The sequence below is a fragment of the Henckelia pumila genome, chromosome 2 (genome assembly GCF_033568475.1).
Source record: "Henckelia pumila isolate YLH828 chromosome 2, ASM3356847v2, whole genome shotgun sequence".
Taxonomy (NCBI): domain Eukaryota; kingdom Viridiplantae; phylum Streptophyta; class Magnoliopsida; order Lamiales; family Gesneriaceae; genus Henckelia; species Henckelia pumila.
In genome coordinates, this window is record NC_133121.1 from 189,194,964 (window position 1) to 189,267,052 (window position 72,089).

At 36.1% G+C, this 72,089-nt stretch overlaps 3 protein-coding genes and 1 long non-coding RNA gene across 4 annotated transcripts; 3 read left to right on the forward strand and 1 right to left on the reverse strand.

Moving 5' to 3' along the window:
- The first annotated feature begins 11,677 nt into the window (after positions 1-11,677).
- LOC140882936 (uncharacterized) lies at positions 11,678-13,701 on the forward strand. Its single transcript, XR_012150299.1, has 2 exons — positions 11,678-13,207; positions 13,314-13,701. It is a non-coding gene; the product is annotated as an uncharacterized lncRNA (long non-coding RNA).
- A 99-nt stretch (positions 13,702-13,800) lies between these two features.
- LOC140885120 (protein FAR1-RELATED SEQUENCE 5-like) lies at positions 13,801-16,494 on the reverse strand. Its single transcript, XM_073292051.1, has 3 exons — positions 14,766-16,494; positions 14,289-14,353; positions 13,801-14,027 (listed from the first exon to the last, which is right to left on the reverse strand). Exon 1 carries the CDS (start codon positions 16,345-16,347, stop codon positions 14,902-14,904), a length of 1,446 nt encoding a protein of 481 aa, XP_073148152.1. The 5' UTR covers positions 16,348-16,494; the 3' UTR covers positions 13,801-14,027; positions 14,289-14,353; positions 14,766-14,901.
- Positions 16,495-28,193: 11,699 nt separating this feature from the next.
- Positions 28,194-32,849, forward strand: LOC140878152 (alpha,alpha-trehalose-phosphate synthase [UDP-forming] 6-like). Its single transcript, XM_073281762.1, has 4 exons — positions 28,194-28,321; positions 28,799-30,865; positions 31,230-31,503; positions 32,341-32,849. The coding sequence occupies exons 2-4, from the start codon at positions 28,860-28,862 to the stop codon at positions 32,626-32,628; spliced, it is 2,568 nt and encodes an 855-aa protein (XP_073137863.1). The 5' UTR covers positions 28,194-28,321; positions 28,799-28,859; the 3' UTR covers positions 32,629-32,849.
- Positions 32,850-35,270: 2,421 nt separating this feature from the next.
- On the forward strand, positions 35,271-35,753 carry LOC140879222 (uncharacterized). Its single transcript, XM_073282897.1, has one exon. The coding sequence runs from the start codon at positions 35,271-35,273 to the stop codon at positions 35,751-35,753; it is 483 nt and encodes a 160-aa protein (XP_073138998.1).
- The last annotated feature ends 36,336 nt before the right edge of the window (positions 35,754-72,089 follow it).

Here is a 72,089-nt window from a genome sequence, read left to right on the forward strand (position 1 = left end):
TTACAGCCCTTACACATGAAAAATTTTTAAATTTAGGGCACACAACTTCTGGAAAATTCGAAAATACACCAAACATTCAAAATACCTCATGCCTCCAATCACAAATCACCATACAACAACTTAGAACCCAAGCTAAAGCATAAATTCGAAATTTACTAACCACATACTGAAAATTCCAGCAAAAACCGAACCCTAGCATTATGAAATTCATGTGCATTTCGAAATTAAAGAAAACATTAGGTGCAAGAACATAGTAGTTAGCTTGAATGCCCAACATAATGCTCATACTTGCCTTAGCTAGTTTTACCCACAAAATCGAAATGAAAGAGGGGAAAGGGGCTGGAAATCTTGGACTAACACCTAGAAGAACCTCTCTAGGTGACCTTCCGGTGACGGCGGCGGCGGCGGAAGGAGGCGGAAGCGGCTGCTGGAGCTTGGAGGAGGGGACGACCGATTGGTGGGAGAGGGAATGAGGAGAGTGGGGCGGCTAGTGAGGGGTTTTGGGTGGCTAGGGTTTAAAATAAAATGATTTATGTGTTTTAAAAGTTGAGTGTGTAGTGTATACATGTGTGTGTAAGCATAGGTATAAGTATTTAAAAGTAGGTGTGAGTATTGCTTTAATAGTACAACTTTAAAGTACAACTTTTACCTACTAACTTACACTAATAAAATTTCTAAGTTTAAAAACCCCATATTAAAAATATTAAATTGGGTTTTACTAATCCGGGTTTATGAAAATTCTAACTTTTAAAAAAGTTAAAGAATAAGCTCAATATTGCAATAATAAGAAAATGATTTCTGATACCCGGAAACTTTTAACTTTCAAACTCTCATCTAATATCCTCCTTCATCCCTACTAAACTTTTAAAATAACAAATCTTGGAATTTACCGCCGAAATCCACCATCGCCAAGCGCCGGAACTGGAAGCTACTGTCTCAAAAATTTCAATAATAAATAACTTAAAATATTTGAGTACTAGAACTTTAAAGGAAATTTAAGCAATTAATTCCAAGCAATTAAAATCAAAAATATTAAAAAAAAAAAAGAATTTTAGGCATTATCTTAGGAATTAAAATTAACACTTTAAATATTTTGATGTCACTTCAATAAATGAAATATTTAAATAATAGCAGAGCGATTAAAATAATTTAAACAACTAGACGAACGTTTAAATTAATTTAAATAAATACACAAGCAGTATAAAAACCTTTAAAATTATTTGGACAGATAAAAGAATTTAACTAAATAAGCTAGACATTTAAAATTATTTAAATGAATAAACTAAACAATTAATTAAAATCATTTAAATAAGCAAGCTTATACCTTTAAAATATTTTAAATAAATAAGTTGCACAATAAAATCATTTGAATAAATAAATGATATTCTATTAACACATAATTCAAATAAAGAATTTAAATCAATTAAACTTAAAAAATAATAATCATAATATTTATTTAATTTAATATATGCGAATTAGTAGATTGGATTTTAGGTACTACAATTCATTCCCCCCTTAAATGGAATTTCGTCCTCAAAATTCAGGATTTACTAACTAGGTCCAGATACATTAGACCTGGTTGGCACTAACTTTTCTTACCGAGCACCCACATGAGTTGACGCTAAATAGCTTACGATGTACACTCTGATACTTATTAGTGTCTATATCATCAAGAATCAGACTAATTTTTACTGCAATATATATTCACAATTCTTATTTGTTCCCAAATGATTGCTTCCTAAGAGATATTTCAAATCACTGCTCCCATGTGAATTTAAAAGTTTTAATTCGTCACCTAAAGTCCTAAAATATCTTATACCTGCCTTGGTTCGATAACCTTAAATCCTGGATCGCAAATTCTAATCATTAAAGTTCTGTATACCCAATAAAGAATTTATGTCGATCTTTACCATAAATTAGAAGCTTTATAACCACGAAACTATGTTTAATGTATATTCACCAGTTAAACTTAACTCATATAATCCAGAACTTGAACTCTTGAGAAATCCACAAGTTCCCAGAATACTTAGCAACTAAACACTAAACTTTTCTAAATAGCATAACTAAGGGACTATACAATTCTACCTCGTTAGACCTCGAAATAAGATATGAATCTGACCCATATTTCCCCAACATCGATACAGGAAACCCATCATGTATCACCTACAACTCTGTGCCAGCTCGAATGATAAAACAAATTACCTATCTCCTCAACAATTGCATAAGGACTGACAAATCGAGTTAATTTTCTTATATACCCAAGTCAATAGTACAACCGAATAATGATACCTTCAAAAACAACCTAACAACCATTTTGAAATTCTAAAGGTCTACGCCACTTATTAGCAATGATTTGTTTAATGCTCTTGGACTATGCTCAATCCCTTATTAGTTACTACATCTCACAATGCCTCTATGGATGATTAAAATTCTCTTAAGAAACAACTCTAGTTCAGCTAACCTTTAAGTGAAACAAATGACTCTCCTCAACTTAGGATTGATTGACCCATTTCTCTAAATAAATCTAAGTTAATCCTTGATAAGAAAATATAACTATATAATCCATTGTTGCTCAGCTCCAAGATGTTATCCAATAATATAAAGAATCCAAATAGGCAACTACACAGATCCCAATTATCCATTCACCAATTTATACTTTCGTCTCTTAGGCATTCTTGATTCTACCGAAAGTTTAATTCTTAGTTAAAATCTTCCAACGGATTAATCCACCTTTTCTATCCCAGACGCAACGACTAGGAGATCCATATTTACACCTCAAGTCAAATTATACCACGAGTTATTATCCACTTATTGGATTAGATAGCCTCTAAGTATCAAACAATTCTTACATATCGCCTGGAGACATTTCTCAAATCCATAGTTCAATTCGACAGCAAGTTCGAAAATCCAAAATTTCCAAATTATTATATCTACAACCTGAATTTATATTTCAAGAACTTAGTACCCAATTAGGCACCTTGAAGAGTTTGTAACCTGGTCGAAAAGGCTTTCTAATTGATCCTCCAGTACCTCAGTATTTTACCAATAAATAAATCCATAACTTATCCAGAAAACTACCTGAATGTTCTATTCAGCATTCTATTCACATAGTTGGTGCATTAGTCTTATCGGTCGACAATCACAAAGTCTTAGAATGCAAATATAAAGTACTCTAAAGTATTCTAGGGACAGCTCTATTTCCTATCTCGCAAGTACTGTTCACCCATTCAGCTCACAAAAATCATCTATTTACTCTTAACGATCACGTTTAAAATTTGAAACAACTCATTCAATTAACCCATCAACTAGTAGTCTTCCCGTTAGAACTTGATATAATTGTTAGTCGTCATCCCTCGGATCACCACAATAACTTAGGATTTTATCTTAGTATTAATACTAAATTCAAACGGCCTAAACACTTATTAGGCGGCTACGAGCCAATTCTCTACACAAGAATTTGAAATAATAATTGAAATTATGATCCACCCAAATCCTCATCATGATGGATCATGAAAAAAAACATACATACAAGTAATGCTGCTTAATGTGAGATGAAATAATGCAAGCATTACAAACAAACGAGCTGAAAATAAAAATCTAGATAAGTGAAAACAACTCACTCATAGTTCAATTCTAGGGGTTAATGAATAATAATGGAGGCTCCATAAATAATGAACATGGGCCAACAAGATCCAGATCTCGTAATCATTCATCTGTGGGTAATGAAATGATGTTCAAACAATCAAAGCACAATTAAGAGCAATCAGTATGACTTCAGTTGAAAGAAGTCCACACAAGTCAATAATCAGGAAGAACAACGGTCTCAAATTAAAATCAGATGTCAGTCACACAATGTGAGTAGATTACCAAAAAGAAAGACATTGAATCTTACTCACATCAACATGTAGCTCTAGTACCGAATAAAATTTCAAAAAGTGTGAAACCTTAACAAGATTTTACTAAGAAGTTCAACCAATGCCAAAGTGGCAGAATCCAACGCTGATTAATGTCATACGAATCCATAAATTCTCAAAGGAAGTGCAAAGAAATTTCGGACATTCGAAAGTAGATGTTACAATGGATACAAGCACAAATGAAGAATAAGGAAATAATGATCGAAATATTAGTTCTCATAATTGAAAAACTCATAGTAACCGACTCACTATTTCCCAAAATCATAGTTGCCCAAATAACAAAAGAAAAACTCAAACTATCCATAATAATATAAACAAAGTATATACCTCAAGTCTTCACACCAGTTCGATTCACAACTTAACTGAAAAAACATACATCTATAAATTTCTAAGAAAACTATACACTTAGTTTATCCGACTAAATTCCATCCATAAGAGAATAAATTACTACAAGGACACATCAATTAATATTTTCTAATGCGCAAGTTTAATGTTTTCAACCAACTCCTACAATCTCATCAAGAATTGTTAACACTGCCTAATAACTCAAACAATTCTCCTGTACTGTCCAAAACTGTAAGGAATATTGGTACACCACCTCCGTTTAAATTGAAGTCGCATGCTAAAAAAAATAAACATTTGAATGGTACACTTTAAAACTACTAACAGAAATTTTTAAACAAAATTAAACACTGAAATTACACATTTAAAGTATTTAAACATCTATTTTGAAAATATTCTTAAAAAGATGACATCAAAACATTTAAAGCAATAAATCAATTAAGACTACCATATAAAATTCATTAAAACTTACAGACCTTGAGGCGAGATCCCTTGAGTTTCGGCAACCGGCAGTAGGCTCAGCCCAAACTAAGATCGTGATCTGATACCAACTGAAACGACCCTATCCTCTATACTTAATTAAATAATAAAAGAAAATAGGGATTTTTAAAAATATTTTGCCATGACTTGTTTGTAAGTAGACAAGCCACCCTGTCTCAAGCAACCATACGAGCATAAAAGAAAAGAAGAAGACGCAGGAGAAAAGAAGGTTGCATACTACGACAGTCATCCATAAAGAAAAATAAAGGCAACCCCACACGGTTGCAATACTAACAATAACAAACTTTAAACCATAAACTCCAAGCACAGGGAAAACATATCCTGGCTATCACCATAAGTACTTAGTTTTTTAAAAAAAAATGCATTATTACATCATCACTAATGCGGAAAACATGAAATAGCATCGGTCATAGGGCCTCGCTCCGCCGGAGACCTTCCCTCAAGGACCCTGCCTCTCGGTCCCTACGTAGTCCTCCTCACCTGGCAAACAAACAAGCATAGTGAGTCTAATGACCCGGCAGGTATAAGCAGTGTAATAAAAAAGGTTTAAAATAACTGCAGTAATACTCAAAATACAATACATAATATACTTAAAACATAAGCTGTAAGAATGTGCATGCTACAAGAAAATGAGACAACATGTGAATGATGAACACACGCCAACTCACGCTTTGAAACTCCTGAACTTTTTTAACTTAACTGAAACTCATGCTTGACTGAAAACTGAATGCAATAAGACGAGACAAACTGATACTGAAACTGAAACTGTAAACTGTAAACTGTAAACTTAGATCCTTGAATTGTGACCCTCTGTTTTGATCGATCAATGGCTGCAGTGCACTATGCCGGCAAGACACCGAGATTCCTCCCGACGCGACTTACCCCTTTATCTGTCATTTGGTAGGGATCCCGAGATTTCTTCCGATCTCACAATACCCGTCTATTTTTGGTAGGGATCCCGGGATGTCCCCGATCTCGATCTACCCGTCTATGGTAAGTGGGTGAGGCATCCCCCACCCATCAATACCTTGTCTTGTCACAATCAAATCACTTAGTTTTAAAAAATATATATATGTTTTCCTTTTCCTTCTTTGACTCGGTTCAGAATACTTAGCATGCATGGTTAAATGCGACTTCCTTTATAAACATTTTATCGGCTCAAAGGTGAGACCCAAAAATATAAGTATGCAACTTTAGGAAATGAGAATCAACACAAAATTGTGGACATATGGTGGGAGAGTGGCTGCCGCTAGGTGCTAAGACCCATACTCTATTGCTCACAACCAAGTCATAACCCGAGCAATCGCACCCAAAAGCCCATATCTCATTCTTACCTTAACCGAATTCAACCTCGCTCAAACTGACACTCTCCATACACTACCAAAAAGACATAGGACCAGTTTGTAACTTCATTTGACCACTCAAAAAATCCTATCAAAACTCAATTCCGGACAGCCCACTTTTACTCCTAAAATTCTGCACCGACACCTTAACTTCAAAGACCCATAACTCATTGAAATCTTAACCGAAACGAGCCCATTTTATACCAACGCGACCACAACATCATAACCTAGACCTAGGACCAGCCCTAATTACTCCCAGACCACGTTCAGATCCTCCCCTGCCCCGAAATCAGACTGCCCTGCCCAAGGAGATCAACACCTTACACCCATTCTACTTGGAGGAAACCATCCCAAGCCCTTTTCCCTTGCCTCTAACTCCTTCCAAACCACCAAACACACCTATAGACATGTCTTAGAACTTTCCACAAACACATAAGCAGCCCTCAACCACACTCCAACTCCACATTTTAAAAACTCACATGATCATGCACCAAAATGCCTCAAATTCATGAATAATCATTCAAGCCCAATGCAAATCAATAAAATGCTTCAAACTCATTTCAATTACAGCCCTTACACTTGCAAACTTTCGAAATTTAGGGCACACAACTTCTGGAAAATTCGAAAATACACCAAACATTCAAAATACCTCATGCGGAAGCATAAATTCGAAATTTACCATACAACAACTTAGAACCCAAGCTAAAGCATAAATTCGAAATTTACCAACCACATACTGAAAAATCCAGCAAAAACCGAACCCTAGCATGATGAAATTCATGTGCATTTTGAAATTAAAGAAAAGATTAGGTGCAAGAACATAGTAGCTAGCTTGAATGCCCAAGAAAATGCTCATACTTGCCTTAGCTGGTTTTACCCACAAAATCGAAATGAAAGAGGGGAAAGGGGCTGGAAATCTTGGACTAACACCTAGAATAACCTCTCTAGGTGACCTTCTGGCAACGGTGGTGGCGACAGGAGGCGGCGGTGGCTGCTGGAGCTTGGAGGAAGGGACAGCCGATTGGTGGGAGAGGGAATGAGGAGAGTGGGGCGGCTAGTGAGGGGTTTTGGGTGGCTAGGGTTTCAAATAAAATGATTTATGTGTGTTTAAAAATTGAGTGTGTAGTGTGTACATGTGTGTGTAAACATAGGTGTAAGTATTTAAAAGTATGTGTGAGTATTACTTTAATAGTACAACTTTTACCTACTAACTTACACTAATAAAATTCTTAAGTTTAAAAACCCCATATTAAAAATATTAAATTGGGTTTTACTAATCCGGGTTTATGAAAATTCTAACTTTTGAAAAAGTTAAAGAATAAGCTCAATATTGCAATAATAAGAAAATAATTTCTGATACCCGGAAACTTCTAACTTTCAAACTCTCATATAATATCCTCCTTCCTCCCTACTAAACTTTTAAAATAACAAATCTTGGAATTTACCGCCGAAATCTACCATCGCCAAGCGCCGGAACCGGAAGCCACTGTCTCAAAAATTTCAGAAATATATAACTTAAAATATTTGAGCACTAGAACTTTAAAGGAAACTTAAGCAATTAATTCCAAGCAATTAAAATCATAATTATTAAAAAAAAAAAATTTTAGGCACTATCTTAGGAATTAAAATCAACACTTTAAATATTTTGATGTCAATGCAATAAATGGAATATTTAAATAATAGCAGAGCGATTAAAATAATTTAAACAACTAGACGAATGTTTAGAATTAATTTAAATAAATACACAAGCAGTATAAAACCTTCAATCACTCTTTTGTTGTTATCTCAAAATGTGACAGTTCCTTTTTCCTTTGGTTTTATTCACTACAGAAGCTCCTTGTTGCTCGTCATGTATCAAGAACATCCACTATTAAGATATCAAATGCTCGATGAATTTTTTCTCCTTTGTTCCTACAAGATTGATATTCAAGTTGAAATTTGGTACCCCTTTGTTCTTTGGGTCCTTCGTTGCTAGTTAAAGGAGAAAATTTGGGGATCCATTTCAAATAACTCTTTTTATTATATTGATGTCTAAGCGATCTAAACTTAGGTCTAATACTTACAACAGTAAGTGCATGTAGGTGGTGATCTAATTTTAGTTTTAGCTATTAGACTTGGGAAGCTTGCAAATTTACATTCATATCATATTCCTCCTTTATCAAATCTACAGAGTAGCATCCATGCCAGATTATCCAATTTTTCACTGCTAACATTGAAATTATAAAATGCCTTTTCTAGGTTTCATGTTGCTTTTAATCTTATGTTTTCATGCGACTTAATCTCTAATTTAATTTACAGTTGTTTATTCTCATTTCTAAGTGATTTAGCTATGTCAAATATCTTACTATAAGAACATAGAATTTCATCATAAAAAAGTACCTCATCGTCATCTTCGGATTCGGTGTCATATTCTTTGGCCATAATACAAATATTTTCTTAATCTTCATCATCGTCACTATCACTCCACACAGTTAGGAGTGCCTTTTTATTGCCTTTTTATTCCTTCTTTCTAAGAGGGCATTAATTTTCATAGTGACTAGTTTGTTGAAAGTTGTAGCATGTTACCTCTTTTTCCACTTTTTTTTATTTCTTGTATTTGGTGCTCCGTGTGATTTTTTTTTAACTTTATAGTAAATAATGACATATCTTCATCATCACTTGCTTCAATTTGGATTTTTGAAGTTATCCCCTTGCTTTGATCTTTTCACCATCTTTCTTGTTCTCCCTATGTGTGGATAATTCAAGCTCATGGATTTTTAGGCCCATGAAGCTCATCAAGGTCGCAATAGACATCATCACCTTTGTTGGAGTCAATGATCACCGTTATTTTAGCATCCCATCAATAAGCAGTGCTCGGAGTTCTATCCTCCACACATGTTTGGTTGGATAGGTTTCACAAGTTGAGCAAGCTCATTGATGATTTGTGTGAGTCTCGGAACATTGTATCAACATCTTCTTTAGGATCCATCTTGAAGGTCTCGTATTTGAGCTGAAGGATATCAATATTGGTCTCTTTCACTTGGTTGGTTCTTTCGTGGCAAATCTCTAATTTGTCTCAAATTTTATTTGCCGAGGAGACATCCAGATCCAGTTGTACTCAATAATATCTAAAGAACAATGAAAAATATTCATATCTTTAGCTTTTTGAGAAATTAAACGCATGTCCGATCCTCTTTTGAAAAGTCGTCCATTTTTTTCGAAACTTCCTTTTCATCCAACCTTTTCAAGGGGATGTAGGGACCTTTGACAGTCACTTTACAAATTCATAATCAACGGACTAGATATATAGTGTCATTCTATTCTTCCAATATTCGTAATTAGTACCGTTGAAAAGAGGAGGATGATTTATTGTTTGTTCTTTATCATATTCACTCATTAGATTAGTCATAGTAAAAAATATTTTGCAAAAATAAAATCAAAGGAGGCTCTTATGCCAATTTTTAGAACATAATATGGGAGATGAATTAGTTTATATGGCCCCTTTAGTGATTTTAAAGTGAATTTTTAATTTTTTTTTAAAACGCAAGCGGAAGACTTGTTGCGCAATCAAATAAATAGCAAAAAGTAAAGGAATTAAAAAGAAAGTAAATAAATAAATCAGTAAAAAAGAAAAAAATTGTTATGGAATTTCGACGATGAAATGTCTACGTCTCCCCTTCTCGATTAAGATCGATTAACCTAGATACCACTAGAACTTTTTTTGGTCTTGATGACTCCAAGCTAGCCTTTAAGACAACACGTTCCTCGCGTCTACATGTCCTTAAGGGCTCCAAGGATAGCCACAAAAAAGCACCAAAACTTTCAAAAGATATAACGATCACAATTACAACACTAATCTATACTAAGATTTCTTATACAATAATGTATTGAAAGACACAAGAGAAGACTGCTTTGAAAGAATATGGTATGTCTTCAAAGGACTCCGAAATGACCTATTTATAGTGGTGAAAAATGAACTTGTTCGACCTTCCGAACCAAGTTCGGATCTTCTGATCTTGTGCAACCAAATTTCAGATTTTTTTTCTTAAGGATCGGACCTTCTGATCTGTACATTCCGCTTAGATTCAAAATTCAAAATTTTGCAACTGTTTGATGGTTTGGACCCACCGATCCACTTTGGAAATTTCGATCACCATCTTCATATCTTCTGTTCCGCGAATATATCAATCAATGAACTTCAAAGACCGGACCGTCCGATCATGTATTCGGATCTTCTGATCATCATTTTTCCTTGAAATTTCAGTTTTAAATTTCCGAGATCTCTATTCCTGTTTGAGGTAGTTCGGAAATTATGATCTGGGATCGGAACTTCTGAACTTTTGCTCTTCGTTGCCTCCGAACATAATCGGCTAGACAAACTTCGGACCTTCCGAACTGAATTCGGACCTTCCAAACTTGCATTCTTCGCTGCATTCGAACTTTCTTCGGTAGGACTTCAATATGGTGATGTTCGGACTTTCCGAACTAGGCTTCGGTGCTTCCGACGCAACTTGGAAAAAAAAATCCTAAAACCTGCATTTTCTCACTTTAAAATATTAGTTACAATGGACCGAGTTTTGTAATCATCAAAACACAATTTTTTAGATGTGTTAATGCATTAAAAATATTAATCTCACAACTTGATATTTGTATGTGTTAAAAGCTTAACAAAAAAAAATTATAAAAACATGTTTAAATTTATAAATTTTAATATAATGTCTCAAAATTTACAAAAAACAATTTATTTAGAATCAAAATTTTTTAGTACACAAAAATTATTATTACCGTAGCACATATTAGTTTTGTGATGCTAATCTCTTATCCGACCCGAACAAGGAAAAAATTTCATTTTTATGCCAAAAGTTTGACTTTTACTTCAAATTGTAGGACCGAGCACTTACCGCTTTACCAAAATCTATAGCTGGTGGTAATGGTGCAACTCAAATCTTTTAACCGCACAGCAGCCCAAGTTTCATGGTTCGATCGCTTTATCTAGCAGGGACAATTATTGCGCCCCAACAATCTCCCTCATAATAATTGCACACATTGCAATTAATGAGAATCAAACTCATGACATTGACTTTGATACCAATTGTAGGACCGAGTACTTGCCGCGTTACCATAAGCTATAGCTAGTGTTAATGATGCAACTCAAATATTTTAAACCGTACAACAACTCAACCATCATGGTTCGATCGCTCCTAGCAAGAATAATTATCATACTCAAAACAAATAAAGATCAGGTCGACTCGTATTATAGATGTGGATTTGTAAAACTATCTCATAAAAAATATATTTATTTAATATGTATATATATATATATATATGAGTTCTTTTATGATGCCCAACAACTATGCCCAACTCCGTGCCCACCATGTACAATAGTTGAGTTGACCAGCACAATTGGTGAGTTGACTTACGGAGTTGGACATAATTGTTGGGCACCATAAAAAAAAAAAAAATATATATATATATATATATATATATATATATATATATATACCCAACCCATACCCACCGCATGACATGGCATGCCACATATATTTTATTTGTTTTTAATATATTAAATAAATACTTATACACAATCTTCCCATCTTTCCCCACAACCGTGGTCTGCTTTCTTCTCTTTCCTCGCCCCATACTCACAGCATGACATATCTCTTTCTTCCCCAAATCGCAGTCCGATTTAGGGCTCCGTCGCCGTACAAGACTCTTTCCTCGCCCAAAATCGCCCAGCCCCGATACTTCTACAGAATCCTTTGTTCGTCGGTTTCTACGAAAATAAGACTCGCGACCATCGCTGTCCACTGGGAATTTCTCTGTTCGACTCTCCTCTCACTCACCCTTGCCAAAGCTCCCGCCGTTGTTCTCATGCCCCTACTGTCGAGTCTTGCCAACCGTCGAGTACTCCAAAAGGTCATTGCAAGAGCAGTACCCTTAATTCAGATCTGGAATTTTATTCTCGCCAACCGTTGGATGAAATCACTCCAAAGTAAATATTCTGCGTTATTTATCTACCAAGCTACTCAAGGGCCCAAATTCATCGGTATCAAAAATTACCGAAAAGGTTGGGTTCATAAACCGTATGCATAGCCCAAAATTCAAAGATAAGTGCCATTACACCTCTCTTTAATTCTAGTCTAAAATTTTATTACTTTTGAGTAAAGGATTTTGTTACATATTCTGATTAATTTATGTGGCTTAATTATTGTTAATCATGAAAATAATATTTTAGCCATAAATTCCTTATGAGAAGCATGTGGATAAATCTAAATTCAGCTTGTTGCCATGCATTAGCCTCGCTCTTACTCAGTGGTCGAGATGAGACTCTTGCTTATACTTGGCTTCCAATGGGTTGACTCCGACATCACATGTTAGAAAAGAACATCTATTTTAATGTGCTCAGACCACAAGATTGATACATTCTAGCATTTATTTTCCTCGGAAAAAATTAATTTTGTTGTGTTTGTGTGAAAGCCGTCGCAATGGTAGCTTAATTTGTGTAGACTTAGTTTAGGGTTCCAATTGTTTGGGCTGTAAATTAGAAAGCTGAATGTTGACCCATGGACCCACGTGAATACATGATCTCCGAATTCCATTTGTTAGTATTGATTAATTTGAGTTAATTTTAAAAGTTGCTTGTTGGATAAAACCAACCCTGTCATAGGTTTTTTTTTTTACTTAATGAAAGTTTGTATAATGCCTCAACACCACGAACTCCCCACAAGTAAACTGATCATACTCATTTTATGATTAGTACTATATAAATATACATTTTGTCACCCTAAATCATTTACTTTTGCCTGAAAAAAATCGGTTATAGTCATGTTTGAAACGGGATGCAAAGAAATTATCTATTTCATTGTTCAAAATTCTGGAATGACTTGGTGTATTGAAGCCCCTGATTTTAATGGTTGTTTAATAATTTTAAAGGTACCGTGAACTTAATATTCATTTGTTTTAATCAATTCTGATTGTCTCAAAAAATCTCGGCAGATTAGTACGATGTCTTCGGTTTCTTCTAAAGGAGGAGTTGTGTTCTGTAAATGCGGGAAAAGGGCGGCATTGAGGGTTTCTTAGACACATGATAACCCAGGGCGAAGGTTTCATGGCTGCGGGAATTGGAAGGTGATGTTTAGTTTTTTAGTTCATCGATTTTTCATGGTTTTTATTGCGTTGGTTTTTGTACGTTTGTTATAATTTGTTCATTTGGATATTTTGCTTGCTATGACAGAGTGGTGGTCGTAATTATTTTGCGGGGGAAGATCCTCCAATATGTCCGGGGTCAATGACCATAATTCCCGATTTGAAGTGGAAGCTGGCTGTGCTCGAAGTTTATAAGAAAGAAACCGAAAAGGAGAATCGAAATTTTAAGTTGTTGCTGGATCATGGATGATTTTCATTCTGTTTTTCTTGGGTTATTGGAGAGTTTCTTAGATATTGTACTGGAGTTTTGCTTGGGTTATAAGACTGATTTGTAATGGTGTTTTGTTGACTTCTATGACTGATTTTCATTATATTTTCATGAATCTTCAACTTTATCAAAAGTGAGATCAAATGCTGGGCATTAATGTTTAAGGTAGAATCTCGATTGTTAAATGTCTATTTGGGTGATAATTTAATTACGTATTAGTTCCGATTATAAATGTTTTTGATATCCTTTAGAACTAGCACGACACCTTAGATAATATAAATGTTTTTGATATTTTATATTGATGCAATTAGCCAACAAATTTACTAGTGCATAATGAAAAGAAAGATCGGGAATGGTTTATCAAAATTTAAAACTCATTCAAAATTGACATGACTTTATTAGTTTCTCTTCAAGAAGAGCTGCGCTATCCCTCAAGACTTTGACAAAAATACAAAAAATATATTTCTTCTCTCTGGTTCTTCTCCTTTATCAGTTTCTCTTCTTCTTCTCTTCTTTCTCGAACACATTCTTCAACTGCAACATGACCAATCAGCATGCAGTAATTAATACATCAACATAACTACTCACAATCAAAGCTGATGAATATATAGGACAGGAGAAGGAACGTAAAAACAATACATAAATTTCAACCAAACATTAATATCCTTTCTCAAAAGCATGATTAAAGCAAATTAACAAGATCTAACTCACAATTACCTTCGACTTCAAGACCTTCAAATTCACAAATTCTGGAATTAAGAACCGTTAAACAAGAATGAAAAAGAAAAAACAGACCTTATAAATCCATATTGTCTTCATCTGTGCTCTCATCAGTGTTGTATTGATTATCTATGGTTGAACTGTTAAACAATACGGCAAAATTAATGAAAGAATTTTGAAAGAAAGGGAAGTGTGTATACAAAGTAGGAATGAGAGCATGTACTGTAATACATATTCAAAGAACATTTGAAATGAAATATAAACGAGGCTAACGATACTTTTCACACAAAATGGTCACATTCCACAAACACATAGGATTAAGTCATTCATCATTTAAGTGGAAAAGTCAATAACAAGGTGTTCCACGTATACAGTGGCTAGAAACATCGCATTTGTAAAAATTGAGACGATGGATGACCGGCCAGATACGTACTACATGAGAAATATCCATTTAACGTCACATGGGAGAAAACATATTTAAAATTAATGCAAAAAATTAATGCAAAAATTAATGACGTTGATTGGTCTAAAAGAAACAAAATATAGGCTTACCTGTCACGCAAATTCGGACAATTGCGTTTATCGTGGGACACACCTCGAAGCCCACACCCATTACATCTCCTGACTCTTGAGATTGACTTCTCCTTCGCAGATTTCAATCTCTTTCCACATCCTTTTGTTTTTACTTCTAAAGGATCCAAAATATCCGGGGCCCCAGCAATAGTTTTCTTCCTCTGCGTTCAGTTCTAAGGTTTTTACTACTGTTCATTTCTTTAATTTTGTAGTACAGAGAATCCAATTGCTCCTCCATCAGCTTTGTTCCCTCATCAGTCAAAGATGCCTCATCAACTATTAATGAAATCTTGAAGGATAACCTCGAGTGTCGTGAGATCAAAAGCTTCTCCGGATCATTACTGATATTTTCTTCATTCATTGCATATGGTGATCCAGCCATTGCTTGTTGTGTCCATCGGTTGAGTATATATTTATCAGGCAATAGAAACACTTGCTTAAAACGAAAATAAGCTAACATGTGCCTGCATGGAATGCCATCGAAATCAAATTTCTTACAACTACATGATATGTAGTTCTTTTCTTTGTCAAATGTGAGCACCTTCGGTTTAGAGGAAGAAGAGCTTTGATAATGCATCACATCGTAGATCACTTTCTCATCTACTTTTGAAACTTGTTGCACGCAATAGCCATGAGTCTCACTGATTTCACTTTCAAACTCAATCCATTTCTTTTTTGTATACACCTTAACCATATGATGTTTCATAGGCAAATTTCCTTTGATATTCGGACGCTCATTTATATCAACATGGTCAGAAACTAACTCGTTGTGCCTTTGATGTTTGAGTGCTCTATTGAAATGGATTATGAAATCCACCAACGAGTTCTTCTTTGACACATACCTCTTGAAAAATGAATGAGAGCTCTCAGATCTTTGACTACTTGACATTCCAGCTGCAAAAACATGATTAAGATATGCTGGCACCCACTTTTGTCTCAAACCATACATCAGATTTAGCCAATCATTTTGCTCTAAGTTAGCACATTTTATAGCCTCTTCCCAATAACTCTCAAATTCATCTGGTGTTGTTGAATTTTCAATCACATTCTTGATGCTTTGATAGTGATCACGAAAAGTCGTAGGGTCTAATTTCTCAGAGAACTTGTTCAGTATATGCCACAAACAATATCGATGCATTGTTTGTGGGAAAACTTGTGCAATGGCTTTCGTCATAGCAGGATCCTGGTCAGTAATTATAGCTTTTGGTGCACCTGTAGGCATGGCTTCTACGAACTTGTTAAACAGCCAAACAAAAGACTCGGTTTTCTCATCATTTAGAAAGCCACAACCAAAAACAATTGTCTGATGATGATTATTAACTCCTACAAGTGGTGCAAAAATCATCCCATATTTGTTGGTGTTATACGTCGTATCAAACACGATTACATCACCAAATGCACTGTATGCCCTCCTTGATACAGCATCCGCCCAAAAACACCTCGTCAATCTGTTTTCTGAATCAGTCTCGTACGTAAAGAAAAATTCAGAATTCTTCTCTTTTTTGGATTCAAAAAACTCGATTAGCGTTTCTGCATCGATACCTTTTTGTTCATTTTTCATATCTCTCTCAAAGTTTCTAAGATCTGTTTCTGTACAACCAACATGCTCAGACCCTCCATACTCTATCTCCAATAACCTAATTTACTGACAAGTTGGCACATTCGCTTCCGAAAATTGTTGAGTCAATGCTTTCTTTGCTGCCGAAACACTGCGATGTGACCGTAGCAAATGTACCTTTGAAGGAGTTGATAGTGGATGATTATGACTTTCCTGAAAAGCACTGATAGCCCAATTTGCTCCACTATGTTTAAAGTTCAAGTTTTTGTCTATATGTTTAATTTCCAGAGTAATTACAATGCATTTTGTCGATACTTGTACAAATAGAAGAAGCCATGAGTGGTATTATTTTCATCGATGAAGCATACCAGTTAGCACCCGCTCAGAATGGATGAAGCAGTGGTGATTTTGGTCTTCAAGCTTTGGAAGAGATCATGTCTGTACTTGTACTAGAAGATAGAGATCTTGTGGTGATTTTCGCGGGACCAATTAAATACGTAGAAACCGACGAACAAAGAATTTTGTAGAAGTATCGGGGCTGGGCGATTTTGGGCGAGGAAAGAGTTCTTGTACGGCGACGGAGCACTTGATCGGACTGTGCGATTTGGGGAAGAAAGAGAGATCGGGGCGGTGAGTATGGGGCAAGGAAATAAAATAAAGCAGACCACGGTTGTGAGGAAAGATGGGAAGATTGTGTATAAGTATTTATTTAATATATTAAAAACAAATAAAATATATGTGGCATGCCATGTCATGCGGTGGGTATGGGTTGAGATATATTGGTGGGCATTAGAAAATATCTATATATATATATATATATATATACATAAATTGCGTGCGAGAGAGAACATATATTTATCATAAACAAACATAACACTTCTAATTAGGGATAACAATGTACGGGTTTAAACTCATCCCTATGTTAAATTCGACCCGTCCTAGACGGGTTTAAACTTGATCAAATAGAGTCCAAGGTGGGGCAGGACGGATCCAGCAACAAGTTCGAACGTGGATTCAGGGTGGGTCTCGGATTTGAGTGGACCCACCTCGATCGTATATATATTTATATGTGAATTATACATATATAATTAACATATGTATACTGTATACATGCATATATAATATATTAAATTAAATATACATATTGTAATTGTATAATACTTGTTTTATATATTATATATATTAAATATATTATTTATACTGTATATATACGCACAATATATAAATATGGACTTATACATGTATTATATATATTTAATATAATATATTATGTATTTGATTCAAATATATATATATTATGTATTTATATATATTATAAATTATAATTTATTTAAGTATTTTTAAATTAAATGCTAGGGGTTCGCGGGTCCAACTCGAGTTGAACTCGCGGATTTTGAGGTGGGACGAGATGGACGGGTCTAGATCCAAGTTTTTTTTATGAGGTAGGTCCCGCATTTGGCGAAATATGGAAATTGCCATCCATACTACGTCAGTGCGAACCTGAGTTTTTTAGGCCTGAGACGAGCATAAAAAAATTGATGCCCTTAAAACTTAATATTCATATTTTTTTTTCATCGAAAAATATGATAGTATAAATCACTTGAATTCCACAAATGAAAGATAGATAAAAATATGTCACAAAAAATTACTAATAAAGCCAAGATCATTCAAACAAAATGTGAAATTCATGTTTTGAACCAGTACATAGTCACTTGAATATTGACCGTCTCTCAGTTTTGGAAGCGAAAATATTGATTAATTTAATCATCCAAACAAAATGTGAAATTCATGTTTTGAACCAGTACATAGTCACTTGAATATTGACCGTCTCTCAGTTTTGGAAGCGAAAATATTGATTAATTTTGCATAATAAGTGTTCTCAAACTCTTCTTTTCTTGATTGATACATAGTCAAGTCATTTATATTTCATATAACATAATTGATCGGAAATGAGTTTCGCACACCTTCAACTTGGAAAACCCTCTTTCGGTAAATGCAACTTCTGATGGATCATAAAAATTATGCAGTCAAGTATCGGAAAATGTCCTGAAACGAATCGATAAACAGAGATCGAGTGATATCGAGCTTCATCATCGTAGAATAGTGGAGGATTTGGTCTTTAGCGTGAACTTGTTATATAGATATTTCAGATTGATTATCGATTCTTGCTGAATGCTTACGAGAGATGAAAAGATAAATAGACAATGAGATTTCAAGTCTTCATCATAGGCTACTGCTTATTAATTATTATTCATAGGATAAGGTCATTAATTAATTGGGATAATTGCATATACTACCCACGTGAAATAATGAGATTGCTAAAAATCCCCATGACTATAAACCCCTTATGTTTTCAAATTTTGTGTACAAATACCCTTGAAAATACTTACGGACAAGGGGTTATGTGCTCAAATTTTGAAAACGCAGAGAGATACGTGCTCAAAATTAAAAAAACACAAGAAGCTAGTAGATCATTATTTTTCACAAAGGGTTTTTAGCAATCTCGGTATTTCACATGAGTAATGTATGCAATTACCCCTTAATTAATTTATATACTATGCTAGTAATTTTTTGGAAAAATTTTGGGTCCGAAGCACTTACCTCAAAATTCATACTACAGGTCTGAACATGTACTATATGTTATGCTTGAAGTAATAAAAACCTTTAATCATGTACATACGCTAGAGATTCGCAATTAAATATGTTGAACACGTAACCTTTTAAATTCCAAATATTTTAAAATTAAAATAAAACATGACGATGGATTGAGTACCACGTGGAATATGGCTAACAACAAAAACCAACTTTGGGATGGAGACTTTAACGAGGTGAGGATAATTGGGAGGAAACCCCACCCTGGCTTTCTTGTTATCCCCTACACGTACAATTGACCAATCACGTATTTTTAAGTAAAAACTTGTGTTTGATAGATGATCATGAGTTCGATTTTTTCAACAATTATATTTTTGGGTGAGTCTGTCGTTAGCTATCCCAATGTGGTTTTTTTGTCTAGCGTGATTTTCAGGTTATTGCGTTAGTCCGGAGATGTACTTAGTATACAATGCAGTTGTTGCGGGTTCACAAGTCATAAAAAAATTTAAAAAAAAATTATGGAGAGTTATTTATTTATTATTATAAATATTTTTAAAAAATTAGGTTTATTTAGTTTAAATAAAATAATTTGATGGATAGATTTAAAATAATCCCATTGAATGAAAATTTAAAATCTATTATTGTAGAGTGAAATAAATCAATAATAAGCATTTTTTCTTTTGAGTAGGTGGTTGGACCTGTTAGTACGGGTCAAGTCACCATTATCCACAGATTTTTATTGTGTTGGAGCCATCTCTTGGTGCGACATCACAAAGTTCTACATACCATTAGAGGTGTCAACATGGGTTAGGCTCGTCGGGTTGGTTCATTAATTTTACCATACAAAATAGATGAGTTGGGCTGAAAATTTTTTAACTCGCATAAAAGGTGGGTTCGCCTACCCCGCCTCGCTTAATGGTGGGTTGTGGTGGGTTACGGATTGGTCCGTCAAAACCCGTCAAATTACACGCAGGTGCACTGGGTTGGTTCGCCCCGCCATCTAAAATAAGAGGGTTGAGTTGGTGTTTTCCCAACCCGCCTAAAAAGTGGGCTGTCTTGCCTAATGGTGGGATGCGATGGATTATGGGCCGGTCCCGGCCCGCCCCGTTAGCCCGTTTTGAAACCTCTACATACCATGACTCCGTCTGACTGAGGAGAGTTCTTGATCCTAATGCTTGGTACCCGTTACACTAATATTCATGCACTCATAACACTTGTATACTCATATTTTCGTATTCAACGTTTTCATCGCTCGCGTTCTCGGTTTTTGCCTTGGACACTCCATTCCACGGGACATGCCATTGGTTGGATGGACTTGATGAGAGTGGTCATTGAGATGGCAAGAGCAGCACTGTTAGGAGTGACAATCGTGGTCCATGTTCTATTAGGTATTTAGTACTTTGTTTTGATTTGGTAGTATAATGTTTATGCTTTCTCTCTTGTTTACGTGATTTTGTTTTAATTAAGTTAATTTCATTCTATTAAAAATTGTTTAGTAGATGATTCGAGACAGATCACTACAATTTTAAAAACAAAAAATATGAAAATTATAAATATATTTTGTCTAAAAAAATACTCCGATGTGATCAATTTTGTAGAGACAGACACTAGTTATGATTACTTGAAGAATCTTATTTTTATTGTCGATATTATCCTCCACTCAATAGGAATTCAAATAGTGTCCAAGTTCCAATGCTGCTTCAATGAGGAAATGACATGTGTAGGGATGACAATGGATTGAGTTCAAATATGATTCTATGTCTCCGTGTCCATCCTCATTTATTATAACCACTCTCATTTTCATCTATCCTCGTCGGGTAGACAATTTTCATCTCTATTTTCATACCCATCGGAGGACTATATATTCATATCCTACCCAAATATCTCATGAAACCTACAATTGTATTTTTTTTTTCAAATTTGAATTATTTCGAGAAACGTATGATTATTTACCAAATTTTTAAAAGAATCATAAGAAAAAAAAATTAAAGATAAAAATAAAAAATAACAAACTAAACATCATAAGAAATAACAAAATATTATTAGCTTTACACGAATATTTTTTCATTCCATATAAATATCATCATTCAACATAAACAGATTGAAATTAACATTTTTAAAATATAACTAAGAGTAGTTCTCTTGTGAAATGTTCTTACGGATCTTTATACATGAGACGAGTCAATCCTACTCATATTTACAATAAAAAATAATATTTTTGGCGAAAAAGTAATAATTTTTCATGGGTGACCTAAATATGAGATGTCTTATAAAATTGACCCGTGAAACCTTCTTACAGAGTTTTTGTGTATATATATATATATATATATATATATATATATGTGTATGTGTGTGTGTGTGTGTGTGTGTAATGTCCGAAAAATCCATAAATCCACTCACGAGTATTAAAGGAATTTTAAATAAATTTTAAATGATTTTATTTTATTTATTTATGATTTAAAAGTTATATTTAATTAAATGATTTTATGTGATATTAATGATTTAAAATTTGTGTTTAAAAGATTTCGTGCTATGTATATTGCAGAGATTTTATGTTTAAAAGTTGAGTTTTTTGTGTTAATTATATGTTTAAATGTTGTGCTCAATGATTTAATATTGTTATGTAAATTACCTGATGTTTAATGGTTGTAAGTTGTTTGAATGTGTTTCAGGTATGAGTTTAATCTCGGTGACGAAAGAATCGATACTAGCCTATGAACAAGGTTTATGGATTTTAAAGAGGTCAATGACTATTATCAAGGTTCTAAAAAGCGTGAAGCGTGTCGAAGCGTAGGAACCAATTAGCTTCAAGCCTTTTAAGCTTAAGCGTGATTACTGCGAGCTTAAGCATATGCTTAAGCGTAAAAAAATGTTTTAAATTTAAACTATAATTTTAGTCATCTCAAACAAATCAAGTGTAATGCATTAATTCTTTGTGAGATTCTAATTCAATTTATTTCATCATTCATTTCATATCTCGTGTCATCGAACATAAATTAAATTAATTGGTCTAATTTAAAACATTAGCTGTAAAATCCATCAATATGTTCTGCATTCACATCATCGCTACACTTGGCCATACAATATTATACATTTCTAACATTTCTAACAATCACTCACTTGTAAAAAAGCTAATTTATAATCTTTTTTCGTTTTATTAATCAATTTTGGTTTTTAGAAAAATCATACTTATGCGTATTTAATGACACTTGATATGGTCAACCTATGTCTGACCGCTTTTGGCCGAAGCAAAGCGTTTTAGAGAAGCTTCAATCTTAAGCGAGGCTTAATCAAGCTTTTTAGAACATTGACTATTATGAAATTTTTGATTAAAAAGTAATGTATGTTATTTAAGTTTTAAGTTAAAAGTGTTTTTGGTGCAAACTATTTAACGTTGGGCTTGGTAGCCAAGTTTTAAAGTAATTGAAGGAGAAATTTAAAAGTCAGTATTTTTAATTAATAAGACAATTTTCAGCCCATAAGTGTTCTATATATATAAAAAAGTTCTCTTTTCTCCTCCATCTCCTTCATGTTCAACCGCGGTCTCTTTCCCTTCTCCTTCTTTTCGAAAATATGCACCATTTTGAGAGAAGTTTTATCGTTTGATTCGTTCGTGGCAAAGATAGGTCATTTTCTTGAGACCCGGATTTCTCCATATCAAAAAAGAAAGGAAAATTTTAAACGTATTTGAAACTACCAATCGAGAACATATGTATTTTGATATAAAAAAAACATGTATGTTGATGTGTATGCAATGCATATTGCATTGATTTTAAGAGATTTTGAAGAGCATGTTGTAGAACTGTGAAACGTGAATCTTTCTTGATGTTTTGGTGCAAAGGTTTTTGAGAAAGATGTTAAATATTTTTGAGATTTGATAAGAAAAGATTTTTGAATCTGAAAATTGTTTGGTGTGTGTATTTTGAATGTAAAGTTTTGATGCAAATATTTTGAAGATGGTTGTTTTTGGGCGAATTTCAAGGTTTTCAGAAAAGTCGAAAATCTATTTTTGATGAAACTTTGAAGTTGAGATGTTTGGTAGCAAGAGTTTTAAAAAATCCAAAATCTGAAATTTTGGTGTTGGGTTATGTTTGATACGCTTTCTGGTTCAAAAACTTCAAGAAATAATCGTTTGATGAGTTTTATGTCATGTTTTTAATCCATTCCTTCTTAAAAATCGATGTTTAAACTTTTGAGTGTGTATAAAATTATTTGAGAAAAAAAAGAGTGTTTTGTCCCTTTACCGATGCTGCTTGTGTGCGCAGGCAGCACGATTCGGGCTAAGGCGCGCAAAAATGTGCCCCAGCTCAGAATTGCGCGCCCTAGCTTGACCCGCCATGCTGGAGCCTGTGAATTGCGTGCTCCAGCTAGCAGTGTTCTGTCCCGAGATTTTCAACACGCATTTTTGAGGTTCTAAATTTAATTTTATGATATTTTAAGGTATTTTAAGTATTTTTAAGAGTTTCTATGCGAAAAAGTTTCAAGTTTTGATGTCTAGAATGAAAAGAACGACTCACGTGGATCGATTTAGTTATGTAATGCATTATATGCTAGTATGTTCTTATGAAAGCTATGTTATTATTAAAAACATGAAATTTCATGAAGTGTTGGGGACGTGCTTGTTTTATTTCGATTTAGCACGCGTGATTTTCTAACATGAAATATTTTTAAGGCATGAAATGTTTATGAAACATGATGAGAAAGTGTTGTGATGTTATGATGAGAAAGCTTGATGAAGTTTAAAAAGTTATGATGATGAATGATGTTATATATGCATGTAAATATTTTGGTGTCTTGTGTGAACTTGTGGTGGCAAATACGGGATTGGTTCCCCGGGATGAGCTACGAGGAGGGCCTTTTCAAAAGAATAAAAGTTTAAGCGGCACAAGGCCGAGATGGTACGCAAATTAGCACAAAGGCTGGTATGGGTTGTACCTAATTACATGCTTGTTTTACAACGACCGTGATCACGGGACTCAAATGCTTTAATGATCGCCATTTACACATTTTTCATCACCCAAAATGAAGAATTTTATCATGATATATGTTTTATGCATGATGTTTACGTTTAAATCTTGCACGCCCAACGAATGATGATTTTTATTATGTATTTATTTTGTATATGAATAATATTTGTTGAGTCTTTAAACTCACTATGCTTTATTGGTGCAGTTGAAAATAGGGGTGACAAAAATTCCTGAAATCCCGACCTTTCCCGAATCCTATCCCATTCCCGTCCCGAAAAAATCCTAACCCGAAATTTTCCTGACCCGAACTTTCGAGATTTTTTCCATCCCAATTAATATCGGGAGCGGGATCGAGAATAAAACCTTATCCCGACAGAATTCCCGGCCTGTCCCAAAATAATATAATAATATATTTTATTAATAACTTTATTAATATAATGAGCTAAATATTATTAGGTTTCAAATCATATAACACTTAATTGTTGACTTAATTCGCATAATTTTTATTGTTGGGACGATCAAATTATAAAATCACGAAATGTCATTTTATTTTTGTGTATTTTTTAAAAAAATTAAATTAATAATTTAATTAATTCATATTTATAATTATCTAATTAGAACAATACGTAGAACAAGATTCAAGAGATTAATTTGACAATCTATTTAACAAAATTTATTTAGTAATTGTATCCGAACATTTTATTAATAATTATCCGATACATTTTTTTTCTTAACAAAACTTTGAAACATTATCCGGAATATTTTAATATTATATGTTTTAAGTTGAATATTTATTTTTATTTATAAATATAAGTTTCTAAATAGTATATTTAATAAAATTATCACAATTTTTTATTTTTTAAACGAAATCTTGAACATGAAAAAAATTCAGGATTTTCTCTCCCTACCCGACGGGATCCCGAATAGTCGGATCCCGAAATGTTTCGGGTACGGGATCGGGAGAAAAAAAAGTTTTCCGATTCTTTTCGGGACGGGAGTTGGGTAGGGGGTTTACGAGACGGGTCCCGACCCTATTCCACCCCTAGTTGAAAATGAGAAGTAAATGAATTAAAGTTTTGGTAGAAAGACTGAAGAGTCCAAGAGACGAAGACATTACATGTGACGGCTGCTTGAATCTCTGTCATTTTAAAGCGAGAAGTTTTGCATCCGTTGTTATTTTGTTATTACGTTATTTTTATGCACGACCTTTAGAAAGTTAGTGGTAAAAAAAAGTTTAGATTTAAGTATTTTTCATGACAGTCTTGTGACGATGAGTTTTAATGTTTTTGAGATTTCAACTTATTATGTCTTTTACTTCGTTATGAGGAATTTATGTTTTTTCTCACGATTGCTTTAAAAGTATTTTTTCACACTAAATTTATTTTATTGAAACTCATGTTTTGTCTGATTTCATAAGATTTTAATTGTCCGTTCAGTTTTGCCATGTATAGTAGTAGGTTGGCGTGCCCGTATATGAACCGGTCCTTGATTGTAGGATTGCGTCCTTTGTTTCAAATATTTTATGCATGCTAGAGTTAGATTTTTAAGTGTTATTTAAATAGATTTTAATTTCAAGCATTATTTATTGAACTTGCAAACGTGAGGCATGTCCTGCACTTCTGTATTTGAGGTATTTTCCCACACTTTTCCGCATCTAAATTCTTGAAAATGCCTAAAAATACAGGACGTTACAATATATATTTATTTAATTGGATATTCAGGTTGAGTATGGATAAGATGTTACTATATGTGCCTCCATAACTGAAATCGAAAATGCACATACTCGACTATTTATTTATTTTAATCGGGTCCAAAAAATCCCTCCATACACTCCATTCAGGGTATCGAATTTTCCACTAAGTTTGAAGAAATTTAGGTGGTATTTTTTTTCTTTGGTGTGATTGTTGTCTCATGGACCATTTTTTTATGTTGTGCATCCACAACCGCTATCTTTCGGTGCGCACTGGATAAATCTCGGACTAACACAATTGTCTGAAAATCACACTAGTCAGGTAAATCGCACTGAACAAACCTTGTGCATCGGGCTAGTCCAATAAAGTGTTGGTAATTAAGAGAATCTTGTGCATTGGGCTAATCCAAGAAACTGTTGGTAATTAAGAGAATCGAACACCTGACTATTGATTAAGTTATTACCTACTATACCAACTTAGACATTTCATTGGAGCGTCTCATTGGCCATTTTGCTCGTATTTTTCGTGTTCTTCACTTTGTTAGGTTGGATGCATGGTAATTTGGTAAAATGGGGTGCAAAAAGGTATAAAAAGGAAATTATTCAAATTCTTATTCTCTGGTTTCTTTGGGTGGCTCGTAGATACTCCAAACATAAGAATATCAAGGGATTCGTTCCCCTGATATATAGTTTGAGCCTTTGAGGTATCAAGTGCGATGATGTAGGGAATATTTTAGTCAATGCTTCATTCGAGATAAGATAATTATTTTCAAGCTCTGAGTGTCCCAATTTACGTATTTAATTGAGATTGCACAATTGATGCTTGCTATTATTTCTCGGTCTCAAATATAAATACCATATATTTTTTTTTCATTAGTCTAAAATAGGGTGCAAACGAGCCGAACTGTTCAAATATAATATAAATATATATAAATATAATATATATAATATTATATTTAATTTATATGCAAATTGCTCAAAAATTCCCAATGCAAACATGTTTTGCTCTGCACTCCCTAGCCATTTTTTTGTACCACAATTTTTGTTAATTTGTACCACATCTTATATGATTTTGTACCACATCTTGTATTGTTTTGTACCACATTTTATGATTAGGGACCCCAAAGCAAAACATGTTTGCATTTGGGGATTTTTGAGCAAATTGCCCTATATGTATTCATATATATATATATATATACATATTTCAAACTCGAGCTCGAGTACTCGAATTATAGACGAACTCAAGCTCGAGCACAAAATTTACTACTCGAGCTCAAATAGTAAAATATGAGTCGAGCTCGAGCTCGAGCTCGAACTCGAGAGTATGCTACTTGAGCTGAGCTCGGCTCGATTGCACCCCTAGTCTAAAATAGATATTTTAGTTTCTATATTTAATAGTATTTATCTATTATTTACCAATCTACAATCATCATTATATTATAAATACATTTATTATTTTCAAGAACTTTTTTTTATTCCATAAAAACATGCATCAAATAAAGGTAAAAATAATTTTTTTAATAAAATTTAATTTTATAATAACTTTCTTAATACGTGTAAAACATATATATATATAAGAAACATCGTATTATTTTTGTTATTTGTGATTTTGGTTTATGACTATTTTTCACTCATCAGATGGTTTTGGCCTAACCACAACTTTCATGCATGCATCTCGTTCTCTAGCATTTAATAAATAGTTGATCTTTCTTGAAAAAGAAAATGCAAGGTACATGATATTTAAAATATTATGCCAAATTATGAGACTTATTAGAAAGAATTAAATAAAAAAAATTAGAAAGAATTAAATAAAAAAAAATGCAAAAAGGAACCATTCATTGGAAGAATAAAGGGTTTATTTTGTGCGAAACGTCAACTCTCATTGTGGACAATGCATCTTCCACCAAGGATGTACATTAATTGGTTTCCACAGTTGAATCCTTTTTATTATTCATTGTGTATCATCCATCATCTTTAATTTTTTGTCCAAATTACCTAACAAGATCAGGTACAATTGTCTTAACGGAAAGAACGATACAAACATCACATTTTAATTATCCTATGGTCTAAAAATTTTAAGTTGGATCATCATAACAACCGATTATAACTTTTGAATGAATACCAAAAATCGTTTCCTACAATATATAAAAAAAACGTACAAATCATGTATTCGATTGTCATAATTTGATTAGTGACTCTCAACTTGGTTCTTGAAGTTTAATAGTCTTGCTAATTTTTATCCACAACCAATTAAAACTGTTTTTTAATTAGGACTTATTATAATGTATAAAATATGTATTTGTCCTAACCCAAAAGATATAATTTTTATTTTTCATTGGGGTGACCATTGAGTTAGATTCTTTTTTTTTATTTTAGTACCGAATGGTGAATTTGGACCACCGAGCCAGCTATTTACTGTCTTTAAACTATGCATATCCTCTGCAATTATCCATACATAAGACCATAACCACCTTTACATTCAGACACAGTTAACTCCAAAAACAGAAAGATAAATAATAAATGAAAAAAAAAACATTATTTATTTTTATTTTATGTACATTCACATCAGTGAAGTGTGCCATGCCATGTTGTGTCTGTAACAAGTTTATAAAGCACTCCACCGCAATAAAGATAACAAAAAGAACAGATTTTTTTTAGCACTCGCTTTTGTTTCATTTCCTTTTCATGGCGTAGGGTTTTATCACTGAGGTTCAAGTGTCGACAACTGGTAACTTTTCTCAACTGGGTTCTTGAATTTTAATCCTCCTTTTGTCCCTTTTTGTTGTTTCTATCGTTTCTTGAGCTGGGTTTTGCTGTAATTTCTTTGCTGGTTTGGTATTGTCGATTTCTCGAGTTTTGTTTTTGAGTGTTGTGATCTGAGTTGTTCATTTCCTCTCTGTTCTTTCCTTTTTCTTTTTTGTTCTGTTTTTTTAATGAATGTTTGACATGGAATTTCTTGAGCTGGCCATTTTGTGATTACTTGATTTGTTCTCAAATTGAAATCTTGAAGTTTCTTTCTTCTACTTTTTTTTTCTTTTTCATTTTTTTTTACAATCTGGTTAGGCATGTAATCAGAGAAGTAAAGTTCTTGACATGAAGACAGGCCATGTATATTGGCTGCTGTCGAGTTGATTGTTTAATTTGTGGAGTATTGATTTCTTTGGGATTTTTATTTGTCGATTTATTTTTCTATTTCTTGAAACAGGTGTGGAGGATTTAGTGTTTGGGTTTTTGAATTTGCTGTGGTTATCTGTAAGGGATGTGAGATGGTGTCTAGATCATACTCTAACCTCTTAGAGCTAGCTTCGGGTGAAGCTCCATCTCCGTCTTTTGGCCGCCTGAGTCGGCGGATACCTCGTGTTATGACGGTTGCAGGCATAATGTCTGATATCGATGATGATGGCTCGGAGAGTGTTGGCTCTGATCCATCCTCATCCACTCACCGGGATAGAATAATTATTGTGGCTAACCAGCTGCCAATAAAGGTTCACCAAAGAACGGGTAATAGCAAAGGATGGACTTTTTCTTGGGACGAAAATTCGCTTCTCCTTCAGCTGAAAGATGGATTGGGCGATGATGAAGTTGAGTTTATTTATGTTGGGTGTCTTAAGGAAGATATTCATCCAAATGACCAAGATGAAGTATCCCAAATACTCTTAGAGACATTTAAGTGCATTCCCACGTTTTTGCCTCATGATTTGTTTACCCGCTACTATCATGGGTTTTGCAAACAACAGTTATGGCCATTGTTCCACTATATGTTGCCTCTATCACCGGATCTTGGAGGTAGGTTTAATCGTTCCTTGTGGCAGGCTTATGTATCGGTTAATAAGATTTTCGCTGATAGGATCATGGAAGTGATCAACCCTGAAGATGATTTTGTATGGATTCATGATTATCATTTAATGGTATTGCCAACTTTCCTCAGGAAAAGGTTCAACCGTGTGAAGCTGGGGTTTTTCCTACATAGTCCATTTCCGTCTTCCGAAATTTACAAGACCTTGCCGGTAAGAGAAGAACTCCTACGGGCTCTGCTGAATTCAGATTTGATTGGATTTCACACATTTGATTATGCCCGACATTTTCTCTCGTGTTGTAGTAGGATGTTGGGCATACCTTATGAGTCGAAAAGGGGGTACATTGGCCTCGAGTATTATGGTCGTACAGTGAGTATCAAGATTCTTCCTGTTGGTATTCATATGGAGCAGCTCCAATCCGTCCTGAGCCTCCCAGAGACAGAGGCCAAGGTAGAAGAGCTCATCAAGCAGTTTGTTGCACAGGGACGAACTATGTTGCTTGGGGTTGATGACATGGACATTTTTAAGGGCATTAGTTTGAAGTTATTGGCAATGGAACAGCTCCTATTGCAGCACCCCGAGAAGCGGGGAAAGGTGGTTCTAGTGCAGATTGCAAATCCTGCAAGGGGAAAAGGAAAAGATGTGAAAGAAGTGCAGGATGAGACGTATGCAATTGTAAAGCGAATAAATGAAACTTTTGGTGAACCTGGATATGATCCCATCATCTTAATTGATCAACCTCTGAAATTCTATGAAAGGGTTGCTTATTATGTTGTTTCAGAATGTTGTTTGGTCACAGCAGTTAGAGATGGCATGAATCTTATACCATATGAGTACATAATTAGTCGTCAAGGAAATGAAAGATTGGATAAGGCGTTGGGACTGGAATCATCCTCTCCGAAAAGGAGCATGTTGGTTTTGTCCGAGTTTATTGGTTGTTCACCATCACTAAGTGGAGCAATTCGTGTTAATCCTTGGAATATTGATGCTGTGGCCGAGGCAATGGACTCGGCTCTTGCAATGGCGGAGGCGGAAAAACATTTGAGGCATGAGAAACATTATAAGTATGTAAGCACTCATGATGTAGCATATTGGGCTCGTAGCTTCCTGCATGATCTCGAAAGAACTTGTAAAGATCATGTACGTCGTAGATCGTGGGGAATTGGATTTGGCCTAAGTTTCAGGGTTGTTGCACTTGATCCAAATTTCAGGAAGCTGGCCATGGAACACATAGTTTCAGCTTACAAAAGGACTACAAGTCGAGCTATCCTTCTCGACTATGATGGAACATTAATGCCTCAAAACTCAATAGACAAGAAACCTAGCTCAAAAACTCTCGATGTACTTAACAGTTTGTGTAGAGACAAGAACAACATGGTTTTCATCGTCAGTGCTGGAAGGCGAGACACATTAGCTGAATGGTTTTCATCTTGCGAAAAACTTGGAATCGCAGCCGAACATGGTTGTTTCCTTAGGTATGCAATTAATTTCTCGCTGTTAAATTATGAAAGTTAATAATTGAACGTCCATAATCTCTGAATTTTGGTAGAAGTTATTTCTGATATGGTATGACCTTATGAGAAATAAATAGGTTATAAGTTCAAGATATATGGTGTACAATCCTCTTTTTTATTTCATGCAAGTCTTGGATTCTTTTTTTAGGCTTTTTTTGCTCAATAACTCATGAATGTGAATGTCACGTGTGTGCCTTGGTCATCCGCAATGAGTTTGAATCTTTGCTAGAAGTGGTTTATAACAGTTTCGATGTTACAAATTTTCTTTCTTTGTGTAACAGGATATTTTCTTGTATGGAGTTGACGTGTTGTTTGAGCATTGCAGGATAAAACGAGATGAAGAATGGGAGAGGTGCGTGCCAGCAGTTGAATGCAACTGGAAACACATAGCAGAGCCGGTAATGAAACTTTACACTGAAACAACCGATGGTTCGGTGATTGAACTTAAGGAAACTGCAATGGGATGGTGCTACGAAGATGCGGATCCTGACTTTGGATCTTGTCAAGCTAAAGAACTTCTCGACCATCTCGAGAGTGTGCTAGCTAACGAACCTGTCACGGTCAAGAGTGGCCAGAATTGCGTAGAAGTTAAGCCGCAGGTACATGAATAATATTTCTTCCAACTAGCTAGATACATCTTCTGAACGATATTCATTAAAACTCATCAGCTAGATTTTCGAATTATGTTTTAATCCTTTCTAATTAAGCTAATCCCGTTTTGAACAGTAGTATGGACTATTGCATACTTGAAAAAATGGGGGAATGAATAATTCGGAGAAGGAACATGTACGCTTTTTCGATAGTAATAAGGATGAAAATAGATCAGATTTTTCATCAGTAAAAGAATAGATTGACAAGACTGGCCAAGAATGAGTTTATCTTTGAGGTATCGAACTTTTGCACAACAGGAGTCATCGGTCTCGAGAATTAACCTCTAGGTTATGATGCTTATGCACATGCTTACTCTGTATTGATTGGGTACAAGAATGTAATTACTAACAAAGTATAATGTGAAAGATGGGAACTTGGAGAATAATGGTTTTTTATTCTTTCTTGGTGATTTCACACAGAGATTTTTGTGATCAAATTATTTATTTTTTGCTGAAAACTTACAAGAAATCTATTGACTTTCCAAGGCTGTTGAGCCTCTCGTGCCATCCTTGTTCAAATGCGGTAATCCAAATTCTTTATGGTTTTGTTTGCAACCTGGCAGTGAGACTATTATTTTATTTTTATTTTTTTTTGAATCTTTGATACAAGGAGGGAGACAAATTTCGAAAGAAAGTTTATTGGGAAACATTAGGGATCCATGGCAGTATCGAATAGGACTAGTATACTTGCCCATGCTTGTATATTAGCTAACCATGAAACATGTTCATAGCAATTACCATCTGTCTTCTAAATAGTTACACGATTTGGCCATCTTTAACATACAGGGCGTCAGCAAAGGACTAGTGGCGAAACGCCTACTTTCTTCTATGCAAGAAAAGGGAATGCCACCTGATTTTGTCCTTTGCATTGGAGATGATAGATCAGATGAAGATATGTTTGAGGTGATAACAAGCTCCATCAATAGCCCCGCCTTAGCACCCTCCGCAGAAGTGTTTGCATGTACCGTGGGACGGAAACCAAGCAAGGCAAAATACTATCTTGATGATACAGTTGAAATTGTCAGACTGATGCAAGGCTTAGCCTCGGTAGCGGAGCAGATGGTACCGGTGTGAAACACAAAAAAAAGGGTCCAGAGATGAATGTAAGGATGCACTATCTTCTGTTTCTTTTAAGTTTGTTGTCCAGTGTAAATTGGAGTAGGAAATGCTGCTATATTTCTTGTTTTGGTTTATGAGTACAAGGATATGATTATATGGATCTGTGGTGAGGTGTGTCATGTGTGTATATATTATATGGACCTGTCATCTTTCAAACCACATGGGAATTATCTTATCTATTTATTTTAAGTAAATAAATTTATAGATAAAAACTCTAGTAAAAGCTGATAGTTAGAATAACCCCACCTCTTAGCTGCTAAGGCAATACCAAGGTAGATATCTAAACAGGAGAGTTGCCTGAAGAGAAACCAGTGTGGCGGCTCGGAAGAATAGCAAAGGTGCGATCATCAATCCTACCCATGTAAAAAAAGACTCGAGTTGATTGGCACGAAAGCAAGCACATCGAGCGAAGGAGGTCTCCGGATAATCAATAGGGATGGAAACTGGAGGAAGATTAGTAGATCATCAGCCTAAGGCAGTGTCACATTGCTATTCCTAATTTCCTACACATAATGTGCTTATTAAAATCCAAATTTTGTATAGCACACAGAATCGAAAGAGAGAGATGTTCAATGAACAGAGAGAACAGAGGAAGAGATAAATAGGATCAGCTTGTCTCGGACCACGTTTGCCCACAAAGAAACCGTAAAGTCCATCATTTTACTGAAACAAAGTATGTCGAAGAATTTCTTCCAGGTTGGTACGAATTTGGATGATAGATTGGAATTTTAAGTAATGTTTTGAATTTTAAAAAATAAGTGATTATAGTTTTTTTTTTTAAAAAAACATAATTATTAAAAAAAATTCATAATAATTTATATTTCATGATTGAAGACAATATATTAATGGGTTTTTGTTATCAATTTATTTTAACATGCAATGTTAGGACCCATTAAACAATTCGTGAGTGAATAAATTGTTTCAGTTATATCAATCTTTTAGGAAACATTCGGCTGTGTTACAACCCAAAAGTGATTGTTATTTTTCTTTAATCGACCAATTGAGCAACTTAAAGTATATCCAATTGACGATGCTCCAGCAGATGTGGTGATTAGTGTCTTGTGAACTGATGAATATCGAAATGAGCGGAGCAGATATGATGGAATACGATATTGAACAGAAAAAAATAACATAATCTTAAAGGAAGTGTCTCAAAAGCTTGGGTCTTCTTGAGAACAAAGAAAAGGAAGAGTTTGTTTTCCCATAGAATGTTGGCAAACATGAGTTTGTATTCAGGTAGAATACGAAGTCAGTAAGAAATCTAGAAGAAGAGGGAGTCTTGATAGGAAGCATCTATGATCTATTTTTATTTTCTACTATAAAAATATGAATGGTGGGCAAAGTTTTTGCATTGTGTATTTACTACATTGTCCAAAAAATATGAATAGTTGATATTAATTGCATGGGCATAGATGGAAAAATAGTGTAATAATTTAGGGACAATTTTGGGATATAGAATTTGTGGAAATCAATGTGTGTTGGGAAATTAAGTTTTGGTGTTTACAATTACAAATCTCAAAAGAAGGCTAAACTGATCGAGCAACTAAGAAGCACTAAACTGAATTATGGAGCTAAACTGCTTCGCGCTAAACTGCCTCGCTCAAACTGGCCGAAAACGCTAAGCTGACTTCATCAGTTTACCTAGCTAAACTAACTTCATCAGTTTACCCTCACCAGTTTACTACCTTACCACTTTTGGATAAGAACGTCCGTACTCTGACACGTTCTACAGAAGGTAGTGCCGCGATGCAAAGGACAAATGTCGGCTCCAGAATTTGTTGTTGAAAGGGAAAATTCCAACGGGAATAATTCAAACCCTATGTGAAAATCAATTTAAATTTATGACCGATAACAATCCAAGGGTATAAATAGAGATCTTGATCGATCAAAGGAGCGCGCTCTCGCGCACTGAAATTTTGCTTGCATTGCTCATTACGAGAACATTCAAAGTCATATACACTTGAGAATCGATCAAGGAACTCGAAGCACAAACACCTAAGTGTTATTCAGATCATTGAAGGATCAATCTTAAGCTAAAGATTTCGAGTTGTATTCATCTTTGTTCCATTATCAGTCTAACACTGAAGCTGAATTTTTGTACTAGGAGTTCTTGTTTAGGCAGTGTCTAAGTCCTAAAATGGATCGGGGTTTTGCAAATTGCTTGTAAAATTCAAAGTCTTCTAGTGATATCCTTCCGAGGTGGAAAAGGGATGACGTAGGAGTATTTGAAATCTCCGAATATTCATAAACATTTGCTTGCGTTATTTCAGTTTACCCACTATAATCACCTAACCTAAACTGATACCTACTCATTGTTCAAATCTGTATTTTGGCATATTTTCGCACATACTATTGTTTGTCAAATTACATTAAACATCAAGATAAGTTTAGAATTCAGTCACTAAACCGATCAAGTTCAATCATTTTACTCTAGTTTGTTTATAAGTGTATTCACCCCCCTCTACACTTGTAACTGATCCTATCAATTGGCGTCAGAGAAAGGTTCTTATCTTATCTTTGAACACTATATCAAAATGTCTTCATTCAGCAAGATTCTTATGTTCTCCAAATAAGATTTTGATGATTGGAAGATTCTCATGCAAGCGCATCTATCAGCTTTAGATGATGACATGTGGTTTGTCATCACTGATGAACCTCTTACAATCACCAAGATTAATACTGCTGTAGCTCTTTCTGGTGGTAGTCCACAATACATTGAAAAGCCAAGAATTGAGTGGACTGCTGAGGACAAGAAGAAGGAAAATCTTGACAATGTTGCAAAAGATATCTTGTACAAGACCCTGGACAAAAATACTTTTAGCAATATCAAGATGTGCAAGACAGGAAAAGAAATCTGGGAGAAACTGTTTCAACTGTGCGAAGAAAATGAGCAGACTAAAGAGAACAAACTGTCTGTTGCTACTCAAAAGTTTGACAACATCATAATGAAACCTGGAGAATCAATGACCGAATTTGATGAGAGAGTTAGTAGCATTTTCATTGAACTTAATGCACTGGGAAAGACATATCCCAACAGGGAAGTCATTCTAAAAGTTATTCGAGGCCTTCCCAAAGAATGAGATGTAAAGCCAATGGCTATGAGGGAATCAAATGACTTGAATAAATTGGATCTGCATGATTTTTTTGCGGAATTGAAGGTCTATGAGTTTGAGTTGCAAACTCGAGAGGAAGATCAGTCTACTTCTCAACTAACCAAGGCTTTGGCAGCAGTCAAGATAAAATCACCTACTCAACCAAAGAAGACTGCAGAAAAGTTAAGCAGTGATGCAATGTCCTTATTTGTAAAGAAGTTTGGAAAATTCATTAGAAGAAATCAGGAGGGTTCTTACAGAAGAAGTTTTCAAAAGAAGGATGCAGTCGAAGAACCAAGAAGTTGCTTCAATTGTGAAAACACAGGACACTTATAGCTGACTGTTCTAAACCAAAGAGAGATGAGTAAACTTCAACAGAAATATGGAAGAAGAAGTTTGAGAGAAGGAAAAGCTCAAGAGATGTCAAGTACACTTCACGAAAGAAGCATGAAGCATTGGTTGCAGAGAATAGCAAAGCCAAATGGGCAGAAACGGATAGTGAATCCGACGAATCCAACTACTCTTCCAGTTCCAGTGACGATGATGAAGAAGCCAAGTGTCTAATGGCAAATGATCTTGAGCAACCATCCACTAGTGAACATATATTTGATTTTAGCTCTGAAGAGTTTACCAGAGAGAAACTTATCACAACACTTCACGATATGGTTAATGAGTATCATCAACTGTCCATAGCATTCGATGAAGTCAGATCCAAGAAAGAGGATCTGCAAGATGCCTCAACTGAACCCACATGGGAACAATCAGTTGAGAAGAATTGTCTTGAAACAGATATTGCTGTGCTCAAGACTGAGAATGAGAAACTCAAGATCAATATCATGAATGTTACTGTAGAAAAACAAAGAATGGATGATTTAGTAAGTTCATGGAATAAATCTTCGGGCATGTTGACAGAAATGCATGATTTACAAAAACCCTTGCATGACAAAACTGGTCTAGGGTATGATAAAACAGTTGACATTGGTGAATCAAGTACTATACCCAAACTGAATATGTGCAAAGGAAAATTTATAAATTTTGTACGAGAAGTTAGGGAAAATGAACATGATAAGCCCATTCTTATGACTTGGCAGTCAATAGAGCAGATGAACAGAAAAAGATTTGGTATTGGCTTTAATCCTTAGAAAACTAAAGTTGAAACTGCTAAAAGTTCTGAAAGGACTAATGCATATCAACCTAATTCTATGAGAGGAAATTGAGGTCCATATCACAATCATCGTCCAGTTCAGAAGCAATATCGACAATTAAAGGATATTGGAAAGGGCAAACAACACATGGTTTCACAAGAACATCACACTCCACAATCTAGAGCACATAATTTAGTACGCACCTATAGGAACACTGAAACTGGTAAACTGGTCAAAGTATTCCAGGTTTGGGTTCCTAAAGGATTAATTCCTCGTGGACCCAATTAGATGTGGGTACCAAAAGTTATTCAACTTTGTGAATGCAGGTAGCAGGTACTAAAGAACTATCAAATGAATCATGGTATTTAGACAGTGGATGTTCGCGACATATGACTGGTAATGATAAACTACTGTCGGAACTCACTAAATACAGTGGTCCAACTATCACATTTGGTGACAACTCACAGGGTAGAACCGTGGGTAAGAGTAAGATTATCTACGGTAACATAATTGTTCAAAATGTTTTACTAGTTGAAAATTTGAAGTACAATTTAATTAGCATCAGTCAAATGTGTGACTATGGATATTCTGTTGAATTCCAAAAACTAACTTGTCTTGTTAAAGATGCTTCTGGTAACATTATTTTGACAGAAAACAGATGTGGAAACACATATAAAGTATGCTGGAATGTTCAGTCTAGCAAATCAGTTTTCCTCATCGCTTCCTACTCTAAGCGCAATTGGATTTAGCACAAGAGACTGAACCACCTTTACTTCAAATCAATTGCCAGTCTGAGTAAGCTTGAGCTAGTAACAGGACTGCCAAAAATTGATTTTTCTAAAGACAAAGTATGCTCAGCTTGTCAATTTGGGAAGCAAGTTAGGTCGTCTTTTAAAAACAAGAGTTATAACTCATCTTCCCGATGCTTGGAACTATTGCACATGGATCTATTTGGTCCAATACCAATAACCAGTTTAGGGGGAATGAAGTATACTCTTGTCATTATTGATGACTACTCCCGTTTCACCTGGGTCATCTTTTTGAAATCCAAAGACCAAAATGCTTCTCAACTAATCAAGATTTTTAAAAGACTTTTTAACGAAAAATTTAGTAAGATTTACAGAATCAGGAGTGACTGGGGAACTGAATTTGTCAATCAAATGTTGTATTCATTTTTAGAGCATTATGAAATCAAACATGAATTTTCAGCAGCTAGAACGCCACAACAAAATGATGTTGCAGAAATGAGAAATCGTACTCTTAAGGAAGTTGCGAGAACCATGTTAGCTGATTCCAAAGTGTCTCAAAGGTTTTGGGCAGAAGCTGTGAACACTGCTTGCTACACTCAGAATAGATAGATGATATGTAAGAAATTTTTGAAAACTTCATATGAGATCTGGAATGGCAGACAACCTGATGTATCATACTTCAAGATTTTTGTATGTAAATGCTACATTCACAATAACAGTAAAAATCATCTGACTGCATTTGATGCAAAGTCAGATGAGGGTATATTTATTGGTTATTCTTCAATTAGCAAATCCTATAGAGTCTTTAACAAAAGAACTTTAAATGTTGAAAAATCAGTTCATGTAGTATTTGATGAAGATATATCTACTGCAATCCCAACTAATGCCCATCAAATCTCAGATCTATTTCAGGAGATACAACTGGAAGATGACAATGAAGACGACTCATCCCCACTTATCAGAACACTTCAAACTCCTGAACTTGAACTAGTTGAACCAACAGTTGATGGACATGAATATGAACGACCAGTTGACACTCAAAAAACTCAACCAGTTGAGGCAATTGAAGAACCAAAGCTTGAGGCTCAAGAACGTTTCTTACCCAATGAGGGCACAGAGTTTGGCCAAGACAACGTGCCTGATCAAGCTCAAGAAGATAGTGTGAACAATGAGAATCACCCTGAACCTAGACTAAAATGGTCCAAGAAGCACCCATTAAAATTGGTGATAGGAAATCCTACAGCACCACTCAAGACACGAGGACAAATGATCAAAGAACTTCTTCATGCAGCCTTCATATCTCAAATAGAATCCAAGAAGATTGACGATGCACTCGGTGATAGCTGTTGGATAGAGGCCATGCAAGAAGAGTTAAATCAGTTTACTAGAAATTCAGTCTGGGATCTTGTTCCAAGACCATCACATCAAACAGTTATAGGCACTCGATGTGTCTTCAGAAACAAGCTTAATGAATATGGAACGGTCATTAGGAACAAAGATAGATTGGTAGCTCAAGGGTATAATCAAGAGGAAGGAATTGATTATGATGAGACCTATGCACCAGTAGACTGGAAGCCATAAGAATATTTCTTGCTTATGCCTCATTCAAAAATTTTAAGGTTTAGCAGATGGACGTCAAAAGTGCGTTCTTAAATGACAAACTTCAAGAGGAAGTATTTTTTGAACAACCACCTGGATTTGTAAACCATCAGTTTCCAGATCATGTTTACCATCTCAACAAAGCTCTATATGGACTGAAACAGGCTCCAAGAGCTTGGTATGACACTTTAACCAAGTTTCTTCTTGAACACGAATTCACCATAGGCGCAGTTGATAAGACCTTATTTACATTCACAAAAGATGATCACACACTATTAGTCCAAATATATGTTGATGATATTATCTTTGGGTCAACTAACCCCAAACTGTGCAAGAGATTCTCTAAGTTAATGCAGGAGAAATTCGAGATGAGCATGATGGGTGAACTGAATTTCTTTCTTGGATTGCAAGTTTAAAAAATGGAGAATGAGATATTTATAAGCCAAACTAAATACACCAAGGAACTACTCAAAAAGTTTGGAATGGAAAACTGCATAGTTGCAACTACTCCCATGGGTGCATCAATTAAACTTGACAAAAACGAAGGGGGAACGTTGTTATCTTAACAATTTAACCTTTTGCAGTTTACCAACAGGAGCATCACGTATAGGCACATATCAAAACAAAACACAATGAAAAAGAACAGGAAGCATTTTATTTTAAATAATGGCACAGTACAATTTTGATTTCAAATTCTACATCCATTTTCCATAAGGACAGATGCTTCTCCAGCTCGCCCTCTTCTATTTCTTCCAAGCTATGGAGGAAGGACACCATCCTCCCCTCCTTCTTCAGGAGCAGAAGCTTAATGCCCTCCCGGATGAGAACATAAGCAGGGTCGTCGATTCCAAGCACTTGCTTATATTTTTCCAGGCGTCGCACCTCTTCAGGACTAAGGGTCTCAAACCCTCGGAACTGCATATGAATAGCCTTTGCCCGTAGCCGGGCAACCTTCTCGTCAACAAGATTTTCATATGCTACGCCCAGATTATCCATTTTTTTTGTTGCTTGCTTGCTGTTGATTATGTGATCTAACTTGGTCCCTTTTATAGTACTACTTCTTGGAAAACGAAACATTTCTTCTGATTATTATTTCTTTTCTAGATTCTTTTGACCAGAAATATGAAGAGTCACTTATGTGTATTTCACGAAAATGGACACCGTTTATGATAAAATCTCTGTAATTTGATTACGTGTAATAATTCTCCGATCACATCGTTTTTCGTGCCTTATAATTATGTTTGCAGTTTACTTATAATATATTTATTAGATAAACTACACCAGTTTAGATACACATTTCATTACCATACTCAGTTTAATAATTTTTTTTTCATTAATAATAATTCGAGAAATACAATTACAAATTCTTACGATCTCTCATTTTAAGAGATATTTCATAGCTCCAGTTCATCACTCATGCTCACAGAGGGGCAACTGAAGGATCCATAAGCTCATCAGACACAATTTGAACCAATGTTCGAAGCTTTTTGCTAAGCATCAAGTAGAGAACATTTTTCTCCTTAAAAATGTCTATGGGCTCAACTGCATCAAGTGTTATTTGATAAAACATCTCCCTCTGAGCTATTTCCTCTGCTTCTTCAAATTTTCTTGGGGGAAACTGAGCATGATGATACAAATGGAGCTCCTCAATCTTCAACCAAACCTTCATAACCTTCTCAAAAACTCTATCTTCAATCTCCTTTTTCTCAGCCTCGAAGTAACGTTCCTTGCACACTTCACAGGCAACATATGGGTCTTGACCAAAACCGAACAAGGGAACCTTGCTATCCATTCTTCTGCAAAACTGAAATAATAAAATTTCTAAGTGTTTTTGCTTCATATTTATAGTAGTAATAAGTTGCCAAATTAGAGGAAAATGTATGTACTTTCTCCCGCGTCGATATTGTAATATTTTTTTTGAAATTCAAAAATTTATGTGCCATGTCACTAACTTGTCGTATTGACCAAGTCACACACACTCACAGGAAACTCAGTTTCTCGCGAACCCTAATCTTTCCTAACTTCACCTAAACTTCTCTATTGATTTGCAGAGATCACGACAATGACTACTCCATCTGCTTCATCAGCAGTATAAATTCTCAACGCTCTCGTTGTCGATTTTGAATCACTATACAAGATGAACAAACAAGGCATCACCGAGATTTTCAAGGCACTTGAACAATCTGGTCTTCGATCCTTTCTGGATATCAAAGCTATGGAATTCTATCAAAAGGATTTAGTATCGTTATACCACAAGAGTGAGATCAAGGACGATGGCCAAGTCGTACTATCTATCAGAGGACATCTTGTTCAAATCAGTGAAGAGTTCTTTCCCCAAACCTTCAGTTTACCTACTTTAGGTACTATTGAATTCAATGCTATATCCACTACTGATATCACTGAAATGCAAATTACATTCTCTGGTTCAACTCAACCAATATCTGTCTGGATTCAAACGAGACTTGAAGCTTGAATATCAACTGTTAGCCGATATTGTTGCTAAGATCATTTTGGAAAAATGAGGATCCTTTGCCAAATTAACTGTAGAAAAATTTAAGGTAATGACAGCAATCATGAAAGGCGTAAAGATCAACTAGATCACTCTTATCTTCAAGATTTTCATTCAAATGATGACTACCACAAAAAAATCCTCAGGATATGTTTTACAAATCAGTAGACTCCTTGAAAATCTAGGAATCACTATTCAGGGAACCTCTCAGTTGCATAAGCTTCGAGTAATGAATGAGGAATATCTGACCAATTTTCACTCCAAGGGGTCAACTGATTCTACTACTTCAAGAAAACCCAAAGCACTGATCAAAAAACAAGTGAAAAAAAAGAGAAATCTGGTTATATATGACAGTGAAGAAACCGATAGTGAAGAGATTATAAAGCCATATACAAAAAGTACAAGAACTCTATAGACAAAGGCTACTAAATATCCCACTAAACCGATCATCTTTGTGATTCCCACACCGGTGGATGTGGCCTCTACTGAAGAAACTCACTCTCGTGTTGAAGTAGTTGATGAGCTTGTCAATCAAGCCCACACTGACATCAAAGGAAAACAACCAATGATTGTTGAACCAATTCAGAGTCTAAGACCTTCTCAAGAAATCCCTGCACCAGAAGATTCAGCAGAAAGTGTTAAAGTTCAATGAGCCTCCCTTCAATCTATCTCACCTTGGTGGTTTTGCCTCCTGCCAGACCCTCGGGTGGTCTATCATCCAAACGCAAAATTGAGTACACTCACTCAGGATTGGACTTGGCAACAGGAAGCTCTCAAATTGCTTTTTCTTCAGATCCTGACAGACCTTCAAATGCAATTCAACTTCAGATAGATCTGACCATGGATGAAGTACTTGAATATGCTGAAAGACATACTGATGAAATATTTGATACTTGGAAAAAATACAGGACTTCTACCCTGGCTAGACATCTGACTAAGAAGAATGCACTGCATAAGTTTGTTAAACTCGAAGAAATTGTGTTGAGAATAGTCAAGACTGCCAATATTCAAGAAGCATTGGACATGAGACAATACTTCTACGATCTTATGAGAATCAAGAAACTCGGTCAAACTATTGCTGAATTTCAACAAAATTATGATCCCCATGCCAGAACATCTTATGGAGATAGATATATTTTTACTCAACTTCAACATGATCTCATCAATGTGCAAATGGGAGTTAAGTTTTGGGAAACTGATAAAACTTTTGAGATCCCAGAACCTTTTGTTTGGAAAAAACACAAATCTCACTCAAGGTCTAGATCCAAACACAAGAAAAGCAAGAAGAGTCATACCTCTATTGAATCTTCAAACCATACAGTTGATCAGGTGTTTAAAGAACTTCAAAAAGAAGCTTCAGTTGCTCCAAATACAACAGATACATCAATTGAGCAGCAATTTCACAACTCAGGGGCTGAAACTGCCCTACCTGAACTACAATTAATGAATGTTGGTGAAGTTTTTTCTCACATTGAAGACGGCGAACAACAGCTTCCTCTCTTACTCGACACATCTATGGAAGAAGTTGTTCCTTCCATCACTCATCAAGAGGAACTTGAAGAACCTCAATCTGTTCATTTGGAAGAACTACTTCATTCCACTCCTGTAAATGAGAATGAGACATCAACTTTGTCTAATATTGAATCTACAGAACAACAAACTCCTCTAATGGAAGATTTACCTCCTCCAACTCCTACAGAGCCAGCACTCACCACATCAGAGCAACCGATATGAATCTTGATGTGTAAGATTAGCAAACACGATTACAATTTGAATCGCACCCTCTAATCAATAAACAAAAGATCCAAAGTTTTGCCCAATCTTTGAAACAAGTAAAATTGATAAGATTTTTGGATTTCCACCTTTAATCGACGGTACGATTAACAACAGAAATCAAGACAATTGAAACCAAAGAAAACCTTCAGATAACTTGTATCTGAAAATCTTCAGTGAGAAACAATCAACAAACGTTTCCAAGTAATTAAACTGAAAAAGTTTGATTTGAAGAGCAAAGCAAAGCTTTGAATAAAATTCTTGAGAGAATTTCAATAATTTGTGTATAAACTGAATCTGAATTATTATTAATGAAATAAACAAAAATATTTATAGTTTACAATAAAAAATAAAAGATAATGCAAAATATAGCCTAAAGATATCAAAGATATCATCTAGAAAGTTTTCTAGTATAATTAAAACTCTCAAAAATAGGAAAATAACATCAAAATATCAAAATCCCGAACACACATACAACACGCCGAAGTGTGTGTAAATTTTCGGAAAATCTCGCTCGCTCGAGCGGATGTGCATGCTCGCTCGAGCGAGGAAGACTCTGCCTCGCACTTGCCCTTGCGCTCGCTCGAGCGGACGCGGATGCTCGCTCGAGCGAGAAACACTTTGCCCAAAAACTTCAATGCGCTCGCTCGAGCGAGACTTGGTTGCGCTCGAGCAAGACCTCTTCTGTCTCAATGCTATTTTCTTCACCGTTTTTTACTCCCAACACTTCAAGAACACATAGGCAACTTCCAAATTGATCTTCAAGTGCTCCAACTCCATCTTGATAATTTAACATTAACATTTGAAGTGCCTTCTTGAATTTATTAGCTCGACTCCTCGTGATTGGTCCTCGTGGCAACTCCAATGGATCTCGAACTCCTCTTGCCACTCGATCCACATGTGAGCTATCTATGATCGCATCATCCTCCCCTTCTTGAAAGTGATTTGTCCTCAAATCTCGTTCATCTCCTACATCAAACAAAGATAAGTTAGAAACATTAAATGTAGTACTTACGTTATACTCACCTGACAAATCTAGTTTGTAGCCATTGTCGTTGATTCTCTCCACGACTTGAAAAGGACCATCCTCTCGAGGTAACAACTTTGAACGTCTCTTCTCCGGAAAACACTCTTTTCTCAGATGCAACCAAACCCAATCACCGGGTTTAAATACAACCTTCTTCCTTCCCTTATTCGCTTGCTTGGTATACTGCAAATTCTTTTTCTCTATATTCGCACGTACTTTCTCATGCAAAGTCTTCACAAACTCATCTTTCTTCTCGCCATCCATATTAACCCTTTCACTCATAGGTAACGACATCAAATCCAACGGAGTCAATGAGTTACAACCATACACAATTTCAAAAGGTGAATAATTCGTAGTAGAATGTATACTACGATTATATGCAAATTCAATAAATGGTAAACAATCCTCCCAATTTTTTAAGTTCTTTTTAATGATAGAGCGCAATAATATCCCTAAAGTTCTATTAAATACCTCAGTCTGTCCATCAGTTTGTGGATGACAACAAGTAGAAAAAAACAACTTAGTTCCAAGTTTACACCACAATATTTTCCAAAAGTAACTCAAAAATCGAGTATCCCGATCAGAAACAATACTTCTAGGCATGCCATGCCACCTCACAATCTCATTAAAGAACAAATCTGCAACATGCGAAGCATCATCTGATTTATGACATGCAATAAATTTTGCCATTTTTGAAAACCTATCAACCACAACATAAATAGATTCCCTCCTTTTCTTAGACCTCGGTAACCCAAGAACAAAATCCATAGAAATGTCTACCCATGGTTCTTTAGGTACTGGAAGTGGAGTATATAACCCATGTGGTTGTGATCTAGACTTTTCTTTCTTACAAGTTACACACCGCTCACACATTCTTTCAACATCATGCTTCATATGAGGCCAATAAAAATGTTCATGCAAAATTTGATATGTCTTAGCCACACCAAAATGCCCCATTAAACCAACACTACGCGACTCCCTAACAAGTAACTCCCTAATTGAAGACTTAGGAATGCACAATTTATTCTATTTAAACAAATAGCCATCATGCAAGTAAAATTTATCCTTTGGACCACGTATACATGATGCATAAATCTCTCCAAAATCAACATCACTCACATACAATGCTTTCACATGCTCAAACCCCAAAAATTTAGAATCTAAAGTAGTTAAGAGCACATACCTTCTTGACAATGCATCCGCTACTACATTCTCCTTACCTTGCTTGTACTTGATTACATAAGGAAAAGTTTCTACGAATGCTACCCATTTGGCATGTCTTTTATTCAACTTTTGCTGCCACTTGAGATGCTTCAAAGATTCATGATCCGTATGAATCACGAACTCTTTTGGCCTCAAATAATACTCTCATTTCTCGAGTACCCTCACCAACGCATAGAACTCCTTGTCGTAGGTAGGATAATTCAAAGACGCTCCACTCAACTTCTCGCTGAAGTACGCCACTGGCTTTCCCCCTTGCATCAAAACGCCTCCAATTCCTACACCTGATGCATCACATTCAATTTCAAACGTATTAGTAAAATTAGGTAAAACAAGTAAAGGAGCATTAATCAACTTTTGCTTAATGATATTAAAAGACTTCTCTTGCTCCTCGCTCCAATGGAATGAAACGTTTTTCTTGATGACCGCAGTCATAGGCGCCGCCAATGTGCTAAAATCCTTCACGAATCTCATGTAAAAACTCGCAAGACCATGAAAACTTTGAACTTGACCAATCGATGTAGTTGTCGGCCAATCATGGCACTTACCTTCTCTTCATCACCCCTGACACCTTGTGCACTTACAACAAAACCAAAAAACACGAGTTTGTTTGTACAAAACACACATTTCTTTAGGTTAGCATATAAATGTTCAGCACACAATGTGATTAAAAAAACTCTCAAGTGTTCCACATGATCATCTAAGTTTTTGCTATATACCAATATATCATCAAAATAGACAACCACAAACTTCCCAATATATGCACGCAAAACATGATTTATTAAACGCATGAAAGTACTAGGTGCATTAGTCAAACCAAAAGGCATAACCATCCATTCATACAATCCATATTTTGTTTTAAATGCATTTTTCCAGTCATATCCCTCTCTCATCCTAATTTGATGATAACCACTTTTAAGATCAATTTTGCTAACACACAAGCACCATGCAATTCATCTAACATATCATCAAGTCTAGGAATAGGATGCCTATACTTAATGGTAATGTTATTTATAGCTCTACAATCACAACACATACGCCAAGATCCATCCTTTTTATGTACTAACAACACAGGTACAACACATGGTGACATCGACTCATGCACAAAACCTTTATCTAAAAGCTCACTTACCTGTCATTGCAACTCCTTAGTTTCCTCTGGATTGCTCCTATAAGCTGGACGATTCGACAATGCACTCCCGGGTACCAAATCAATTTGGTGTTCAATTCCTTTCAAAGGTGGTAATACTTGAGGTAGCTCCTCCAAAAATAAATCATCGAATTCCTGCAATAGAGAAACAATAACGCTCGGAAGATCTCCAGCTATTTCACTTGTGTTAAGGAGTAACTCCTTATAAATCATCAACACAAGTGGAATTTGATAATTCATAACATCTCTCAACTCACTCTTTTGGGCTATATATATCTTTTTTTTCAGCCTCTCTTCACTCAATTTTTTTTTCATCTTTTTTTGTATCATTCTTTTTTTTCTAAGGTCATCTCACTTTTTTTATCACTTTTTTTTCGGCCTCATCTCTCCTTTTCTTTTTCACTTGATCCTCCAACACTTGCTTTGGAGTCATAGGCAACAATGCAATGGACTCTTTTTTCATTACAAACGAATATTTATTTTTAAAGTCATCATAAACCACTCTCCTATCAAACTGCCATGGTCTACCCAATAAAATATGACACGCTTGCATAGGGACCACATCACACAAAACCTCATCAACATATTTGCCAATAGAAAATGGCACCACAACTCACCTATTAACTCTCACATCCGCACAGTCATTGAATCATTGCAACCTATATGGTTGAGGATGCTTCAAAAGAGACAACCCTAATTTTTCCACAAGTTCGCAACTCGCTACATTGGTGCAACTACCCCCCCTATCAATAATAAGACTACACACCTTCCCATTCAGAAAACAACAAGTATGAAAAAGATTTTCTCTCTGACTCTCCTCTTTCTCTCTAGGTTGTGCATGTAACACTCTCCTACTCACCAATAACTCACCAACAACAACACCGAACCCATCCTCATCATCAAGATCTACCAATGCAGGCATATTCTCATAAGTTTCCTCCTCACTCTCTGACTCCACATCACCACAAGCATTAATAATCATCAATTTCTTATTTGGGCATTGGCTAGAAATATGGCCAATACCTTGACATCTAAAACATTTAATATCTCTAGATCGAGTATTAGAAGTTTCAGATGTACCTTTAACCACTTGCTTTGGTGCCTTCGATTTGGTGTAAGATTTTGGTTTGAGCACCGACTTGTTGTCCTCCCGTTTTGCAACATTTGGACGCCAAGAAGCCGACGATCCTCCACCTGAAGGAAATCGGCCAGCTCCTCTTCTCTTGAGCTGTTGCTCCACCTTCGTGGTCGTCTGCACCATCTCATCCAAATCAAAACAGTGGCGAAGCTCCACTTGGTCTTGGATTTCTCTATTCAAACCACACAAAAATCTGGCCATTGTAGCTTCATTATCCTCCTCAATGTTGGTCCGGATTGTAGTAGCCCGTACCCTAATTGAGTAATTAAAGGATTAATGCTAATTAAATAAATTGGGTATCGGACGGATTGGAAGCTCCGAAGGCACGATCGGAAGCTCCGAACAGGATCGGAAGCTCCGATAATATTACGTCAGGCATGACGTGTGGCAAGATCGGAAGCTCCGATCACCCCTATCCGAAGTCAACAAGTGATATTTTGACACGTGAAAGATCAGGATCTTCGGAAGCTCCGATGGCAGGATCGGACGTTCCGATCGAGGTTCGGACGTTCTGATCGAGGATCGGAAGTTCCGATCGTTGTCTATAAATAGAGGGCCGAGGCTTCATTTTCAATTGCCAATTCCGAGTATTTCCCTCTCCTTTCTAGTCTATTCAAGTTGTTCTAGCCTTCCTAGGCTTGACCCGGCGGTCGGCGAGGCGTTCGGTAGTCGTAGCGGAGTTGTGCCCAAGTTCTGGAGACATCGACATCAAAGGGATAACGACGGACGAAGGTATAGCTTTTGCTTCCTATAAATATTTAGGAGTATGCAATAGCTTAGTTAAGGCTTTTAGAGCACTTTAATGATAGTAGTATCATTTGGCAGTATAGAGCAGACTATAGGCGTGGACCTAGAGTTGGTAGAGCTTGCACTAATTGGAGGTACGAAAGTACTGTTCGAGATATCCTGACTGAGTATGCATGTATTATGTGACTGCATGGTTTATATGTCATTGATTTATGCTGCATTCATTTGCATACTGAGCTATCTCCTTCGAGATGTCTGTTAGTAGGGTTTTTCCATATCCTGTTAGTGGTTGGACTTCCATCGATTTGGGTCCGGCATATCCACTGGTATTATGGTATGGGAGCCACCTCCTGAAGCGACGGCACAACGTGCTACATACCAGGGCCTGGTCTGTCTCTGTTATCTGATCCTTGACCTCGAGTTTATAGGGAGTTCACTTTGCATGCATGTGTACTCATACTCTCGTACTGAGCATTTTATGCTCACGTCTCGTACTTTGTGTTTCTGGACACCCTATTCCATGGGGCAGATTTGCGATTGGACGAGGCGGGTGGATCCAGGAGGGGCTAGTCAGTGGTTTACCAGCTGGAGCTTCATTTAGGTTTTAATTCTGTTGTTTTGAGATTGATACAGCTATTCGATTTGGTTGTATATTATTTGGATAAATTACAGATTCCTTTACTTGGGATTGTATAATGTTTATGGTTTCCGCAAGATTATTCTGATATCTGTTTTATTAAGTTAATTGCATGCCTAAGTTCTGTTAGTAGGTGATCCGGGTAAGGGTCACTACACGGATCATCGTGGTCTCCAACTCCTTGTAGTAATCCTCCACGCTCCTTGGACTCTGCCTCAAAGTCTGTAGACGCCTGTACATTTCACGATAATAATGGTTAGGAACAAAACTCTTCTTAATGACACGCTTTATTTCTTCCCACGTCTCGATAGGCAGCTCTCCACACCTCCTTCTAGTGGTCACTAATTGATCCCACCAGATTAATGCATAATCTACAAACTCAACCACTGCTAACCTCACTTTCTTAAGGTCAGAATAGTGATAGCAATCGAATACAAACTCCACACGCTTCTCCCATTACAGATACGCCTCCAGATCAGATTTCCCATGGAACGCTGGAATTTTCATCTTAATGCTACTAATATTCCCATCCTCCTTACTGTCCTCCGTAAATTTTCCACGCACCTCTTCTCGCCTATGCCTACCCCCATGTATTCTTCTCTCCTCATCCCAATTCTCATCAAAACTTTCCTCATCGTCTTCAAAATCATTCCCCTTTCTATTTTTAATTTTTTTCCACTACCACTACTCTCCTCCAACTTACTCATCCTCTCATGAAGAGGCTCTAACTCCGATCTCATCACCCTAGTCAACTGCCCCATCAACGCATCCATTTGAACCTTGGAAATTCCTTGGTTCACACTTTCACTAACATCTTTATTGGGATTCATGGTACCTGCAAGAAAATCGTTAGTAATAAACTTCCTCACACAAATTCTCACAGTTCACTCCAAACGAATCACTCAATCACTCCTTTTTTTTCACTCAAATTTATGGAGAGGCTTTGCTTTGTAGAATAAAAATTTAAACCTTCAAGTTTAAAACTTTTAGACGCTTGAAAATTGACCCACAAAGATTGCACAAATACAAGTAGGGAATTTTATGGACAACTTGACTCTGACTCACTTCAAGGATGAATAAAGACAAAGGAATTGGCCACAAGTTATTTTGCTTCCCTCTTTTTTTTTGAAACTTTTTTTTTTTTTTGAAATTTTTGATTTTTCTTTTTTTTTTTTGAATTTACAACTTGTAGCACAAGACACGAGACTTGGATAACAAGTTTGAAAAAAAAACGACACAAAAATTTGATATGAGATAGATGAAGAACGAAGAACGAAGGATGAAGAACGACGAACACGAAGAACAGATGAAGATAAGATACTTACTTGATTCAAAACCTTGGCTTTGATACCAAATGATATGAATCTTGATGTGTAAGATTAGCAAACATGATTACAATTTGAATCGCACCCTCTAATCAATAAACAAAAGATCCAAAGTTTTGCCCAATCTTTGAAACAAGTAAAATTGATAAGATTTTTGGATTTCCACCTTTAATCGACGGTACAATTAACAACAGAAATCATGACAATTAAAACCAAAAAAAACCTTTAGATAACTTGTATCTGACAATCTTCAGTGAGAAACAATCGACAAACGTTTCCAAGTAATTAAACTGAAAAAGTTTGATTTGAAGAGCAAAGCAAAGCTTTGAATAAAATTCTTGAGAGAATTTCAAAAATTTGTGTATAAACTGATCTGAATTATTATTAATGAAATAAACAAAAGTATTTATAGTTTACAATCAAAAATAAAAGATAATGCAAAATATAGCCTAAAGATATCATCTAGAAAGTTTCCTAGTATAATTAAAACTCTTAAAAAATAGGAAAATAACATCAAAATAACAAAATCCCAAACACACACACAACACGCCGAAGTGTGTGTAAATTTATGGAAAATCTCACTCGCTCGAGCGGATGTGCATGCTCTCTCGAGCGAGGAAGACTCTGCCTCGCACTTGCCCCTGCGCTCGCTCTAGCGGACGTGGATGCTCGCTCGAGCGAGAAACACTCTGCCCGAAAACTTCAATGCGCTGGCTCGAGCGAGACTTGGTTGGCTCGAGTGACACATCTTCTGCCTCAATGCTATTTTCTTCACCGTTTTTGACTCCCAACACTTCAAGAACACATAGGCAACTTCCAAATTGATCTTCAAGTGCTCCAACTCCATCTTGATAATTTAACATTAACATTTGAAGTGCCTTCTTGAATTTATTAGCTCGACTCCTCATGATTGGTCCTCGTGGCAACTCCAATGGATCTCGAACTCCCCTTGCCACTCGATCCACATGTGAGCTATCTATGATTGCATCAGCAACACTCAGTGCCTCTGGAGAATTCACCTCCCATTACTGACATTCTTGTTCCATCAAGCTCAACTAAGGAGGAAGCAGCTCAGTCATCCAGTACAACTGATGTATTACCAGCCACCTCTGCTATTGTCACTAATGACAAGATCACAAAACCAGAGAAAGAATTACCAATTCCACACAAAAACAGAGATTTATCTCTTGATGAAAAATCCATTGAGATTGAGACTTCATCTCCAAATCTTGCAATGATTGTTCACTCTGATCCTCGATCTTCATCTCATCAATGCAAAGGAACAGAGAAAACTGCGATGACCTCAACTGAACATCCATCTCTTCTAAAGGACAGAAGACAGATCAAGAAGCTGAATGGTATGAGCTGATTTCTGACCTCGAAACTTCAGTGTACAATATTTCCAAAGATGTTACTGCTCTCAAGAACAATCAACGAGAAACAAGCAGCAACGTTTCTTTTCCGAGACAGTCAATGAGTGCAGAACTGATCAAACTACAAGAAAAACTTGCACTAATGGACAAATTTTTACTAGACTCTAGTCACGTGAACAGTTCATTGTCTCAACTACATCACTCTCATCAGTCCCTGGAGACAAAAGTTGACAACTTAAACGGATTTGTTCAATCCTTGCACACATCAGTTCAATCAAATTTTCAAGGGCTCTCCAAGAAAATAATCAACTTGACAAATCTCTCTCAGAATATCTTGCGAGTTCAGTACGATGCCCGACCATCTCGCAGCTCTTGGAACACAGAGCTTATTGGACAATCAAGACTTTCAATATGCAGATGAATGAGAGTGGGGAGCATAGGAAACTACAGTTGCAAGAGCTGGAAGAAATACGCAATGATGCACATGCCAGTTCAAAAATTTATAAGGAGAAGACGAAGGCATTCCATGATAAGATGATTCTAGAAGGGAATTCGAAGCTGTTCAGAAAGTTCTTCTCTATCATTCATGACTTCGGTTATTCCCAGGTAAGTTGCGTTCGCGATGGATTGGTCCTTTTGTTGTTACTAATGTCTTTCCCCATGGTGCAGTTGAAATTCAGAGCTTGGAAACTTCAAAGATATTCAAGGTGAATGGACACAGACTGAAACATTACTATGACGGATTCCAAGCAAAAAAAGTGGAGGATGTGCATGAACTGGAATTCAAAGATCCACAAGACTTTGAGTAAATCCAATCATACAGTCGAGCTATAGACTGTAAATTTAGCGCTGACTGGAAGACAAACCAATGTTCTTTCCCTTCATTTTGTTTATTCAGTATTCTTTTAGCTTGTTTTCGTGAGTTTTAATTTAGATTTGGTTATTTTTTATTTTTATTTCGAAAATTTTTCAAAATAAAAATTTTGCTCGATTGGCGTCTTTCTACCGATCGAGCGAAACATTCTCTGGACATGGGATTCAACTAATCCCGCTCGATCGGTAACTTTTTACTGACCGAGCAAGAGATCTTCTGGACAATGCGGGCAAAAAAATTTTTTTTTTCTCGCTCGAGCGGGAGCTTATCTCTGTCCGAGCGAGATTTTTTTTCTGACTTCCACAAATTTTTGGCTCGCTCGATCGGTAACTATTTACCGATCGAGCAAGAATACTTCTGGGCCCGATATAGTTGAATCATTCTTCTCTTTCCCTCTCACTTCTTTCTCCCTTCTCACGATAAATCCCTAAATCCCCAAAACCCCAATTCCTTCATCTTCACATTTTTTCTTCTTTTTCACAGGGAATTACGGGCTTTCCTCGGTCACCACTCTTCACCATATTCCCCGCCGATTTCTTATTGATTTCTACCGTCTCACTCCGCCGCCCTGTTCCTGCAGTCCATACCAGCCGCCAGTCTCCGTTCTTCCTCGCCCCTATTCCTACTCTCTGTTTGGCCGCTGCTCCTGGGTTTTCCGGCCACCACACGACATCACAAGCTCTCTCCAATTTTATAGGTCGGCGCCTCTGTTTTGTTCGGTCTGCCCCCTGCACAACCACAATTTTTGTTACTACATTATCCCATCCCCGCTACCATGGAACCGAAACGAGTTCGTCTTACTGGGGAAACTTCTTCCAAACATGCCGTGGCACCTACTTCTTCTATGGGTCTTGCCGATAAATTTGTTAATCAAGCAGCACGTGACAGGTATGATCACGCAAAATAACATCTCTCTCCTATTCCGGAACGAGGCATTGAGCTTACTTTTTGTGAGAGTGGGGTTTCTATTGATCTTGAAAACCATGGCTAGGATAAATTTTGTAAACAACCTAAAGAGGCTATTGTACCCCTTGTGCGTGAATTTTATGCAAATGCCGCAGAAAGGGAGGATGGGAAAGCCTATGTTAGAGGCAAATTGGTTTTGTTTGATAAAAATGTGTTGAATGAATTGCTTGAGACCCCGAACGTTGATGATCGTCTATATCAGAGTCTCAAAGCGGACCCGGATTTGCACGAGGTTTTGGCCCAACTTTGTTATGATGGTGCGTCTTGGCATGACCCTGTCAATTTTCAATTTTTTCTGGAGCGCTACTAACGAGTGGAACCAACTACTTTGTATGTCTTTCTGAAAAAAAGATTGATGCCTATCTTGCATACCAGTGATGTTACTATCGACCGTGCTTTGCTTCTATATGCTGTTAATATGGATTCGGAGATTAATGTGGGCCAAGTCATCCATATCGAGATCAGACGATCGAGCTTCTCTCCATCATTGGGCCTCTTCTTTCCAACGATTATTTCCAAACTGTGTGTTCAATCCGGGGTCCAAACCCAAGGAGACGAGGAGTGGCTACTGAAAGAGTAGGTGCCCGGTGAGCCAACTTGTGGCTAAGGGCTTTGATGACTCTTTGTATAAACAATCTTTTGTTTAATATAATTTACACTTTTATTAATGGCAATGACTTTATCTTTCTTCATATTGTTATATTGTGATATACTATTGTTGTTTTGATAAAGACCTTGAATATACTATAGTGTATGTAAGATGTGATAGAACATGGAGATGTCTATCATGAAACACATCTTATAGTCACTGTGTATTCTAAACTGTTCCTAGTCGATTGAGCCGTCCGATAATAAGGATAAGGATCGCTCGAGTTTGAGACTAGCATTTGCGATGCAGAGTACCACGTTTCATTGGTAGGGAACATAGAGATGTTCGAAGCATGCAAATGGATATTCATATGATGAATGATCGAACTACCCTATCCGGACTTTCCAAGTGGTTATCACTTATCGAGTGGATATAGTCCGCGGTTTTGGTTGTACACCATTAGTCCTTACTACTTGAAACATCATTGAGACTCTATATGCTAGTACTGTGCTTTGACTCGTTTACCGACTCTATTGGGGTCATCAGGTGTCGGGATTGGGTACAGTTACAACACATATAGGAGTCGATGCTTTGTTGTCAAGGATTCACCACATACTTGCGAGTGTGGATATCCTATACGATCTGAGGAGATATTAGTGTGACGAATCTCTGGCCAGAGTACATGATGTGTTTTAAGAAATGGTTTCTTAGTAGCACATGCGATGTCACTATTTGATCTTCAAGATTTATTGCATAGTTATCGAATCTCGAACGACTCTCGATTTACCAATGGTTGTTGATTCGATCGGGATATATGGATGAAGGGATCGTACTGTACGCTAACCAAAATCTATTGGTTCTTGCAGGCACTATCAGTGATACCTAGGGAATCATGGGGCGATGTTGCTAGGCGCTCTTACCATGATTCGATGGGCAAGTTGGAAATTGTTGTTCCGAGTCACAAGGAGTTGTGAGCCCACGGCTAGCTGTATCCCTGAACCATTGAGGGTCACACAGAGTAATGGATTTTTAATCCCCGTTGAGATAGTTAAATTTAAAGAGTTAAATTTAATGAACAAAGAAGTTGGACTTCTTAATTTAGAGTAGAGGAGTAAGATTTCCTAAAATGACATAGGGATGGGCATTTTTGAAAATCACTGAATTCGAATTCAAAAAAATTTATCTTGACTTTAAAAGGTGCAGAAATGGTTTCTGTGCACATTGGTGAAATCGGTTTATAAATCGGAGTCATGATGAATTTTATATTAATTTCTGAACATGCGGGCTTTGCTTGTCGGGCTTGAACTTATGACTAATGGGCCCTAAGCTGTTAGCGGCCTACATTATAAATAAGTTATTGCAGTACAGAAATTACACACAACAGGTCACAATTTTCGAAAACCTAGTTATTTTCTCTCAAAAGTGGCCGCCCCCTTCCCTCTCTACTCGGGAAAATCCAGCCTGTGAATTTTGAATTACAGTCTGGTTTAACGGATCAAATTCGTTAATTCTCTTCGTAGAAACTTCTGATAGATTTTCTAGTGCAATCTATCAGAGGGATTAATTATCCGTTCGTGGACCTGATTGAAGAACAGTTCGTCCATCAGTTCCAGGGATATACAACAAGAGCAGAGCAATCTGTTGGTGTCCATAATCTCGCTTCGAGATTGGAGGTAAAAATTTATAATTGTTATTTAATTTTTACACACACAATTTAATCGTTAAGTTTTGATACCCATTATGGAATCGTTCCATATAAAATTTTTAAACATCCGCTGCACCGGGTATCAATTCTGATTGATCTGATCGCCGAGTTCTACAACAGTGGTATCAGAGCCAGGTTGCTCAGATCAAGCGATTAAATTAATCGATTGTACAAAAATTTTTAAGCCTCGGTTTTTGAAACAAAATAAATATTTTAAAAATAAAAATTTTTTTATTCGGGCAAAACCCGGGCAACGATTGGATCACTGGCCGGGGGGGGGAGGGGCAGCGATGGTCGCTGCCCGGCCCGAGCCCTTTGGGGCGCGGGCAGCCAGGGAATGTCCCGAGCGGCCCGCGGAAAAATTAATTTTTTAATTTTAAATTAAATTTTAATATGTTAAAATTCTATTTTTGGTCCGATCGAAAATTGTTTTTGATTGGTCCACGAGGCATCGGATCGAATTGTTCGAGTCCGAAAATTTTAAAATTGATTTTTGGATAAATTTGAATTTTTGGAAAATTTAAATATTTTATCCGTTAAATTGAATTTTGAAATTAATTATTTTTGGTACAATTGATGATAAGATATGATCTTATAGATATATTGAGTAAAATATGATTTTATGTATAAAATTGGATTTTATAGATAAAATATGATTTTATTTGATAAAAAGATAAAATATGATTTTGTATGTAAAATAAGATTTTATATATGAAATATGATTTTATCTTTTTAAATTTAAATTGCCATTGCATGTTATCCAATAAATTAATTTTGAATTAAATGTTATTGGATAATGATGATCGATTGCCATGATCAATTTTATAGGTGTATGTTAGGAATTTACATTTGTTTTTATTGTTGTTGGATTTATTAATGGGCCTGGTTTATGGCCCAATATGAATTGTCATATGTAATAAAAGTGGGCCTGGTTTATGGCCCGTTTCCACCCCTTAAAAATGTATCCCCTACTTGTCATTGTTATTTATTGTAAATACATTAGATTTAGTGGGAGATGAAGATTTGAAGATGGAGGTGGGCCCAGCAGACAATAAAGACAGAAGAAATGTAAATTGGAAGCTCAATGTAATAGGATTGCATTGCATACTGCATATAACCTAGGATTGGACTAAGACTCGTGATTGGAAACCACGGGTCGATTAGAAATGGAATCGATCATCCTATATAATATGTGATATTATTGTTGTATGCATGTTTTAGACAAAATTGTGTGAATCCGGCAAGCATACAAAATTTTAAAAATGATGAGACAAATTTTCAAAATTAAAATCCCTCATTTTAAATATGATTTAAAATTGATATCAAGATAAATAAAAGAAATTTAAATTTGTTTAAATGTTCCTACCTTCCATCAACGATCAATGTATGAGATGCTACCCGCGGATACGGTCCGGCTCATATTATTGGGGGGGCCCGTTCGTCGAAAAGCTGTACATTGGATCGACACATGTTGTAAGTTGGGTGGAACTCCCATGGGATCGGCTCATATTATTGGGGGATCCACATAGCGACCGTCCATCACAACTTAATATTGATGGGTCATCTTGACATGTCACAATAAACGGCGTCATATTATTGGGCCCTTATTGGACATGAGGTAAAAACGTGGAGGTTGCTTTGGAAGCAATTGGGCTCTACCTTTTGAAAATTATGGTTGGCTGATGTTATTCGGGACCATAGTTTGTCAATTGGACTCCATGTTCTCACTAAGGAAAACAGTTTCCCGTTTTCACTAGAGGGTAGTGAAATCGTTAAAATAGTGGGAGTGAGATTCATAAAATAAATTTCGCCTATTTTATGTCTTAGTAAATTACTTAAACAATCACTGATATTTGTCTGTTTCTTTTCAGTATTTCATAAAGATTAATTCGCGTAATCCACTTTTCTCGATCCTCGAACAAAATAAATTGACTGGCGCAAACTATACGGAATGGTTCCGTAAGTTGAAGATTGTCTTGACTTCGGAGAAGATGCTCTACGTGTTAGAAAAATCTCCTCCGAAGGAAGCACCAGCTGACATAAGTCCGGAAGAGTTAGCCAAACTTGATACATGGTGGGACCATGATATCAAGGCCAAATGCTATATGCAAGCCTCGATGTCTGATGAACTCCAGAGGCGATTTGAGGACACCGTGAATGCTGCTGACATTCACGTACAACTCAAGGAACTTTTTGGGGCTCAATCGAGAGCTGAAAGGTTCGCTACTGTAAAGGAGCTAATGACGTGTCGCATGCGTGAAGGGACTTCGGTCCGTGATCATGGGGTACGAGTGATTTGGCTCATACAGAAGTTGGTAACCCTTGATTTGGTGTTGGAGCATGAACTCAACGTGGACTTACTACTTCTATCTCTTCCTTTTTCGTTTGACGGATTTGTGGTGAATTTCAATATGAACAAGATAGAGGCCTCCCTTGAAGAGATGGTCAATATGCTTGTGACATATGAATCCACTTTAAAGAAGGATAAACCGGCTTTCTTGGTGGGCTCCTCTTCTTCTGCTAAGAAGGGGCCAAGTACAAAGGGTAAGAAACGTTCTGCCCCACCCAAGAAAATCGAACCCGAGAAGAAGTACAAGACAAAGGCTTCAAACATGGAAAAATCCAAGGATGTTTGCCATTACTGAAAGAAGCCCGGTCATTGGAAGCGTAACTGCAAGGAATATCTAGAGCAGTTGCGAACTGCAAAGGGTATGTTCTATATTGAAATAAATGTTTCACTTAATACTACTTCTTGGGTATTGGATACCGAATGTGGATCTCACATTTGCAATGATTTGCAGGTGATGACAAGAAGTCGCAGGCTTAGAATGGGTGAGACCCAGCTGAGGCTCGGAAATGGTTCCAGAGTTGAAGCTAAAGCTGTGGGAGATATTTATTTAATTTTGCAGAACAGTTTTAAGTTACTTTTGAGAGATGTTTTATTTGTTCCGGATTTGATTAAAAACATTATTTCTGTTTCTATGCTTGATAGAGATGGTTATTCTTGCAATTTTGTGAATGGGATTTGCAATATTTACAAGAATGAATGTTTGATTGGAAATGGACAACTTGAAAATGATCTATATAACTTAAAACTAAAAGACGTTCCAATAAATTATGTTGATAAACCGGCAACAACAAACAAAAGAAAAATCGATAGCCAAAACCCGGCAAACCTTTGGCATGCTAGGTTAGGTCATATTTTCTCAAGGAGGATGAACAAGCTAGTGGGAGAGGGCATGTTTGATATGTCTGATATTAACTCTCTACCTACTTGTGAATCCTGCCTAAAAGGAAAAATGACTAAATCTCCTTTTAAGGGGAAACCTGAGCGTAGTCAAAATCTGTTGGATTTGATCCATACAGATGTTTGTGGTCCATTTAGAGTTGGTACTCAATATGGCCACACCTACTTCATTACCTTTACTGATGATTATTCTAGGTATGGGTATTTATATTTAATGAAATATAAGTCTGAAGCATTTGAAAAGTTCAAAGAATTCAAGGCTGAAGTAGAAAACAAGCTAGGTAAAAGTATTAAAGCACTTCGATCGGATTGAGGTGGAGAATACTTGAGTACCGAGTTTTTGGACTATCTGAAAGAGAATGGGATTCTCTCTCAGTGGACTCCTCCTATGACACCTCAGCTAAATGGTGTATCGGAGCGTCGTAATCGAACTTTGTTGGACATGGTTCGATCCATGATGAGCTTCACTGAGCTTCCACCTTCGTTTTGGGGCTATGCGCTTGAAACGACGGTATTGTTGTTGAACAACGTCCACACCAAAGCAGTGGACAAAACACCATACGAGTTATGGAATGGCAAAGCTCCTAAGTATTCGTACTTGAGGATTTGGGGATGTCCTGCTTACGTGAAGCAGACAGTGGGAGATAAGTTGGATAGTCGATCCACCTTATGTTATTTTGTAGGGTATCCGAAGAATTCAATCGGATATTATTTCTATCATCCTGCTGAAACAAAGGTGTTTGTTTCAAGGAATGCCACCTTCTTGGAGAAGAAGTTCTTATTGGATAAGAAAGGCGAGATGATGGAACTCGAAGAAATTCGAGAAGAACCCGAAATACAAAATAACGATCCTACACCTCAGGAACCATTGATAGACACGCCTGTACCTAGAAGATCCGAGAGGACTTCTAGACCTCCTATTCGATATGGTCTTCTTCTTGAAGGGGATCAAGATGAACCCGATGTTGGATGTGATCCAAAAAACTTCAAGGAAGCAATTTCTGATGCGGATTCAAATTTATGGCTTGAAGCTATGTAGTCGGAAATAGATTCGATGCATACAAACCAAGTTTGGTCTTTAGTAGATCCTCCCGATGGAATTGTTCCAATAGGGTGTAAATGGATCTACAAGAGAAAGCTTGGGCCTGATGGTAAGGTATTGACCTACAAGGCGCGATTGGTGGCGAAAGGTTATACTCAAAGACAAGGAGTTGACTATGATAAAACCTTTTCACCAGTTGCAATGTTCAAGTCCATAAGAATCCTTATTGCCATAGCTGCTTGGTATGACTATGAGATATGGCAAATGGATGTGAAGACTGCTTTTCTTAATGGAGACATTAAGGAAGAAATCTATATGAAACAGCCTGAGGGGTACACATCCATGGGAAGCGAGCATAAGGTATGCAAGCTTCAGAGATCAATTTATGGTCTAAAACAAGCATCAAGAAGTTGGAACCAGAAATTTGATGAAACAATAAAGGATTTTGGTTTCATCAAGAACCCGGAGGAACCATGCGTGTACAAGAAAGTAGTTAAGGATGCTGTGACATTCTTAGTACTTTATGTTGATGACATCCTACTCATTGGGAATGATGTAGGGATGTTGCAGTCAACAAAGATATGGTTATCAGGTAGATTCTCGATGAAGGATTTGGGTGAGGCATCCTATATTCTAGGGATACAGATCTATAGAGATAGATCTAAGAGAATGATAGGACTCACTCAATCAACCTACATCGACACCATATTGAAACAGTTTTCAATGGATGGGTCCAAGAGAGGACATCTACCCATGTGTCATGGAGTTTCTCTATACAAGTCTATGTGTCCCAAGACTGATGAAGAGATAGAGAAAATGACACATGTACCATATGCGTCAGCCATAGGTAGTATCATGTATGAGATGATATCTACCAGACCGGATGTAGCATTTGCTCTGAGTGTCACGAGCAGATATCAAGCTAATCCCGGTCAAATGCATTGGAAAGCCGTGAAGGACATTCTTAAGTACTTACGAAGGACTAAGAATATGTTCATGGTATATGGAGGAAGAGAACTAAAATTGGAAGGCTATACCGACTCTAGCTTCCAAAGTGACGTGGATGACTCGAATTCAACCTCTGGATTTGTGTTCATGCTCAATGGCGGTGCTATCTCTTGGAAGAGTTCCAAGAAGGACACCACAGCGGATTCCACCACTGAGGCAGAATACATTGCAGCATCAGCTACTGCTAAAGAGGCCGTTTGGATGAGAAATTTCGTCCAAGAGTTGGGCGTTATTCCTGAAGTTGTTGGTCCAGTCCCGGTGTACTGTGACAACACGGGTGCCGTTGCTCAGGCAAAGGAACCAAGGTCTCATCAAAGATCCAAACACATACTGAGGAAATACCACATCATCCGGGAGATTGTGGAAAGAGGAGACATCACTGTCGAAAGAGTGGTCTCTGCAGACAATATCGCTGATCCAATTACTAAGCCCTTGCCAGGACCATTATTTGACAAACATCGCGAAGCAATGGGTCTACGTAGTATGACTAGTTGGCTTTAGGGCAAGTGGGAGATTGAAAGAGTAGGTGCCCGGTGAGCCAACTTGTGGCTAAGGGCTTTGATGACTCTTTGTATAAACAATCTTTTGTTTAATATAATTTATACTTTTATTAATGGCAATGACTTTATCTTTCTTCATATTGTTATATTGTGATATACTATTGTTGTTTTGATAAAGACCTTGAATATACTATAGTGTATGTAAGATGTGGTAGAACATGGAGATGTCTATCATGAAACACATCTTATAGTCACTGTGTATTCTAAACTGTTCCTAGTCGATTGAGCCGTCCGATAATAAGGATAAGGATCGCTCGAGTTTGAGACTAGCATTTGCGATGCAGAGTACCACGTTTCATTGGTAGGGAACATAGAGATGTTCGAAGCATGCAAATGGATATTCATATGATGAATGATCGAACTACCCTATCCGGACTTTCCAAGTGGTTATCACTTATTGAGTGGATAAAGTCCGCGGTTTTGGTTGTACACCATTAGTCCTTACTACTTGAAACATCATTGAGACTCTATATGCTAGTACTGTGCTTTGACTCATTTACCGACTCTATTGGGGTCATCAGGTGTCGGGATTGGGTACAGTTACAACACATATAGGAGTCGATGCTTTGTTGTCAAAGATTCACCACATACTTGCGAGTGTGGATATCCTATGCGATCTGAGGAGATATTAGTGTGACGAATCTCTGGCCAGAGTACATGATGTGTTTTAAGAAATGGTTTCTTAGTAGCACATGCGATGTCACTATTTGATCTTCAAGATGTATTGCATAGTTATCGAATCTCGAACGACTCTCGATTTACCAATGGTTGTTGATTCGATCGGGATATATGGATGAAGGGACCGTACTGTACGCTAACCAAAATCTATTGGTTCTTGCAGGCACTATCAGTGATACCTAGGGAATCATGGGGCGATGTTGCTAGGCGCTCTTACCATGATTCGATGGGCAATTCGGAAATTGTTGTTCCGAGTCACAAGGAGTTGTGAGCCCACGGCTAGCTGTATCCCTGAACCATTGAGGGTCACACAGAGTAATGGATTTTTAATCCCCGTTGAGATAGTTAAATTTAAAGAGTTAAATTTAATGAACAAAGAAGTTGGACTTCTTAATTTAGAGTAGAGGAGTAAGATTTCCTAAAATGACATAGGGATGGACATTTTTGGAAATCACTGAATTCGGATTCAGAAAAATTTATCTTGACTTTAAAAGGTGCAGAAATGGTTTTTGTGCACATTGGTGAAATCGGTTTATCAATCGGAGTCATGATGAATTTTATATTAATTTCTGAACATGCGGGCTTTGCTTATCGGGCTTGAACTTATGACTAATGGGCCCTAAGCTGTTAGCGGCCTACATTATAAATAAGTTATTGCAGTACAAAAATTACACACAAAAGGTCACAATTTTCGAAAACCTAGTTATTTTCTCTCAAAAGTGGCCGCCCCCTTCCCTCTCTACTCGGGAAAATCCAGCCTGTGAATTTTGAATTACAGTCTGGTTTAACGGATCAAATTCGTTAATTCTCTTCGTAAAAACTTCTGATAGATTTTCTAGTGCAATCTATCAGAGGGATTAATTATCCGTTCGTGGACCTGATTGAAGAACAGTTCGTCCATCAGTTCCAGGGATATACAACAAGAGCAGAGCAATCTGTTTGGTGTCCATAATCTCGCTTCGAGATTGGAGGTAAAAATTTATAATTTTTATTTAATTTTTACACACACAATTTAATCGTTAAGTTTTGATACCCATTATGGAATCGTTCCATATAAAATTTTTAAACTTCCGCTGCACCGGGTATCAATTCTGATTGATCTAATCGCCGAGTTCTACAACAGCTACAACCGAGGCGTCCTGTGGATAGAGCAGATGTTGATGCTAAGAAAGCCAAAAGGGCTAAAAATATGCAGACGGGTGGTCGAGCTTCCTCTAGCAGTGCTCCCACTCGACCCTCTCAACCTTCTTGCCGCTCCACTACTGATTATATCAGGGAATTGACTGCCTTCGCCCATCATCAGAATGAATTCATGGCTGCCACGACTTCGAATCTTCAAGCCATGGACGCCATTATTTGTGGCATGTCCACACAACTTGGCCTCGATCCCGCCACTTTTCCACCCGCTTCACCATATCCACCGCCTTTCCAGTTCAAATTCGCCAATCCTGTGATTCTGCCAAAAGTTGAAGAAGGCGACCAAGCCAGCTCTTGAACTAGAGGAGTTTTGTTTTGCATATGCATATCATTATCATTTTGTTACTTGATATGAATCTAGGAGGTGCTCGAAGATTAATATTGTTCCAAGATTTTCTCCGTGATTTACAATCGAGAGTTGAAGGGTTTGGAATTCATGGGAATCAAGTTGCAATACTTGATATTCAATTTGGAAGATGTTATAATATTATTGAGGTCAAAGGAGGTGAAGAAAGTGAATAAAATGAAGGCCAAAGTCGAAGCAGCAGCGCGCCCGCGCCACCCTATTTTGAAGCCATCGCGCGCCCGCGCCTCTTTCTTGGCAAGCCCGCGCGCCCATATGCGTTGGCCATGCGCGCCCGCGCGTTAGTGTTGCGCGCCCGCGCCTGTCGTCCAAAACATGCACTTTGGCGTGTAGTGTGTGTGCATGGAATTTTGAGTATTTTTGATATATTGTGATATTTTGAGTCTTTTAAGTCTATTAGGAATCTTCTAGATGATATATTTGATATTTTTTGCAATATTTTTGCATTATCTTTAGGATTTTGGAATTATAATCCAACTAGGAAATCTTTAGTCTAATTCTATTAGGATTCCTAGTTTATTTCTTTTATATATTGTAAACTTCTCATTCATGAGAGGCAGATTATTGAAGTTATTGAATTATTGATTTTTATCAGTCTAACATTCTCTCTAGAATTTTATTGCAGCTTTTGCTTTGTCAAAAATCAAACTTATCAAAGTTTAATTACTTTGTGGCGTTTGTCAATTGATTATCTTCGTGGATTGTCAGAGGCAGGTTCCTCTGAAGGCTCAGTTGTGATTAATTGTTTATCCTCGTGATTATCTGTTGCTAGTTACGGGTTCAACTAGAGGTGGATATCCGAAAACGTACTTGTTTCAAAAGATCGGAACAATATTATTGAGTCTTTTTGTTATTGAAGTGTGGGTGAAATTTTCTATAATCGCGTTTTCTTTTCATGACATCTAAGATTTGCATCATTTGGTATCAAAGCTTAAGGTTTTTGATTCGCAAGTAAGTTGTATCTTTCTTTAATCTCTATTCTTTCTTCGTTCTTCGTTCATCGTTTCTTGTTCTTTGTTCTTCGTCTATCTCATATCAAATTTTTGTGTCGTTTCTTTCAAACTTGTTATCCAAGTATCGTGTCTTGTGCTACAAGTTATAAATTTTAAAAAAAGGAAAAAATTGAAAATTAAAAAAAAAAGAGAGATTTGAAATCGGTCAAAAAAAAGGGTAGAGACCGAAATTGTCGAAAAAAAAAGGGAAGCAAAATAACTTGTGGTCAATTTTCTTGTGTCTTGTTCATCCTTGGGTGCCAAGTTTTTCAATCTTCATAAATTCAATTCCTTGTTTTTGTGCAATCTACGTGAGTCGATTGACAAGTGTTTACAAATTTTGATCTTGTGAGTTTGATATTTAAAATCACAAAGCATAAGTCATTCCATATTTTTGAGTGAAAAAAAAGAGATTGTTTGAGTGATTTTCATTTGTAGTGACTTGTGAGATTTTGGGTGAGGAATATTTTATTACTAACCTTTTTCTTGCAGGTACAATGTTTGAAAGAAAATTCGATGGGTATAGGGAGAGTGAAAGAAGATTTGATGATAGTAGTAGGAGAGAGAAAAGAGTTGATGGGTATGGAGATGAAGGAGATATGATGAAGGATATGGGAGAGATTTTTATTATTATTTGGATGGGTTTAAGAAAAATAAAATTCCATTGTTTGATGGATATTCGGATTCAGAGTCGTATTTGAAGTGGGATTAAAGGGTAGAGTTTTTGTTTGAAGGTCGTGATTTTTCTGAAGCTAGGAAGGTTAAACTTGTCTTACAAGAGTTTACCAACTATTCTTGCACATGGTGGGATAAAGTGATGGTGAATAGGAAAATACGTGGAATGAGTCCTATTTCAACATGAGATGAGTTGAAAAGAGTGATGCGGAAACGTTTTGCTCCTAATCACTATGAAGCTTCCAAACATGAACATCAAGGTACATCTAAACTTTCAAATTCTAGTACCTTTGATATTGCATGCTTATGGTGTCATAGAAAACATAAGCATGATATGAGCCAATATTTTAAGGAGGCTATGATGAAAGTGGCGGATTCTCGTGTAGAGATTGAATCTAATGATGTCGTAGTGGTTGAATCAAAAGTTGAAGTTGAGTCAAGAATTGAGGATGAAACTTCCTTGATTGATAATGTGAGTGTTGAAATTTGTGCAGTGGAAGGTGAATGGCTTGATGAAAATTTTCTATTGTACATGGTGTGGTTGATGATGCTAGTCTTGGAGAATGTGAAGTGGTAGGTGAGTTTGTATGTGTTGAAGAGTCATCTAATATTCTTCTAGTAGATGAGAGTCCTATTGATGTTCATAGTGAGACTAGTAATTTGTTGGATGAGTCTTGTAATATTGCTATTCAATTGAGTCCAAAAGAATTTCTTAAGTATCAATTGAAAATTTGAGTGATATGGCTGAAAACAAAAGTGATAAAAAAAGTGAGATAGCCATGGAAAAAGAAAAAGGAAAAGAAAAAGAAAAAGAAATAATTGAGACCGAAAAAAAGAGTGTTCAAAAGAGTGAGATGACCTTTGAGAGAAAAGAAAGAGAGGAAAGAAAAGAGAGGAAATAGACTAATAAAAAAAAGAAAATATTATGGTCCAAAATAGTGAGGTTGATAATTTTGTTCAAATGAATAAAATCCCTAAAGTACTTTTGTACAAGGAGGTTTTATCTCATTGTCATGATCTAGTCGGTTCAATCCCGAGCATCGTTTGTTCTTCTTTGCAGGATTTTGGAGATGTGTTGATGAAGACGCAAAGAAGATACAACAATAAAAGACTTAACATTTTGGATCTATGTGAAGTTGGTCATACACAAAGTGAGGTTAGCGATTTGAGAGTTGTTCCATTCGAGAGGTATGATTTAACTTTAAATGTTGAATATCAATCAAATTTCTACTTTCAAAGGTATGGTCTAAATTCTAAATTGCTTGGATTAAGTTTCTTTGTTGAGAGATTTGTGAATATGCTATCTATGAAAGATGGATTGAATTCAAATCTTGATCTTAAGTTATTGGAATCTAGGTATGTTGAGGAATTGAATAATTTGGATCATATGGTAATGTTGAAATCATTTGTTGATCTTAATGTGTTGGAATCTAGGTGTGATACGAGATTAAACAAGTTGGTGTATTATGTTGTGAATTATTTGAATTGTGTTGATGTGAGTCAATTGTGCATGAATAGTATAGGTGGAAAATCATATTTTCTTGAGTGGCTAGTGATGACTTTTGGTATAGCTAATGTGCGTAATACTTTCATGGGATTGATAGATTATGTTTTGCATGCATTTACGGGTAACTTTGTTGTGATATACTTTGATTTTATCTTAGCATATAGCAAAATTTTTAAAGTGCATGTTGAACATTATAGAATTGTGTTAATCATGTTGGGTATGAAGTTTTTGGGTCATGAGCATGTTAGCAAGTTGAATGTTTTTCGTGCAAAAGAACTTGTTGATTTTGGTATAAGTTCTCAAGGATTTAGAATTGTTGGTGAAGAGTTGATCAAGTACCAACGAGGTAAGGAAAATGTGGTAGGTACTACACTATCACCAAGGTATGAGTTCTTATCTCTTTTGGTTACATGGTTCTTATGGTTTGAAAAATACTTGTGCAATGTTCATGATAAATTTTATGTGAGCAAGTATTTGTTTAAAGAAAATAAGTTTTTCTTTATATGTTCGTCATTGCATGATTTACTTGATGAAAAGATATGTGTCTTGAGGTTGAAGTTTAATTTTGAGAGATCCAAAAGAATGAATATGATGGATGAATATTGGTTGTGGTTGAATATGAAAAGATTTATTGAGTGGAGTTTCAAGAAGCATGTTGCATGTGTACAAAAAGTGTTAAGAGTGCAATTCTATGATTTAAATGGTTTAATTCTTATTCCTAGAAAAAAATGGTTATATATAACTAAGAATTTTGTGATGGTGTTAACTAGTTCTAAGAAGGGGAGGAATTTAGTGTTTGTAATGCTTAATGAAATTTTAATCATGTTTAAGCATGTGAATGGTTATAAGGTGTTTAGTTTAAGCATGAAGGATTTTATGTTCTTTGATCTTATTATGAGTGTGCAAGGTATATTATTGCTTGTGGGAAATAATTTTCAAGTTTTTAATTCTTGCATGGTTTTTTTAGACAAGAGCAAGATTTGAGGACAAATCTTTTTGAAAAAGGGGAGTCTGATATGAATCTAGGAGGTACTCGAAGATTCATATTGTTCCAAGATTTGCTCCGTGATTTACAATCGAGAGTTGAAGGGTTTGGAATTCATGGGAACCAAGTTGCAATACTTGATATTCAATTTGGAGGAAGTTAAAATCTTATTGAGGTCAAAGGAGGTCAAGAAAGTGAAGAAAATGAAGGCCAAAGTCGAAGCAGCAGCGCACCCGCGCCCCAAACTCGCGCGCCCGCGCCGCCCCATTTCAAAGCCATCGCGTGCCCGTGCCTCTTCCTTGGCTCACCCGCGCGCCCATATGCGTTGGCCATGCGCACCCGCGCGCTAGTGTTGCGCGCCCGCGCCTGTCGTCCAAAACATGCACTTCGGCGTGTAGTGTGTGTGCGTGGAATTTTGAGTATTTTTGATATTTGTGATATTTTTGAGTCTTTTAAGTCTATTAGGAAACTTCTAGATGATACTTTGATATTTTTTGCAATATTTTTGCATTATCTTTAGGATTTTGGAATTATAATCCAATTAGAAAATCTTTAGTCTAATTCTATTAGGATTCCTAGTTTATTTCTTTTATATATTGTAAACTTCTCATTCATGAGAGACAAATTATTGAAGTTATTGAATTATTAATTTTTATCAGTCTAAAATTCTCTCTAGAATTTTATTGAAGCTTTTGCTTTGTCAAAAATAAAACTTATCAAAGTTTAATTACTTTGTGACGTTTGTCAATTAATTATCTTCGTGGGTTGTCAGAGACAGGTTCCTCTGAAGGTTCACTTGTGATTAATTGTTATTCTCATGATTATGTTGCTAGTTACGGGTTCAACTAGAGGTGGATATCCGAAAACTTACTTGTTTCAGATCGGGACATCATTATTGAGTCTTTTTGTTATTGAACTGAGGGTGCGATTTTCTATAATCATGTTTGCTTTTCATGACATCCAAGATTCGCATCATTACTTGTGTTGTTGTGTTTGTTTTATGTTTCTGAAGCATTGATGACAATGTTTTAGATAAGTGTGGGGGGTAGATTAGTATGTTATGCATGAATTATTGTTTTCTTTGCATCCACATTGTTTGGTTTCATTGCATTTAACTCATGTTCATTTCATGTCATTGTGTTAGTGTTTGTTTTATGAGCATGAGTAGGATGGGGATTGATAACCGATGATGTTATGAAGTTGGAAAAATGAAATTTTTTTGAACAATTTTCTGCTCTTGATTGGATATGAGAAACTATAGGTTGAGTAGTGAATAATTTTTAAGCACACATGTTAAACCAGTAAAATGTGCGATGTATTAGATAATGTTGATGTATATTGGACTATTGCACGACAATAGGTGTTTGTGAAGCCTGATAGTGTTTTTGAATCCTAATGATCTTTTTGACATGGCATATACGATCTTGGGCGCACCTGTTAAAATATTTTTATGAAAATTTTGTGGAAATGAAATTAACTCCATCCGAGTTATGATCAAGGGATTGAAATCCTAATCACCTTGTTCTTGACTAAGTATGCAGATTAAATGTGGTTAGAATTTTGAAAATTTTTAAAATAACAATTCTATCCGGGCTTGAAAAAGTGATTGAAATTCTATTCACTGTTCCATGGCTAAGTTTGCGGGTTCAATGAGATTGTAACTCCATCCGGACTATAGAAGAGGGGATTGAAATTAGAATCCTATCTTAGTTATAGCTAAGTTTGCGGGTAATTATTGGGGCTTAAGGAAAAACCGGGTGCAAAATCCGGAGGTACGTAATTATATCTCAAGAGAGTTGTGTTTTGTTTAAAGATTGTTGGGAGGAAGGGGCCTTGATTATGATACTCACACTGAATTGTCATAGGCCGATAAACAGTTTTAAGATTATTTCTTTTGAAGTTGCATGTAGCTGGAATAACATGACACACACACACACACACGTTTGTGCTTAACTGACGGTATATTGTGGAAAATCAAGAGTATTCGTAAGCTTGATTTTGAATCTTGGAACTTCTCTGAGGCTATGTTGTTCTTGATTCATCATTGCTTATGTTTTTGTTATGTTTGCATTTTGTTTTTACATGTCTTGCTCGAGGGCGATCAAGGTTTAAGTATGGGAGAATTTGATAGTTGTGTTTTATTTGCATATTTTAATGTCATTTTATTGTTGTTTTACATGCATTCATGTGTCTTTGTTCATGTTTTAGTTAAGTTTTGTTCTTATTCCATGCATCATATCTACATAACATGCTTCCGGGTTTATTGTGTAGGAAATGGCTTAATGAAAAAGAACTTGATCAGAACTGTGCTCGCTCGATCTGCAGTTTTTCACCGATCGAGCGAGAGAGAAGTGAATGTGAGACAGAGAATGTTTCGCTCGATCTGTAGATTTTCACCGATCGAGCGAGCACATGAGAAAAGAAGAAGATGTGGATCAGAGGACTTCTCGCTCGATCTGCAGTTTTTCACCGATCGAGCGAGACGTGAAATTCGAGAAATTTTATCTGAAAAAGAAAATTGCTTGTGGAGGACTCTAGCCTTAATTATCATATATATTTCGAATTTTAGGATATTTGTAATCATTTTTAAACGGCTGAACACAAGGAATGCTCTTGGCGGCTAGGTTTTTCTTCTTAATTTTCTTAGATTTATTCTTTTCTTTTGAATTTTTTCTAGAGATTTTCATGAATATTTGTGGCTAATTTTTAATTCTTGGTAGAGAAAGACAAACCCTTGAAGCTTATTTATTTTGTGAGATTCGAATTTTCATTGTTTGATTTTTATTTGAATATCAAAAGTTGTTTGGGATTTATTTTATGCTTGTATGTGAGATTATTGGCTTGATCACCCTATGATTTTATCATACAATCTACAGCTAAATTAGATATCAAATCCGCAATTGTTTGATCCCTCTAATTTGTGAAGCAACTATGATTAATAATTTTCGCTTGTGAATTTGTTAATTCGTAGAAACAACAATTGACTAAATTAAATACAACCGCTTGTGTTTGTATTGTTTAGGTTCATCAATTTCACTAATTTGAATGCTACCTTGGGTTTAAACATTAATCGCTTGTATTTGGGTTAATTCATTGGTAAGGGTTGATTAGAATACTTGTGTCTAATTAACTAAAATTAAGGTGAGATAGGGATTAAATTTTCAATGATGAATATTCAATGATAATTAATTATTTTTAGAGAATCGATAATCGAGTGAATAACATCAAGGGCGTAGTCGAATGATACTGTAATGCCCCAAAATTATCTTAATGGACTTTATTTGAGATAATCAGAGATTTTAGAAGTCGAGGGCCGATTTGATTATGATCAGGGACTAGAATGCAATTTTTCGAATTTTCAGGGACTAAAACACAATAAATGGATTTATTAGATATTTAAGCATGTATTTGACTCATTCTTCACTTCATCCCCTTCCTCCATCTTGCCTCCCACCATGGAAACCGCCCCATTTCATTTCCCAAGCTTTGGGATTTCCATTTTTGATCGATCCGTCCGATAGAATTGATTTCTGACTGGATAT

Excerpts from the sequence above, each read along its gene's own strand:
- LOC140885120 (XM_073292051.1), bottom strand. The coding sequence starts at position 16,347 with ATGAAAAATGAACAAAAAGGTATCGATGCAGAAACGCTAATCGAGTTT.
- LOC140878152 (XM_073281762.1), top strand. The coding sequence starts at position 28,860 with ATGGTGTCTAGATCATACTCTAACCTCTTAGAGCTAGCTTCGGGTGAA. Across the intron at positions 30,866-31,229 it reads GAACATGGTTGTTTCCTTAG|GATAAAACGAGATGAAGAAT; the intron begins GTATGCAATTAA and ends TGAGCATTGCAG. Across the intron at positions 31,504-32,340 it reads GCGTAGAAGTTAAGCCGCAG|GGCGTCAGCAAAGGACTAGT; the intron begins GTACATGAATAA and ends TTTAACATACAG.
- LOC140879222 (XM_073282897.1), top strand. The coding sequence starts at position 35,271 with ATGCAAGCGCATCTATCAGCTTTAGATGATGACATGTGGTTTGTCATC.